General features: G+C 36.5%; 1 protein-coding gene across 6 annotated transcripts; it reads left to right on the top strand.

Moving 5' to 3' along the window:
• The first annotated feature begins 50,065 nt into the window (after positions 1 to 50,065).
• CIPC (CLOCK interacting pacemaker) lies at positions 50,066 to 68,412 on the top strand. 6 transcript variants are annotated; one of them, XM_023501931.2, is made up of 5 exons: positions 50,066 to 50,383; positions 53,581 to 53,683; positions 57,015 to 57,203; positions 59,671 to 59,840; positions 64,717 to 68,412. In XM_023501931.2, exons 3-5 carry the CDS (start codon positions 57,068 to 57,070, stop codon positions 65,614 to 65,616), a joined length of 1,206 nt encoding a protein of 401 aa, XP_023357699.1. In that variant the 5' UTR covers positions 50,066 to 50,383; positions 53,581 to 53,683; positions 57,015 to 57,067; the 3' UTR covers positions 65,617 to 68,412. The 6 variants fall into 6 exon arrangements, with proteins under 6 accessions (XP_023357699.1, XP_012403238.1, XP_031808319.1 ...); XM_031952455.1 differs by lacking the exon at positions 50,066 to 50,383 and adding an exon at positions 50,419 to 50,894; XM_012547784.3 differs by lacking the exon at positions 53,581 to 53,683.
• Positions 68,413 to 72,089: the final 3,677 nt, after the last annotated feature.

Below are 72,089 nucleotides of genomic sequence, written 5' to 3'. Positions count from 1 at the left end.
TTAAAGATTCTCATTTTATCAATGAGAAAAGTGAGGCCCAGAGAGATGGAAATCATATAGGCCATTAGGCCAAAATGAGGATTTATTCCCACGTATTCTGACTTCAAATCCAGTGCTCCTCCCACTACAGTATGCTTTACTAAAAGGGACTGGCCCATACTTAGCTCTAGATTGGGGGTACCTTTGAAGACAGGGAGGTCCAAAAAGGGGATTTCTCTGGGGGGCATTTGAGCTTCCTGCTCTAGAACTTCTCCGCAGTGCTTTCATGGATTAGGGGAAGGGGTTGGGGAGGGTGCAGGGGGAACGGAGTGGGGAAGGGAGGTTAATTTCTCATTCTAGAAACTCATGTTTTTACCACCATCTCCATTTTGCTCTGAGGTCCTTGGTGGGTTTACTGGTTTTCCTTATTAATATGCAGCTCTACCTCCCACTGCAGATTCTCCAATCTCAGCTCTTCCTGCCGTTTGTACCACAGCTTTTGACCCTGGCTAAGGCCCCCGGTTCCCTCGGCTCTGGTGAATGAGCTTAGCCAACACACTCCATCCCAAGGGAGAAGGTCAGAGGAACCCCCAGTTTCTGAGAAAAAAGGAAGGTATTTGCAGCTCTCCTGTACAACAGCTCTTCTTCAGATGGGGAGTTTCACTGTGAGACCCAGCCGGGAGTTCTCCTCCTAAAGAAACATCAAACAAAGAGGATTTTGAGGAGGGCGGTGGGCGGGTGGGGGTGATTAGCATAGCAGAGAGTAGGGTGGAGAGGGAATTTTAACTTTCTCCAACTAGTCGCCTGGCTGCATCAAACGCTTGCAAACGCACATCTGTCATCTGGATGCTTGGCTGGGCCTTCCCCAATTCCAGGAAATCAATTCCAAAGGCTGAAGATTGTCCCTGGCTTGGACGCTGGAGGCCATCCAGGCAGCAGATTAAATTGTATGAGAAAACCGTAACAGGCTTGAGACTGCACGTATTGAAGCCCCCCTCCCCTCTCCCCACACAGTGACCTTCCTGGAGAAGTTAAAAAATATACATCCTTACTTAGAGAACAGCCCCATTCACTCAGAGGGGCATCCTCTCTTTGTTAGCAGGAAGGCGGGCAGCTGGGTGGGCCTGGCTGGGAGGGGGATTCAGTGCAACGCCAGCAACAAACAGAAATCATTTATGGTTGGTGACGACTTATTTTATAGCTAGGGCTACAAGGACAGAAACAGAAAATGGCTCTGTCCTTAAGAGGCTTCCTTTCTACCGAAGAAACCATAGGGAAGGTAGGGGAAGCCTTGTACTCTAGGGGCAGAATCCCCCTTGCTCACATAGTGAACAATCCCAATGACACTAGTTCTAGTAGGAAGATTTATGAGATTCAATGACCCGGAAGTTTAAGAATGGCTTAGGAAGCTCAAGTTTGGCACACCTCTTTGAGTTCTTGCCCTGAAAAATCAATTTAATGAACCTTCTCAACTCTCCTGTCCTCCCACTAACTCCACAGCTTCTATTGATCAAAGCTAAAGGGATTGTTGGAGAGGAGTACTGAATTTCACCAGTGCACAGACATGGCTGAGTGCACGGCTCAGTTCTTCCACCTCGGTTGCCTGGACCCAACACCCCACTTTCCCCCTCCACCACCATTTGTATTTCAATCCAAGTTCCTGAAATCTTGGTCAGGAGAACTGAACTTGGAAATCTAGACAGTGGGCAGAGAAGAGGCCAGGACTTGGGGATACTGAGCCTGCACTGGGGCTCTAGAGAGAAATGAGGAAGGTGTTTTGGATAGAAAGTGAGAAAAGTTCCTGAGGTACAGTAGGTCTCAGCCAATCCAGTCTAGAGGAAGCAGAGTCCCATAAAGACCTTTTTAGCCCTTTATTCCCTCTCTACCTTTCCTCTGCAATGCCCAACACAGAGTTGTCTCCAGCCTCAGGAACCAGAATACTAAACTTACTAATAGTGACCATAGGAGCAGCAGTCGATGCTAATTTTAGCTGTGTAACTAGGTTTAAAACTCTCCAGACTTACTTGATTTTGTAACTCTTCCCCCTTCTAGGTTATCCCCAAAGGCTGGTTCCACCCCTAAGGCCAGAAGTGACCTAACTTCTCAGCTGGCACCATGAGCCTGGGGAGGGTTATTTGCCTGTGGGAGGAAGGAAAGAGGAGACAGCCAGACTTCTTAGGGTGGCTGGGGCCAGTCCTGATTCACCATTTCTAAGGATAAATTCTATTTCCCAGTGAAATTTATTTCAGGGAAGGGGGCGGTGCAGGAGTGTATATAGGGCAAGAGAACCAGGATTCTGCTGTAGGATGAAGACATCTTAGGGATGTCCCTCCTACCTCGCCTTTCTGTCTCACAAGTCTTGCTTTCTCCCATTACCCTGTGCCTTACACTTCTCTCATCCCACTTCACTCCTCCTCCTGGGTGTCATCAGCTAGGCTAAGAAGCCTGGGGCTAGATTCTCAAAGGAAAAGCCAATGGTTTCTCCTACTACTCCCTCTCAATTGAATGGAACCGGGAATCTTTGGTGGTGAAGGTGTTGGCTTGGAATGGGCTGGGTTGGGCTGGAAGAGAGAATCAAAGTTTCCCTCTGATTTTTTTTCCTTTTTCTCCCTCCCATCTCTTGCCACCTACACCAGAGACCAATAACACTCAATATCCTCAGTTCTAACAGCAATCAAAGGAGCCATCCTTCCTGCCCAGGATGTGAAATAATTGGTGGCCCACGTACTCTGTCCCACCACAGATTTCAACCATTACCAGAAGAAAAGGACACTAATTGCAGGTCCAGCCAAGGATAGTGTGCCTCATAATATAGGTCTGGAGAACAGTGGTTTTCTTTCTTTCCCTCTGCTTCAGGTGAGAGAGAAAGTAGCTCTGTATTCTAAAAGGTTTTTACTGCCATCGTGTGGAGTGGAGGAGGAGGCAAGGAGAGACACATGACTGATTTTCATATTCTCATCTTCTCCCTCTCTCCCTGTTCCTCCTCCCTCGCCCCCACCCCCACCCCGTCTGTCTCTCTGTCTCTGTTTGTCTGTCTCTCATTCTCATTCTCTCTCTCTCTTTCATTCTCTCTCCCCTTCTCTCCCTCCTTACTTCCTCATCTGTTACATTTCTGTTTCTCTAGGCTCAGCAACCTTTTAAACACTGAATCTGACTAAGCACTGGCCAGGGGTGACCCTGGAATGTCTAAGGCTTAATTAGATCAATGAAATAGGAGGGGGAAAGAGGAAAGAGGGAGAGACAGAGAGAGATGGGGAGGGCGAGAGACAGACTGAGATACAGAGAGACAGACAGAGACAGAGACACAGAGATGGGGAGGGAGGAAGGGGGGGGGAGAGAGACAGAGACAGAGAGAGAGGGAGAGAGAGATGGGGAAAGAGACAGAGACAGAGAGAAACAGAAAGAAAGAGCCAGAGAGATGGGGAAACACAGAAGAGAGATGGGGAGGGGGAGAGACAGACAGACTGAGACAGAGAGAGACACACAGAGACAGAGACAGACACAGAGATAGGGAGAGAGACAGAGAGAAACACAGATATAGAGAGACAGAGATGGAGAGAGAAAGACAGAGAGAGAGAGAGAGAGAGAGAGAGAGAGAGAGAGAGAAGAGAGAAAAGAGAAAGAGAGAGAGACAATGAAGGAAAGAGAGAGAAACAAGAAGAATGGAGAACTCAGAAAGTGATACACATAATAAGAAGAGTATCAAACGTGGTCTCAGGCAGCATTCAGTGAATAACCCCAGGGCCATAGGCTACTAAATCCTGATCTAGCATATCAGATTCCCCCACTACTCCATACCTTTCAACATAGATACCTAATGCTTTTTTTCTAAACTTGCTCCTGAATCCTTCCCTTCAACAGCCACCATTAAAAAGGTGTAAATATAGTTATTCCCCCATGTCTTATCTTTGCATATGTTCACCTTGGTGGATGAATCAAGACCTGGGGTGGTAATTAGTTGTCATCGATTACTTGAATCTTCTTACAATGTCTTAGTGGGATATCTGCTATCCACTCTGGCTTGTCACTGGCCTTGCCTCTAGGTATGGCCTGACAGTCTGGATGCACCTAAATAATAAAGGGCATCAGGTGATAAGGGCTTGAAGTTCCCTAGAACAACTCATTGCTCTGCCCCCTCCAGATTCTTGGAAACTGAAAAACAAATTTCTCTGATCTTTTGTCTACCCAGCAGAAATGTACCCAGTACAGTAATAATAATGGCTAACAATTAGATAGTACTTTAAGCTTTTGCAAAAGTGATTTATGCTTCCCCCTCCCCCCTCCCTCCCCTCCCCCCCCATTTGATCCTAACAACAACTTTGAGAAGTAGCTGCTATTACTATCCTCACTTTATAAATGAGGGAACTGAAAGAGAGGAAGGATAAGTAACCAAGGTCACTGAGCTTGAAAGTGCTTGAGGAAAGATTTGAACTTATCCTCCCTGCCACCTTCAATCAGGACTTTGTCCTGGGTATGAGATCCCTATCGCCATTCCTTATATTGTGAATTTCCAACAAAGTCCTTTATGCTCATAGGTTTCTGTTGCTAGGGTACCCCTCTCCTAGAGTTTACCTTCTTTCCACATCACCCTCATAAGGTCTAGGTAGGACACTGGGTGATGGATCACCACCTTTCCTGGCTCACTACAGCCTCTACCCCAAACCCTAGCTCAAGTGAACTTACCCCAAGTACAAAAACTCATAGGATTTATGTGGGCAGTTCAAGTGCCTTTCCCAGCAGTTCTTCAGCAGATGGGGCTATTTAAAAAAATAAATTCTTACCTTACTTTACTCCACCTGAGCCCTGCCACCCTTGATAAATCCCATCTCCATATGCTAGGAATATGCTGCCTACTCCAACTGTCCTATGCTTTTTACCTTCTGTCATTTAAACAACTTCAAAGAGCATGCTTCCTCCGTGAAGTCTCCCCAGGCAAATTGGAAGAAATGGAGCTATTGTCCTTCTACCTCTCTCCACTGACACTACCTGGTTCAAATGTGCAAACCTAGGTTGTCTTGCTTCACTCCCAGAAAATACTTTTTATCCCTTTGTTTGGATATTTTATAAATGAAATATACAAATCTGTTATATTCTTATCCAATATTTGTTCAGTTTGATACCTATGTGTGACCTGAACATCTTTCCACGTCAATACTGTCCTTTCTGTCTTTTATATTGAAGGTAGCATGGTATAGTAAAGCCTAGTGAGATAGGAAGTAGGAGACCTGGATTCTGATTCCAGATATGCTACTCACTAATAATGGCACCTTCCCGGGTCTTAATTTCTTTATCTGTAAAGTGAAGAGTGGAATAGATAGTCCAAGATCTTTTGTGAATACTGAGGTCTGTGCCAGTGTTGTTTTTCTTAGAGTATAAACTTCCAGAGAAAGGGTCACTCCCCTAGGAGAAAGCATAGCCTTCTCAAATCATACTTTTCCCCATCTTGCTTTCTCTCAGAGTTACTGCAATATGACCTGGTCCACGATACCCTAGCAGGTACTGTGCCAAAATCATTTGCTAAGTTCTTAGTAAGTGTATTTGTTAGTGACAATGATGATTCTTTACTCCTCTTTATATCCTAATATTTGCATTCAGGTTAAATCTGGGCAAAAGGAACATTCTTAAAGGGAAAATGAAGTCACAAAAGCTCAAGTGCAAAAGTAAAATGCTACCTTTGGAAAAGTGTATAGAAGAACAGAAGGGAGCATTGTTGCTAAACAGTCAGGCTCAATTCCTTGGTGATAATAAATAGGAACATTACAGGCTGAAATTTAGATGTACATAAATGAAATATAGACACATGTATATATGTATGTGAAATATGCCACATACTATACTTATATGTACATACATATTACACACACATACACGTATTAAATATATATATTCAACACATTTTTGTGAGTCAGCATCTACTAAAAAATATGGCTCAGAAGCCCCTATCAATTTATTTCTTTCACTAAACCAACCAGTTCAAAGCAAAAGGCATTTAATAAAACAGCACAGCAAAATCAGTGACAGAAAGCTGCCCCTCTAGAGAAAAATAATTGACTCAAAGTCATATAACTAATTTGCCTAAAGTCAAACTTCCAGAATTCAAACCCAGGTCCCAACTTAGTGATGGGTCTTGTGAAGTGCTATTTTACTGACAAAAGAAAAAGTTTATGGAAGAGTTGGCATAGTGTACTGAAAAATAAATCATAGATGTCATGAACCTCAGTTTACTCATCAGTTAAATCATGAGGTTAGATCAGTTGATGCTTGAGGTCCCTTCCAGTTCAGAAGCTATGATTTTCTGTTTTCTAAGGTTCCTTCAAACTAAATCTTATGAGTTCCTTATTGAACTTCCAACTGATCTGTCATTGAGGCCCCACTAGGACCTGAGGTCATTCCAACTCATTAGAGTTTCAGTATCTATCTGTAAAATAAAAATAATGGTTACCTGCAGATAGCTTATGAAAGATTAACTATGGATATCTAACAAAGTATAAATATGCGGTGGTGTTAGCTAAAGGAGGTAACAGAAGGTGCTTTCTCTTAACTCTTGGACATGCTGGTCTATCTGCTGAAGAAAATGAGGGTTGCAGTCTTGTGTAATGGATAACCAAAACGGCCCTGCAGTTTGGCTATAGGTAAGTGGTGTGACAGATCAATGACACCTTGTGGCAGTCCCAGGTAACTACATGAGTCTGGGACCGAAGCCACAGGCTGACATCTAGCTTTCCGACATTATGGTCAAGAGGAGTTGATTGTAATTAATCATGCTTATTGCTTTAGAAAGAGTCACTTGGCAGCTGAAAACAAAACCCTTTCAGCAGTCCCTTTCAGCTACCTTACTACTAGTCCTCAGATGTACGCTTGTTTTATATGGATTTTTCCCTCTCTAGAGGAAAGAATGAAGGACATGGAAGGGGAGTGGAGGATATTACTGCGCCCTGGGAGTTCTTGTTATAGCCAATATACCCTCTCCTCTCCCAAGCATTTCAATTGCTACATTGACCATCTCCAGCTGTCCATCTCATCTTTACTTTCTCAACTGAAAATCCATCCATGCCTGCTGTCAAAGCAGGCCCCTTATATATAAGACCCCTTCCAGGCAGAGGTCCGGCAGAAGGTCACTCGACTAGAGAGACTCTGCTTCTTGGGATACTGGCTTTGGCCCAGCTCAGATGAGTTACACATCTGCAACGAGTGTTATTGGACAGTGCCCCACTGACCTGAGGAGGGAAGCTCTTTACTGATTTATTTCTGTCTAGTTCTTAATAGGAGGGGGATCTCTAATCTCCCCCTTATCTTCAGTCATTACTAAACCAACTAATTTTCCCCACAGCCCAACAGTAATAAGGGTGGGCTAGCATTGGATGTAACAGGGAGAAGAGGCAAATCCACTGACCCCTAGGACTTTCAGGCTGAAGCTGTTTGACCATTTTGTTGTAGAATATAGAAATAAGGCCTGGACATTTATAGCTGTAGATGGAAGGGCCTATGAAGGAAGGAAGGGAAAACCATATATTTAGTACTTGCTACATGCCAGGCACTATGCTAAGAGCTTTACAAAACTAACTTATTTGATCCTCACATTAACCCTGGAAGGTGCTATTTTATTCCAATTTTGTAGATGAGGAAATTTACCCAGGTTTAGACAGCTAATATCCCAACTCTATCACTATGTCAACTGCTTGGACTCTAAAGACCTGGTCTCAAATCCCAGCTGTGCCTGTATCCATGTGGCCTTTGACAAATCACTATTTGTTTATGGAGTGCTGCTTCCTTATCTGAATATTTAGGAAATTGGCTTTGATGGTCTCAGGAGTTCTTTGCAGCCCTAGTGTTCTATGATTCTAAGTCACTTATGGCTAATATTTACACAATGCTTTAAGTTGCACAAAGCTCTTTATAGATGCTCACAACTCCATGACTTAAGTTCTACATGTATTATTATCCCCATTTTATAGAAGAGAAAATTGAGTCTGGGAGAGATTAGATTGAGACTAAGTGATTTGTCTCAGTGTCACATCTTATTAAGTGTCTGAGGTAAGACTCAAATCCAATCTTCCTGATTCAGAATCTCCACTGCTAACCTGGGTCTTATTTTTCCTCCTTTTGAAAAAAAAAAAAAAAAAAGGTCCCACATACTCTTGTCCTGAAATCTTAAGGTATTGTAAAATTCAGGGAAATGTGAAAATATCTGGAAAAATATATTAAAGTGGAAAAGGGAGAGGCAGAGAGGATAATTGAGGTATGATTGATATAGAAGCCACTGACTGTTCTTGATACCAAACTTTATCCTAAGGCAAATCCTTCTCTTCTCCCCATCCGTAGGTCTTCTACTGTTTTTAGAGCCAAAACCAGTGACTCACTCTGCTTCCCTGGCCATCCCCAAGATTACTTACTTTTTTCCCCCTTTCTAATCTGTCAAAAAGACAGCAAAAAATAAAAGGACTCTTTGTCCCCTGCAAACACCCACACCCCATAAACTTCTCACCCTCTTCCCTAATTTCATCCTGCCTGTAAGGGTGTCGGTTCTAGGAGAAAAAAGGGAGTTACTTGGGGGAAGGGGGAGGTAGGAGACCAGGGTGGAACTGTACATAGTTGAGGAAGAATTAATGGAGGAGTATGTGTGTAGTATTGGAAACAAAGTCTGTTTGGTTGGAATTCCTTGTCTTCAGCCAGCTAGGAGAGGGTAAAAGGAGGCTGGGCAAAAGACTAGAAAGAGTAGTAGAGGGAAAACTGCCAATGAAAAAAATCCCTTGGAGATGACTGGGCTGGGACCTAATCAGGCTTTTCCATGTCTCATTTACTGCAATGTCTTTTCACTGTTGTAAACCTCAGTTGCCTGGTTGTTTCTGGTTCTTCCTCCATGATTGTCTTTCTCTTGCCTCAGGGGAATACAATTGTCTTTTTCTGGAGACCAGGAAGAAGAAAGGAGGTACCCTGCTCAAAGATAGCATTAGTAAAAGGCTGCTTGGGATTGGATAGAATTGAAAGTTCTAAACCTCTCTTTGAGTTGCAAGGTAAAGAACTAGGTGAGAAAAGGAAGGAATTCAAATATAAGAATTGTTACTGTAAAGATCCTACATCAATTTTTGAAGTCAGTCATTGAGAAACTCTAGAGAAGATTCTAGAGAAGGGATCCCTTTGTGGAAAAAAAAAATTCTGTAGTATGTAGATTCCTAAAGACTAAGGACCCTCTCAATTAAAATTCACAGACATTTAATAAGTGCTCCTTATGTCTCAGTGTCAGGTGAGAAGAGAAATGTCATACTACAATTAGCATGCAAAATAAAAAGAGGTAAAATAATGTACCTAATGAAAAGTGCATTTGAGAAGTGCAAAGGGCTATGTGAAAGGGAAAAAGTTTACATGAATTGAGGGAGTAAGATCAAGGAAGGCTTTCTAGAGGAAATGACCATTTGCCTCAAGTTGGGCTATAAGGGAGGGATGGAAATTGAACAGGTGGAGGAGAAGATAAATATACATACCATGACAAAGAGAGTATAAGGTTGCAAAGTTAGATTGCATGAAGCCTCAAATGCTAGGCAAAAGAGTTTTAATATTATTTAACATTATTTGGTTATAGGGATCCATTGAAAGGCTTTGAGTAGAGAAAGGATCAGTGCACCAGGAACAGAAGTCTATCTTCAACTGTAAAGCACTTAGTACCAAGTGTCTAGAACATCACCAAATACTTGTCTAATGAGGTGGGCAGGGACTGGCTAATAGGGCCTCATACTTATGCAGTATGTCCTGCCCCTTATCAATGCAATGGAGGCTTGGTGAGCCTGCTTTCAGAAATGTTATGGAGGAGTGACCCTTTACCTGCTTCAGAGCATGTTCAAGTATCCTGTCTGTTTCCTCTTGACTTACTTTATGATGAAAAATCTTCTAATTGGTTGCTGAGCCTGAATTACATGTACACATAAAAGGAATGGACATATAGATGAAAATGCTCTCTTAGGGGAGTTTAAGTGAATTGTAAATTGAAAAGATGAAAGCTAGCTCTTATCTTCCTACCCAGATTGCCATTTGGCCTTGAATGCGTGGCACTGTTGTTTCTTTTGTCTCTGTGGTGCTGTTTCTTTGTTAATATTTGATGAATTGGTATTAAGGGCAGAACTGACCAGATAAGCTTGTTAGCCCTGAAAGGTCAGAAGTATTCCAGCAACTGGGATCCCTAGCAGAATTTGCCAGCAGGTGCTGCAAAATTAGTCTTAAGGAGTGATCAGTATGACCCACTGCAGTTGTAAAGCATTTCAAGACTTTGTGTCCTACAAGCAAAGGAACAACTTGTCCATTGCCTACACCTATAAATCAACTAGTGAGAGAAATATTTGTGGCAATCACTTTAAGACTGAATTCACTCTCCCCACAGACTTGAGTGGTAAATGAGAGTGGGCTTCTGGCTTTAGAGGTTTTTATACTTTAGTTCTTTCTATTTCTCCTGAGTAAATATTCCTTTGGCAAAACTAACTGGTAGTAAGTTGATTATCAATTATATTGAAGAAATAACTAATCAAATTGATATGGAATGGGGGAGGGAAGGAAGTATGTGAATGATATTGAAAGAAGTATACTATATGACTACTCCAAAGTTATCAAGAAAGAAACTACTCTGCAACCCCCATCCCACCTCACTCCCAGGGTTATCACTATAAACTTGAAGGGAAACAGTAGTTAGTTTTACTATGGGCACCAACCTTGCTGGTTGAGTACAATTTGGGAGAGTAGTTCCTTAAGGTTTACAAAGTGCTTTATAAATGATATACTGGTGTAGAAAGAAGGTGGAAGAGGTGGTGGTGGAAACTGCTCTTTCTCATAATCAGCATATGGCAGAAGAGTCCAAAAATGTGGAGAGGAAGAATTAGAGTAAAATAAGATTAAACCTGATCTTATCTGAAATGAAAAAAAGAAAGTTAAACACACACACACACACACACACAGAGATACATAAAGAATTTGTATATATCAATACATCAAATTCAACAGAGGAAAATGAGGGAAAAGGAGGGAAGGATAAGAAAGATGATTATATCTCAGAATAGTTCCAAACAAAGCAAACTTACAGATTCTGAATGGGAAAATTAAGAGGGGAGGGGTGAAGGAAAAGCAAAGAATAAGAATCTAAGGGTGTACTTCATAAATCTTTGATTAATAGCTGACCAAAAATATGACTATAATAGAATATTAGAGTTATAAAAAATTACCAAAAAAGATAATTTCAGCAAATCCTGGGTACTTTGAATTGAGACAAAATGAAGTAAACAGAACCAGAACAATTTAAATCAGGACACTGACTTTATCAAAAAAAAACAACTTTAAAAAACTTAAGAACTATGATCAGCACAATTAATCAATCAAAATTTATTAAATGCCTAATCTATGTCAAAACTATTAAACATTGAGGGTATATAAATTAATTAATCAAAAAATTATTAAGTACCTACTAGATTCCATGTGCTGTGTTAAGATGTGAGAATACCAAAAAAAAAAAAAAAAAAAAAAAAAGCAAAAGAGAGTACTTGCCCTCAAAAGGCTTGCAATCTAATGAGGAAGATATATGAAAATAAATAGATACAAAGCAATACAAAAACATGATAAATAGGAAATAATTGAAAGAGGGGGGAAAACCCTATAATTTAGAGAGGTTAGGGAAGGCTTTCCATAGAAGGTGGAATTTTAGTTAGAATTAAAAGAAGCCAGAGAGCTCAGAAGTTGGACTAAGGAACAGAGCATTTTAGGTATGGGGACAGTCAAAGAAAATGCCTGGAGTAAAGAGATGTAGTATCTTGTTCATGGAACAGCCAGGAGGCCAGTGTCACTGGACTGAAGAGCATGTGTTGGGGAGTAAATAAAATAAGAGGAATAAGTAAAATGACTAGAAAGGTATGAGGGGTTTTAAAGACTTTGAATGCCAAACAGCATTTTGTATAGTTCCTGAAGATCTAAGATAGAATATATTATCCCACCTCCTGACAGAAAGATATAATGGTCATCATATGTATAGAAAGAGACATATTTTTTAACATGACCATTATGTAATTTTTTTTAATAGCCTTTTATTTACAGGATATATGCATGGGTAACTTTACAGCATTAACAATTGCCAAACCTCTTGTTCCAATTTTTCACCTCTTATCCCCCCACCCCCTCCCCTAGATGGCAAGATGACCAGTAGATGTTAAATATATTAAAATATAAATTAGACTGTGTAATTTTTTTAATGAAAATGATTATTTGCTATGGGGATTTTAAAAATCTTTCTTTTTTCTTTTTTTCATCCTTTCTTTTTTTCTCTCCTTAATTGAGGGGAACTGTTTAGGCAAGCTGAGGGTGGATTTAATTATAGGAATACTCCTCAATGGGTACTGAACATTAAGTATTTTTAAGTGCATGGAATAGAGTAGAAGCAAATACAGAAGGAAGCACAAATAAGAATGCTTTGAAAGTATTGTATAGGATTTATTTTATACTTTTAAGAAAAGAAAAGAAAATTAAATGGATATTGATGATTTCATAGAGAATCCTCATTTTTGTATTCTCTTATATAGATGAAAAGAAACCTCTTTTTTGGTGTTGTAAGTTTAGAATTTTAAAAGCCATAACAGGTTTTTTTTTTAGCATAAATAATCTCATTTTAGCCTTATAACAGCTTTGTGAGAGAAATATTCTTAATCCCATTTTATAGATAAGGAAGCTAAGGCTTAAACAACTTAAGTGACTTCCCTATGGATCATATACATATTAAGTATTGGAGGTGGCTCATTGTCTTTTTTTTCTAAATCTACCCTGCCACCTTCAACTTCTCTGTATCTTTTGAAAGCACCATTTTACTTTCTGTTAAACAGATTTGAAACTTTGGTGTCATCCTTGACTCCTCATTCTCATTCTTCATATTTAGTTAGTTGCCAAATCTTATCAATTATATACTTTCTCAATATCTCTTTCATCCATCCCACTATCTACACTTTCATTATAACCATCCTATTTTAGACCCTCATTATTTCTGGACTGGACTATTGAAAGACCCTCCAGCATCTTCCCTTTCCAATCAACTCTCCATATAACTGCCAAAGCACAATTATAATCATTTCATTCACTTACTGAAGAAGCTCCAGTGACTCACTATTAGGATAATATATAAACCTCTCCATTTAGCATTTAACAGTCTTATCTCAGCTGTCCATTGATTATTCTTATGGCATTGAAATCCCAGGATAAGAAGTAAAGATAGGCAAAGGTGAGGAACAGGGACTGAACCTATAATTTCAATGGGATGGGGAGTTCCTGTTGAAGAACTTCATCTACCAATAGAGATAATCTTAGAGTTACCTATAACACAATATTTTAAGTAACTGCCTCAAAGTTATACAGTGAATATATGTCAGAGATATTTGAATCCACGTCTTCCTGACTTTGAGGTCAGTTCATTGTGTACTATGCTATGCTACCAAAGAAGCTAAATTCATCCCCCCCCCTTTTAGATGATGAAAAAAATTACTACAACAGCTTTAAAAATTTGCCATTAAGTATTTTAAAGTCACAAGATAAGTAAATAGAATTTGTCTTCTTCTTGATCCCCAATCTGGTCATGATGCATGTTTTTTATTCTATTTCTTACACAAAGAAGCAAACATAGAACTATATAGTAGCTGTTTCCCATTCAATATCAAAGGTAGCCTAATTCTGACCAAATAAGTCATTTTCTAGGAGCCAATAAAGGTACCTTTGGCCCCAAGGCAAGGCCTCATCTGAAAATACCATGTTTGAAACAAATCCTGGGGTCCTTAAAGCATAATACATTTTCTGCATTGAGAAAAGAACTCCTTTATATACCAGCTTTGGCTTCCAAGATACAGACTCCATCTTGACTTTGCTACTCCATCAGCTGCTAAGGATATTAGCTCTAGGTTTAGCCCAAATGATGTTACAAAAAACCCAAAGTAGATCAAGTCTAATGGATACTTCAGACTGTTAACCAAGTTACATCCCTCAGTTCACTCTTATGATGATGTAATCATATAAGATGAGAAATTATTTTGAGTGGCAATGAAAAGACTAATCTTATAATATTCATCAAATCAGCCTCCAATAAGAAGGGGAAAAGAGAGAAGGGAATAAGCATTTATATAGCACCTTCTATGCTATCTAGGCAGAGTAGATTAGATGAGCAAAACAGTTCTAACAAGTTTCTAGAACTAATATGCAATTAAGTTATTTCATTCAAATGTGTCCTTAAATTCTAAGTTTCAGTTCCCAGACATGAGCCTACACTGGAAATAACACAACAAAATTCAGAACTATTTAGAATTTCACTCTGATAATGAGGTCAAAACTATGTCTCATGCTTAGATGTACTTCTTGTTTCCATATGGGATGCAAATGCATAAAAATTAAAGCCTCTTGGGGGAATCTGTGAAGATCTGTCTTCTTGGCAGAAACTTATAATGGCCCCAGGCCAATAAGATCTGCCAATTCCTCCATCAAACTGGGCTTTTACTCCACAAGATTTTGGCCCATAGGTGCTAAGAAAACTTTCCTTCCCCCACTATTTTTAAAATTACAGATTACATAAGAGAATTAAGTGAGCTCAAAGGAATCAATTTATCCTTGAAGAGGATACATTTGAAGACAAACAAACAAAAACCCTAGGACAATCCAGTCATATCTATGTGACCTTTTCTCTGATGAACATGCTATTTTGACAAATGTGCCAAAACTGGCACATCATGCCACCTTACATAAATTATAAATTCGAGGCTTAGAACTGATAGAAACCATTCTGTTCTCCTATTTTTCATTAAAACTCATCAGGAAAAAAAATTCATCCCAAGTAGCCACTGGCTGCTAAAAGGTTCATCTGATTAAAGCAACAGGAATGAGTTCAACCCAGATTCAGGGGGATTCCTTGACTTTGGATACTAACTTCTGTAGCACCATTCATTTGTTGACATATTTATGATTCTTCTTTGTCTTATCAGGTCAAGAATTCTTTTTATATAATTTATTGATGTCTTTTGGTTTTACACCACATTTCCCATTATATTCTTCTCAAAAACAAAATGGCTCAAACAAAATTCAGTGCTCTTATCATCACTCTACTCTATCTCCCAGCTAGCAATAGAAAATTTGCTAGCAACAATCCAAAATTTTGTGGATGTCAGTTATGAATTAAGAAAAAGGGTATATCAGTTTATCTCAGACTATGAATTCTAGAGAAGTAGAAAATCCCATAGAAGAGATGTTAATAATAAGTTTGATAATAAGGTTCTTACCTACACAGCTTATAGACAATGATTAATAATCCCCCACTATAGTTAAAACACATCAGACATTCAAGTAATATATCATGGACAGTGTGAAGTATTCTACACTCCAAATTTTAATGATAAATGTAACCCCTTAGAGAGGTTAACCTTTAGAGATGATTTAGATGCAACCCATAGAGAGTTTAGAGAACAGTTTCTTAATATGAGAAATTTCAGGTAGTCTATGAACTTGAATAAAAAAAAGTGTATCTTTATTTTTAATATAATTGATTTTCTTTGTAATCTTATGAATTTTATTTTATGCATTTAAAAATATTAGTCTGAGAAGGGGGTCTGTAAATTTCACTAGATTGCTAAAGGGATCGATCACACACACACACACACACACACACACACACACACTAAAAAAAAAAAAATCTGATTCACAAGAAGTCCACAAAGATAATTGAAAAGTATGCACATAAGCCTTAGGAGAGAAGGTTAAAAAGGAACTGGGATAATTACAGACAATCTCCAATTTAAATGAGTTTCCAAATGTTCATTTGTAAATCAGGTCTTTGCAATGTGAAATATATTTTTTTCCATATAAACTATCGCACAAATGATACTTAGCAGAACAACCCACAAAAGCTATTTAATCCCACAAGATAATTGAAATAGTGGCAGTGGTAGGCCTTTGTCTGAGCTGAGAATGGAATGAATTAATGGGAGCAGGACACCCTGTTGTAAAGACTCCAGTGATCTTTGAGCAGGACTCTGGCAAGACAGCAGCCCCATAGGTAGAAACAAGAATGAGTGATTTAGTATTGGCTGTACTGGCAGCTCTTGTTGAGACTGAATAGGCTCTTCAGTGGCATGTGGGAAAGGAGTACTAATGTACATTAGTACTTTTAGAGGAGAATTGTCTCCTCAGATCTTTCAAAAAGAGGAGATAAAACTCAGTATTCTCCTGGAAAACTAAGAAGACAAATCAATTTGCGGTTATCAGTTACCCCAAAATATAAAGTATATCCCTAAAAAGAAAGAAAGAAATATGTTGTTTTGCAATTTAAATTTAGTATTATTGACAGAAAAGTACTATCCAAGGTGCTGATATGGGGAAGGGGCAGGTATACTTCCTCTCTGCAGCAACCATAGTCATCTCACTTCATCTTGAAGTCCTCCAGAGGCATGATGTACAACCACCCACATCATGACCATACATTGTAGCACCCTTCTCCCAGAATAGTTTCCCTTCCAACCCCTGAGTGACAAGTTCTAGAATACTCTAAGGGATCGGCTGTACTCTTTTGGCATGAATGCACCTGCAATGAGCTTGTTTGTGCAAAATGTAATTAAATTTTAAAGCCTACAAAATTCCCTTTCATTTAGAGAAGGGGCAGATTGTGATACTCAAAGACTTGCTCTTTGAGCTGTTACATGGTGGATGTTATTATACACTGTTGGAGCACAAGTCTCAAATGGAGTGCAAGAAGCCACAATTATATAAAAAGATGATGACATACACATATGAGAATGCTAAGGGTTTGAGGCCATGTCACCACACATGAAAAATAACATCAGCAATGTAATATTTCAAGAAAAAGTGTCTATATTCTTTAACAATATTTTAAAATTTATTTCATCTGGAAATTGTGAAATACAGAAGCCAGCACATGTAAGATTCTTTGAACAATAAAGAAAAAGATAATTCACCTATTCAAAGTAATCTTATTTTACAAATACATGTATCTGTTTGATAAAACCAATTGTTTCATAATTTTGAAAATTGAACAATTGATATTGCTAACATGACATGGTTATTCTGAAATTCATGCTTGCAAAAATCAAAATCAAATCATGTTTTAACAGTCCAAACCAAAAAAAAAAAACAAAACAAAAACAAAAACAAAAACAGAGAGAATATCTGGTTTTTCTAGAACAAAAACAGAAAAGACAAAATGCAGTCTCACAGGAAGGCATCTCTAACTATTCTACATTCCAAAACAGAAGACGATGTTGATTGCACTCTGTGAGTTGCTAGGCAACCACTTGGTAATTCCCCATGTAATAAAGATGAACCTGTCATGTTGTCATCTGCTGTTCCCTGCTAAATGTGACAAGAGGAGACAACAGGTAAAGGACAGCCAAGATTGCCTACACCTAGATGACACAATCACTTTTGAAGTGCAAGGCCACTGAAGAAAATCCCTGTGCCCTGTCAGAAAGTGCTAGAGGGAAAATTTCATTAAACTATTAACATAAGCCATTTCTGAAAATTTACCTGGATTTACCCTGTGGGTAAGTCCTGTGGGCTTCCTGTCATCATTGTCCCTAAAGTAAAAGACCAAAAACATTGTAGCAATGCATGGCAATGACTGTCATCCAAATAGGGGCCTTAAATGAGGGTACCCTATTACATCAACTGTGATGATATTCACATTAATACAGAAGCCATGGGGAGCACTTATCAAAATAAGATCTTAACAAAGATAGTCAACTTACTCAGACTGATTCAAATTGTAACAATGCTGTATTTATTTATTTTTACCCTCAGGGAACATCAGTAGAATAAATAAATGGCTACCATTAGTAATTTCTTTCTCTGAACATATTTCCAAGATATTAGTAGGCAAATGAGCTGCCTTGTAAAGAATTCACTCAAGTACAGTGATGACACCCTACTCTTTGAAATAACAAGCTGAAAATTATGCATTAAGGAATGAACTAGGAACATCTTAAAACACCATTTCACATTAAACAAAGACAAGGAAATAACTTTAAAATGTCACTTCAAATTTTGGAGGGGTAAAAGATTCATTTGTTTTCACTATAAGATTCCAAAAGGTCAAGATAACTAAGAAGATGAATAAACTCTCTTTGATATCAAGATTAAAGTCCACTGCAGTCTCTGACCATTTAGTTGGATTAAGTAAATCCTGTTTGGGATTTAGCTTTAAGATTTTACAAAATGTGACAAACAATCAGCTTGAAAGAGAACAGATTCCAAATCAATATGGAAACCAACTAGGTAGCCTTAATAGCTGTTGCACTTCAACCCAACATCTGGTACATACTTATTCAACTTTGTGTTATGCAGACTTAAAATTACCCAGATGGTCAACATCATGGGATAGTGCCATCCAACTCATAATCTGTCAAAAGTACTGATAGTGGTTATTCAGAGCTAGGAAATAAAACCTTAAGAGTGTGAAGTCTTACATGTTTCTACCTGTAGAATTATGCTGTTAACATTTATCACTTTCACGGATCAGGATTTTGAAGAATTATTACTGGAATTTCTCCAATTAGTTACTATACCAAACCAAATGCTGGAGATGATCATTTACAAGAATCTATTCAATATAATACTTAGAAGTAAGGAAGTCAGTTTGATTAATTAAGAGCATCAACAATGTAACAGCTTTCAATAACTGGAATGACTGAATCAGAAATTAATTGTTAAAGAAAAATAACCTTTATTAGTATATCAGAATCCATCTTAATAGCTGCCTTCCTCTTTCTAGTCAGACCCATTCATTCATTTCTCCCCTGGGAAATTTAGGCTTCTCATATTTGGGGATTGATTCCTGCTTTAACCAGTCACATATATCTCAGGATCAAGATCATATCGTGATATGCTGGTTGCTGACGTCTTCTCAGTTTGAAACTGTGATCCCTTAACCTTATTTTGTGTGCTAAGTATCCTGATTCTGACTACAGATTCTGCTTTGTGTTATTCTTAGGCAAAGATTTTTACTCTTGCTTGCCTCCATAAATTTCTGATGATCTTCTAGCTGAATGACATTTTATTTTGCTTCTCCTCTGCCCCTTTGGGTTCAATATTGTTAGATCTCGCTTGATTAAAAAACATTATTTGTTTTGACTTCTGGCACCACTGTGCTTGCTAGATGAATATTATATCACTGTGGTAGAAGCAATATTCTAACCCCTCTATTCATGAAAAATAAGCTAGCTTTTCCCTAAAAGGAACTGAAACCATCTTTAAGATTTGGTTGGCTCAGAAGACTAAGGGCTCAGGCTGTGGACATCATTTGCTGGCCACTTGACTACAAAATAGACATAAAGAGCTCCAGAAACTAATACCAGCTCCAGATATTTGGTCAGTGTGTCATGACAGACAATTCAGGCAAGAGAGTTTCATTCAGCTGAACCAATTCAAAATATCCTCAGTACCTATTCTTGTTGAATATCCTCTTGCTATGTCAAAATAATTTTTCTTTGGTTAACTGTTGAATAACCTGCAAGTATTTCATTTATTCTAACATCTAACCTAAACTACCAGGGTACCTGGAATGAATCTGGCCCACCTCAGAACAACCACAGATTCTGACTTGGCTTTCTAGGTCCTGGTATATCACCTTTCCCCATGCTTCAATACATTTATAATTCTAGAATGAGAGATGTTAAGGATGGGAGTTGGGTACAGTCTAGAAACTGTCATTAGTAGAAGGCAAGATGTTATCAAGATACTTATTTTCCTATACTCTTGCTCAATTACGTAAGCAGAATAAACTACCTTATCATTATATGCTATTATTTAAGAACTGTTAAATGTTCTCACTTTACTAAAGTATGTTTAATTTACTTTACTTGCTATAATGCCTGAAATTTCAATTCCTTTGGCCTAAGGCATTTGAAGAAGGTCAAAATATAAATATTTAATAGAATAGCTCATTAAGCCAATATCAACCATTAGTAATAATTTATCACATGCTAAATTATGAAGTTAACTAGAGAAAAGTAGAGTCATGAAGAATAAGGCACTAAATATTTAAAGAGGAAGAGAAGAAATGTGGACCATGGAATGCTACCTGAGGGAAGGCAAAACTAGATGGTATGTTCCCAAATAGTCAGAAGACATACCAGGCACTCATATGTAATAATAAATCCTTCTAAAAAGAATGCATGGAATGCAAAAAGGAGGACAGAGGGGCCTGGGAAACAAACAAAAAAAGAAATTATTTCATAATCCTGCCTGAGGACATCTCTGATCTTGGAATTCATGGACTTTTGTGCTATTGGAAAGAAGTCAGAGCTTCTCTAGAAAGTCCTCAGTTTCATATGGTTTTCTGCTGCTGTTTCTTGTACAGATTTCTGGCTTGTATTTCCAATGTCTATTGGTAATCCTTGAGTGAACTGGGAATCAAGCAGGCTTTTAATAATAGGGAATGAGGTGTTAGTAATAAATGCAAGGCACACTTATAGAATCGAGCAGAAACTACAAGTGAAAAATTAAGAAGTTTTGAGAAAAGTGAGTGCTATTGACAAATTTTCTTGAGTAGACTAATTTACTATAAAAGAAAAATCATGGTTTTGAATCACATACCTCCCTTCATATGGGGAATGATTAATCTTCTCCCTAATTTCCATGTGTAGCAATAGATTGGATTTAACTGTCTTAACTCACGCATTGGGTTTAGGAGAACTCAACACACAAGTTAAGTTTCCAGAGTTAGACTGGTTATATCCCTTCATCAGGGTTTTAGAGTACTCCTGAGGGGATGAAATTATTTTCTCTAATGCTATTATGTCAAGTCCCCATTCTGGTGTTCTCTCTGATGTTAATCACCAGTAATTAGCACCCCACATTCATTTAACCCATTAGTGTCATTAAAAGGGATATTTACTAAGAAGATATAGTAAGAACAGGAATTACAAAGTTACATCTTTTCCCTTGTAGCAGGGGAGCATTACACTCTACTACCTATTACCTCAGTCTCTAGGAAGAGTGAGCTCATACTTAAAACATTTGCTACAAGCATTCTTCTCACTAAGTTCACTTCAAATATAGTTCAAATACTGTAGAATGAATGAATCCACTGTTTCTGCTTCATTGGTGCCTTAGATCTATGCTAGAATACACAGGTCTCTCCATCATTCTCACCATTTTCTGGGCCTCTGATATCTCACTGGTCCAACTTTTAAAAATTCACAAATATTAACTGTTCCCAATATTCTTTCATCTAAAGACAGGAAAGGACACAGAGAGACAAAGAACAGAAGTTCATTTTTATAGACCATATAGACCATTTATAGACCAGATGAAAAGAACCTGAGAAACTATCCCTATCTAGAGACTTATAGACTCATTTTGACCAGTTAATTTTTGAATGAACCTTAGTTCTAGCCCAGGAGCCAATCAAGAGCCCTACATTCATCTTTTTGTTAAATGACAGGAACCAATAACAGACTATGAATTCTTCAAATTAGGGAACAGAGCTCATCCATTATATGCCATTTCACTTTTCCAGAAACAAGCTCCCCAAATTTATCCACTGGGCTGGCAGCAGGCAGAGTACACTGTACATGCTCTAGAGATAGTGCACCGTTGGCCAAGCCCTAATTATAACAAAAATTATAACCTCATACTTCCCTCTCCCCCCCCTCCACTTCCTATTTACATAAATGAGGTAGAAAAAAAAGAGAAGGAATCTGACCTCTGACTGTGAGTCACTGTTTTTTGCCTTTTGCACATAGTAGGATTATATACTTATTACTTCTATTTCCTCCTTTCCCTGCCCCCATCTATTCCTATTTTTCTCATCCTCCTTTCTTCACCAAGATCCAAACTGCTCTCTGGTTTTTAAATTTTAATGGTCTTTTATGATCTCTCTGAAGTTGGAGTTTGCGATTATTCCTTCTCAAATATTCTCTATTCCACACACACACCCCTTTCTCTATTCTTTCATATTCCTATTTGTCTGGAGGAAAATTTAAAAAATATATAGTTTATGTTGTGTGTGTGTCCTTTCCTTTATTGTTTAAGTTCATAATATCTTCCCCTCCGCCCCATTTTGTTTGAATATCTTCTCAACAATTCTTTTATGTGAAAGAGTAAGCTTCTCCCTCTTTCTCATTTCTCTGCTAATGAATTTTGTTTCCTCTTCCTTTTCTTTCCTCTTTTAACACCAATGAAATGGAACAAAATTATACTTTGGCCCTAGGTTTCCTTTATATAACTCCAGCTGGAACCCTTAAAGACATCAAAATTGATAGGAGCATTTGTCTATTCCACGCTAGTAGACTATAAACGCTTCGTTGTTTTGTTCTTTACAGTTGTTCAAATATATTTCCTACCTTTTTAGGTTGCTTTTGACTTCTGTGTTTGCATTTGCTATTTTCTACTGAATTCTGGTCTTTTTGTCTGGACTGCTTAAAAGTTCCCTCTGTTCTATTAAAAAGTCCATTTTGTTCCTATAGAATTGTATTCAATTTTCCCCAGGATATCATTCTTATTTGCAAGTCTTTATCTTTTGCATTTAGGAACATGATATTCTAGGATTTTTTCTTCTTTAATATAGTTATGAAGTCTTATTTGATCCTGACATGGATTCCTTGATTCTTGAATTCTTTCTGGTTGTTCATCATATTTTTTCTTTTGATCTTGAAGCTCTGAATTTTGACTATGACATTATTGGGTGATTTTGCTTTATTTTGGTTTTTTAAAATCAGTCAACAAGCCTAGTATGTGACAGCCATTATGCTAGGCACTGGGGATGTAAAGAAAGCCAAAAAAAACAGTTCCTGCCTATAGAGAATACATATATCCCAATAAAGGAGACAAAATTATATAAATATGCATGTATACACGTGTGTTAGACAAAGGTAATCTGAAAGAAAATAATTAAGCAAAAACCATATGACACAGATATTTTACAATGTATTCAGGGTTCTGACCTAATAATTCTTCATATTTTGCTCTAAGAAACTATGTTTCTTTTGCCTTCTCTGGGAACTTTATTATTTCTTCATTATTCAGAAAGAGGCCAAACTTCCTTTTTTAAAAAAAAAAATTTTTGCTTCATTTCTTCCAATCAGTCTTGTAGATTTTTTGGCTGAACTCCCCCCTCATCCCACCCCAATCTTCCTGTATTTGTCATATTTACCTTTGGGGCATTCTTGACCCATATTGTTTTTTATTGTGTTTAGTGTTTTTCCCCCGTTTATTCCCAACCTCAATCTCTTGGATAAAATGATCTGGTTCTTTTTGATCTTGATCCCAATTATCTGGACTTCTATTTCCTCTGGTGTTTCTGTGCACAGAATGCCAGAAGGCTTCATTGTTCTTGGGAAGAGGTTTGCATTCTTTTAGCACTATCCCTTACCCTTAGCCATCTCCAGTGAGAACTCTACAATTCTTCAAATCCTCTACTCTCTCTCTCTCTCTCTCTCTTTTTTTTTTTTTTTTTTGCTTTAAATAAAAATTTTATTTATTTTTTTTAATTAAATAACTTTTTCTTGACAGAACCTATGCCAGGGTAATTTTTTACAACATTATCCCTTGCACTCACTTCTGTTCCGATTTTTCCCCTCCCTCCCTCCACCCTCTCCCCAAAGATGGCAAGCAGTCCTATACATGTTAAATAGATTACAGTAGATCTTGGACACAATATATGTGTGCAGAACCGAACAGTTTTCTTGTTGCTCAGGGAGAATTGGATTTAGAAGGTATAAATAACCGGGGAAGAACAACAAAAATGCAAGCAGTTTACATACATTTCCTAGTGTTCTTTCTTTGGGTGTAGCTGCTTCTGTCCATCCTTGATCAATTGAAACTAAGTTAGATCTTGTCTTTGTTGAAGAAATCCACTTCCATCAGAATACATCCTCATACAGTATCGCTGTTGAGATATGTAATGATTTCCTGGCTCTGCTCATTTCACTCAGCATCAGTTCATGTAAGTCTCGCCAATCCTCTCTGTATTTGTCCTGCTGGTCATTTCTTACAGAACAATAATATTCCATAACATTCATATACCACAATTTACTCAACCATTCTCCAATTGATGGGCATCCATTCATTTTCCAGCTTCTGGCCACTACAAACAGGGCTGCCACAAACATTTTGGCACATACAGGTCCCTTTCCCTTTTTTAGTATCTCTTTGTGGTATAAGCCCAGTAGACACACTGCTGGATCAAAGAGTATGCACAGTTTGATAACTTTTTGGGCATAGTTCCAAATTGCTCTCCAGAATGGCTGGATGTATTCACAATTCCACCAACAATGTATCAGTGTCCCTGCTTTCCCACATCCCCTCCAACATTCTGCATTATCTTTCCCTGTCATTCTGGCCAATCTGACAGGTGTATAGTGGTATCTCAGAGTTGTCTTAATTTGCATTTCTCTGATCAATAGTGATTTGGAACACTCTTTCATATGAGTAGTAATAGTTTTAATTTCATCATCTGAAAATTGTCTGTTCATATCCTTTGACCATTTATCAATTGGAGAATGGCTTGATTTCTTATAAATTAGAGTCAATTCTCTATATATTTTGGAAATGAGTCCTTTATCAGAACCTTTGACTGTAAAAATGTTTTCCCTTTATTGTTTCCCTTCTAATCTTGCCTGCATTAGTTTTGTTTGTACAAAAACTTTTCAATTTGATATAATCAAAATTTTCAATTTTGTAGTCAATAGTGATCTCTAGTTCTTCTTTGGTCATAAATTCCTTCCTCTTCCACAGGTCTGAGAGGTAAATTATCGTATGCTCTTCCAATTTATTTATGATCTCATTCTTTATGCCTAGATCATGAACCCATTTTGACCTTATCTTGGTGTACGGTGTTAAATGTGGGTCAATGCCTACTTTCTGCCATACTAATTTCCAATTTTCCCAGCAATTTTTGTCAAATAATGCATTCTTATCCCAAAAACTGGGGTCTTTGGGTTTGTCAAACACTAGATAATTAAGGTTATTGGCTGTTTTGTCCTTTGAACCTAACCTATTCCATTGATTAACTAGTCTATTTCTTAGCCAATACCAGATAGTTTTAGTAACCACTGCCTTATAATATAATTTTAGATCTGGTACAGCTAGGCCACCTTCATTTGCAAATCCTCTACTCTCAAGTCAAAAAACTGCTGATTTTCACTCCTGTTGTGGCATCTCTAACCAGGGCTCTTTGGATTTCCTGGCACTTTCCTGATCATAGCATTATAGTCTTTCAATCCTAACCTCCATGTCCCCAATCAGAATACTATAGATTTCAAGCTTCCCTAGGTGCATTCAGATAGTTCAGGTACTATTTACCTGATTTGGCTTCCCCAATAGGAACTTTCTTCTGGCACTTGTGGTTTCTGGCTATCTTTTTAAGTAGTTCAGGTCTATATGATTGAGTTTACTATTGGTTTTCTTTGAATTTCTTGGTCATTATTTGATCTGATGTCCCCTTTAAGACTTTTGATGAAGTTGGGAGAGCTGGGCTCCTCTTTCAATTTTCACATCACCATCTTAAGTGGAAGTTCACAGTTAACTGGTTACTGATTATGCATTAATGGGTACATTTTAGTCATAGTTCACAGGTTCATGGAATTTTAGAGCTGTTTATAGATCCAATATCCAATCCCTTCATGTTACAAATGAAGAAAATGAACTCCAGAGAAATATTTACTTGCTCATGCCAAATGATACAGCAAGATTCAAGCTCAGGTTTTTGACTGCAAATCCAGGGTTCTTCCTACTATATGTTACTTCTTCTTATAGGAATTTGCATAAGTTTTTGAGCAAGAATGATAGAGCAGCTTAGCCTCATGTTTATTCATAGATTAATTAGGAAATATTAAAGAGACAGAGAATGAAAATGAGATTAAGTAAGAAGGCCTGGATTTTAATCCTGAGTCTTCTCAATTTAGGAAAGTTGCTTCCTTCTCAGTCCTTCAGTTATACCAACTGTAAAATATGGTGTCCATATGAGATGATATCTAAAATCCCTTCCAGATCTAAAACTTGCATTTCTCTCTCTCCAACCTCCTTCAGGGAGGATGGGGGGGTGGGGGTGGCGATGATGGTAATGGTGGTGGTGATGGTAGTTCAAATAAAACTTTCCTATATCTTTCTTCTCTCATTCACTTAGAGGGAATAAAGTAGACTAATTTTGCATAAGGCCTTTTGCAAAGAATTTCTGAGAGAGAAGGATAAGGTGTCCCATCATTAGTTTCTTCCTGTTTTAGCTCTACAAGTTTCAGCTTACCTATAAAGAGTACAAATTGAGTTCCCTCTCCTCTTTTCTCTATGCTTTGAGACTTTCATGTACCAGAGATTGCTGGTTACATTTTATCAGTAAAATCAAATATAGATGCATCAATAGCTCAAGAATTTGTAAGTTATCAGTCCTCTGCATTGGCGTAGATCATTACTACTCTAATAATAATATTTACCTAGTGTTTTTGCAAAATGCTTACATATATTATTTCAACTGATAATTAGTAGATAGTCTTGGAAAATTGTGACTAAAAATTTCATGACCTTGTGGTCAAAAAAACCTCTGAACTTAGATAAACTGTTTCTCAAATGTATATGTATGTGTAACATAGATTCTGATATGAATACTTTGTAATTTATAGTCAATCTTGTTTTTCATTTGATCATTGTATCCTAGGACCTAAACCATAGTCTTAAGCACTTAAATACTTGTTGAATCTGTCCTCTCCTACACTGAGTTTTCTCAAGGATAGTAAATATATTTAGCTACCAGTTTCAGCTTAATATATTACGCAAAAAATTGGAAGTTAGGAAGAAAGACCTATAACTGGGAACCAAGAATATAATATAGAAGGAGACAACACTCCCTCTACTGGCTGTTTTGCAAGGTGGTGGCAAGATAAGAGTCTTAAATGAATCTGATGAATTTCTTTGGAAAAGAGAAATAGTACTTCCTAATCTATATTGCATTACAAGAATCTTAAGTTAAGAAACTTAACTCATGTTAGTATGAATGAGAACATCTTCTCATGAGAGTCAGGAGCAGACACCACATTTAGTAATTTGGAACAAGTAAAGAAGGAGACAAAATTATACAGATATTTAGAGAAAATCATCATAGAGATAGAAGGATAGAGCTTTAGAGGACATTGAGACTAATACCCCCATTTTACAAATGAGGATGACTGAGGCAAGATTTGAACTGATGTAATTTTATCACCAATTGATGTAATTAATAATTATAAGAACCATAATTTTTGGCTCATCTGGATAAAAGTAATACTAATTATGACACTGGTTAGCATTTACACCTAAATGAAATACATTCACAATTTAACTAATTTCAGATTAATTTGTGTAATTTGTACTTGATTACTAAATTTTGAGGTACTGAATTTGCTTGGCCTTCATAGTTTGTTATGAATATACTGGTCATCTATTTGTTACTTTTAAAAAATGAGGAGGAATATTAGTTGGGACACAATTAGTTTAGAGTGCTAGTTGGGACACAATTAGTTTAGAGGGCAAATAAAGATATCCAACTCTGTGCCTTTGCCCATGCTGTTCCTTCCACCTGTATAACCTCCCCAATATATTTGTTTGTTAAAATCCTATCCAACTTTAAAAACCCAACTTAAATATCATCTCAAAACATTCCCTGATCTTCCCCATTAGCAATGTTCTTTTTCTGAATTTCTAAAGTATTTTTTATATCCTTGTATTGACACATCACATCTTGCCCTGCATGCTAGTTATTTATCTTAATTGTTCTACTTGAATTAACTTGATACAATTTAATTCAGTAAACATTAAACCTTTATTCTATGCATAGTATTATGCTGGGCTTGGGGGACAGGTGCATAAGAACTTTAAACAAAGCACCCTCCCTGTCCACATGGAACTTATAGGCTAGTAGGGCATATGCACTGAAATTTACAATACAAAACATATTAGTAAACGTATTAGACAGGAGCAAAATTCTATGTGTATTTTGAGAGAGAGTATTATAGAAAGATAAGATAATATTTTATGATGAGTAGGCTGATTTCAGGAAAGCCTAGAACTACTTACTGAACTGATGCTGAGTGAAGTGAGCAAAACCAGGAGAACATTGTACATAGTAACATGTGATGATCAACTATGATAGACTTAGCTCTTCTCAGCTGTGCCATGATCCAAAACAATTCTAATAGACTAGGGATGAAAAATGCCATCTTTATCCAGAGGGGAGAACTCTGGAGATTGAATGAGGATCAAAGCATATTATTTTCAAGTTTTTGTTTGCTTTTTCTTTCTTGTGTTTTTTTTGCTATTTTTCTTTCTGATTTTTGTTTCATAGAATTACTAATATGGAAATATGTTTTAAAAATTTGGAATTCAAAATCTTCCAAAAATGAGTGTTGAAAACTTTTTATATGTAACTGGAAAAATAAATTATTGAGAATTTAAAAAAGATGGCATTTTAGCTGAGCTTTAAAGGATAGGTAGGAATTTAATAGTTGGGGATTAGGAGAAAATATTTCAGATATAAATAGTAATGTGAGCAAGGGTATTTTTTGCTATTGAGTCATTTTTCAGTTGTAACCAACTCTTCATGACCCCATTTGCAGTTTTCTTGGAATGAACATTAGAATGGTTTGCCATTTTTGTTTCCAGCTCATTTTATAGATGAGGAACTGAGGCAAACAAGATTAACTGATTTGCCCAGGGTCACACAGATAGTATCTGGGGCTGGATTTGAACTCTTAATAAGGAATCTTCTTGAGTTGAGGCCTAGTGTTCTACTTACTACCTATAAGCAATAGTATGGAGTAGGAAATCAGTGACTGTCTTTGAGGCACAGCAATAAATCCAATTTATCTAGCACAGAGAACATGCTTTTGAGGGTTGGGGTTGTTTTTGCCTTTTCTTTGCATCTTCAGTCATTAGAATAATGCCTGGCACATAGTAAGTGCTAAATAAATGCTAAATAAGGGCTAAAATGCAAGGCAAAAAGTTTGAACTTAATTTGATGGAAATAAGAAACCACTGAAATTTTTTTGAATAGAGGAAAGACATGATGAGCATATTGGTACATAAGGAAAATTAGTCTAGTCAGGATATATATGTATTAGAGGTAAGAAAAAAGGGAGATTTAAAAAAAAAGTTAGGAAATTACTTTGATAGCCTGTGAAGGTAATCATGAGGAGTCTGTACTAAGATGGTGACAGTAGGAATAAAGAAAACGGGATGGATTTGAAAGATGTTACACAAGTGAACTTGACAAGATTTGAAAATTGATTAGATATGAGAGTAAGAGACAAGGATGAACAAAGAACTGAGACAGACAAGAAAATCTTAAGACAATAAAAGAATTTTTGTTTTTTGCTTGTTTTTCTTTTAAGCTATGCTGAGAAAAAGAGGATGATCAAAGAATAGGTCTGTGACTTAGGGCAAATGGAATATGATAAGAAATGATAGAGACAAGGCAGAAGTCTCAATTTTATTTCTTTTTTCCCCCTCTGCCAAGAAGAGCAACTTCAGCCTTGAAAAGAAAGAATTAACAGTGATGAAGAGAGCCATCTACACCCAGAGAGAGAACTGTGGGAACTGAGTGTGGACCACAACATAGCATTTTCACTCTTTCTTTTGTTTGCTTGCATTTTATTTTCTTTCTCAGGTTTGTTTCCCTTCTCGATCCTATTTTTCTTGTGCAGCAAGATAACTGTATAAATATGTATACATATATTGGAATTAATATATATTTTAACATATTTAACATGTATTGGACTACCTGCTATATAGATGAGAGGGTGGAGGAAGGAGGGGAAAATTTGAAACAGAAGATTTTGCAAGGGTTATTGGTGAAAAATTACCCATGCATATGTTTTGTAAATAAAAAGAAAAGAATGAACTAAGATAATAAGAAATTGATACCCAAAATAAGTAGGATGATAATAAAGATCAGTTAGTTGCCCCAGAGTTCATTTCACCAAGCCCTAATACCTCAGGGTGATAAAAGAATTTGCTTTGCTACTTTTTTTTTTCTGAACCACTGTTAATGGTTGGATGGCACAGAAGGAGAAAAGATATCACAGAACTAGAGAAGAATAAATATTCTAATTTTTCAAAAAGAGAGAAGAGTTTATAAAATATAGGCTAATGAGCTTGACATTACTTCCTGGGGAAAATCTATTAAAATGCATTATTAAAAGTATAGTTGGTGAATATCCAGAAAAGGAAGTGATGATCACATTGATCATCAAGAACAGGTAAAGTAAAATGAACTTTTATCCTCCTCATCATCATCACCACCTTCTTCTTCTTTTTCTTCTTCTTCTACATCATTACTGAGACAATAAGAACATTGTAGGTAAAGTTTAGCCTACATTTTATTTTTTTAATTTAATTTTTTTCATTTTTTCTACATTTTAACATTTGACAGCCTTTATTACTTTCTTGAGGAAGACTTGGAGAAAGAAGGAAAAGTAGAATAGACAATACAATTAGGCAATATTGGATTTGAAGTTGTATCCACTCCCATGAAGCTGACTGAATGGCTTAATCCAAGGAGTAATCATTAATAGATCAAGATCTCTAGTGTAATGCCATCAAGGATTTGTTCTATATATCATTTTTATAAGTGACTCAGGTAAAGAATAGATGGAATATTTATTAAATATGAAATGACACAAAGCTAAGAGGATTACTTAATAATAGATAACAGAATCAGAATTCAAAAAGATTTCAACAGGTTAAGATACTAGGCCATATCATGGAAGATAGAATTTAGATGGAATAATTTTAAAGTCTTATGCTTGGGATTCAAAAAATCAACTTGACAAATGGGGAAACATTCTTAAACCATTGTTTGTTTGAAAAAGATCTAGGGGGAGGTAATTTGATGACCTTAAAACATGTAATTTTAACCTTTATAATGGCCAGAAAAGTGCCTGTCCTATGTACCTACTCTAGTCAGATCACATTTATAGTACTGTGCTCAGTTCTAGAAAAGAACATCTAGAAAGGTAAAGAGACAAGAGATCATATCTTAAGGGATTTAGCTGAAGGAGAAAAAGAAGACATGGTAAGATTGGAGAAAGTGAAGGGTAGAAAGAAAGGAAGACATGATAGCTGTTTCTAAATACCTGAAGTGATACAATCTGTAGGAATGCTTGGTTCTAAAGAACAGAATGAGGAGCAATGTGTAAAAGTTACAAAGAGGCAGACAGATCTTATAAAAGGGAAAACTTCTTAACTATGACTATACAAAAACAGAAGGGGTTGCTTCAGCAGGTAATGGATTCCCCTTCATTACAGGTCTTCAAATAAAAGTTGGTCACTTTGGGGTTTTATTATAGAGGGGATTTTTGTCCATATACTTATATTCTGACTCTGATGAGTTTAAAAGTAGCTAGATGTTCTTTCATAATTTCCCCCTTTATTTTGGGTTTCAATCTCCTATAAGCCATTTTTGTTTTTTCCTTTCCAGTTTGAGGCAGCAACGGGTGATACAGTGGATTGAAAGCTGGGCCTTGAGTTAGAATGACCTAAATTCAAATCCAGCCTCAGACACTTACTCATTATGTGATTCTAGGCACTTAAATTTTCCTTCCATTTCTTCAAATGTAAAATGGGAATAATAATAGCCTCCCAGAGTTGAGGATCAAATGAGCTATTTGTAAAGTACTAAGCATAGGAGATACTATATAAATTCATATTCCTTTCTCTTCTTCCTTTTCCCTCTTCCTCTAAAGATCATTCTACCTGTCAGAGAAAATTGAAAGTAAGATCTGAACCTTATTTCTATCATTTATTATCATTCTATCCACCTCCACTTTTTACTAATGTAGTTTTTACCTTTTTTTATCTTTTTGGTTTATACTTAGCCTTTCTCATCAGCTTCTCATCATCCTCAGCTTTAACATTCTATCCTGTTAACTGCTCTTGCTTCTATCTTTAGTACAAAACTTTTAAAACTCTTGAGTTGACCAATGAGTTCCCTGTGCATCTGCATCTGCCTAGGATTTTTTGACAACACCCCATTTTCCTACTCATTGAAAATACATTTGTTTCTCTAGAGTTTAACTTTTGAGAGTTTTCCATCTCTCCTGAGCATATTTCCTTTACAAAAATTTAACATTTATCCTTTCTCTGATCTTATAGAGATCTACTCTCCAAAAATCTAAGATGCACAGATAAGACTATGTATGACTTTTCTCTCTTCCTGAAAAATGAAAGAACTAAATGTCTCTCTGGCATCTCAAACTTAGTATGTCCAAAACTGAACTTACCTCATCCCAAACTACTAAACTTGTCTCTCCTCCCAAATTCCCTATTTCTCTACATGGCAACACCATCTGCCCAGGCACAGAAATAGAAAAATTTAGAATCATCATAGACTCTTTGCTCACCTTTATCCTTCATACCCAATCAGTTACTAAGTATTGTCAATTTTACCTCCATAATATATTTTCCAATTATCTCTTTTTCTCTATATACAGTACTACCAATCCAGTTCAGATCCCCATCATCACTTGGCTAGGCTATTGTTAATAGCTTCCTAATTGGTATTTCTAACTATAGTATATTTCTTCTTGAATCTATCATTCACTAGCTAAAAACAAAATCTTCCTAAAGCAGTTTTAGACTTAAAAACCTACAGTGATTCCTTATTGCCCCAAGGGAAACACCACTTCCCAACTTTCTAACTTGGATTTTAAGGCCTTAGACAATCTATTTCCAATCAATCTTTCCAATCAATTCATATTAATGACTTTCACACAATCTGTGTTCCAGCCAAACTGGAATTTCACAATCTCAATATGTATTCACCCTTCCATGGCTATTTACAAGCAGATAGGTCTTTTCTCATCTTTCTCTATTTTTTGCAATCTTTTTTTTGAAGCTTAACTCACATATCAGTTCCTCTTAGAAATATTATTCTGATTCCCTAAATGAAAGTACTTTCTTCTTTCTCCAATGTTCTTAGAACACCTTGTCTAGACTTTTTCTTTGCTCTCTTCACATTCTAATTTGAATGATACTTATTTATGTACATAATATCCCTATATCCCCTACTGATGCAGTTTGAATGCTCTCAATTCATGGTGGTCAAGAGGTTAGTGGCAATGAGAGTTGTTAAATATCTCCTTTAAATCGGCTGCAGGCCCTCTTTGTAGTGGCCAGAAACTGGAAACTGAGTGGATGCTCATCAATTGTAGAATGGCTGAATAAATTATGGTTTATGAACATTATGGAATATTAGTGTTCTGTAAGAAATGACTAGCAGGATGATTTCAGAAAGGCCTGGAGAGACTTACATGAACTGATACTAAGTGAAATGAGCAAGACCAGGAGATCATTATATACTTCAACAATCCTATATGATGATCAGTTCTGATGGATGTGGCTCTCTTCAACAATGAGATGAACCAAATCAATTCCATTTGTTCAACAATGAAGAGAACCAGCTACACCCAGTGAAAGAATTCTGGGAAATAGTGTGAATAACTACATAGCATTTCCAATCTCTCTGTTTTTGTCCACCTGCTTTTTGATTTCCTTCACAGGTTAATTGTACATTATTTCAAAGTCCAATTCTTCTTGTACAGCAAAGTAACTAGATGTGTATACATATATTGCATTTAACATATATTTTAACATATTTAACATGTATTGATCTACCTGCCATCTAGGGGAGGGGGTGGGGAAAAGGAGGGGGAAAAATTGGAACAAAAAGTTTTGCAAGTGTCAATGCTGAAAAATTACCCATGCATAATCTTGTAAATAAAAAGCTATTTTTAAAAATTGGCTGCAGGTTTAGGAGTGAAAAGTATTCACTCATTCCTGAATTATTAGTTGCAAAATGAAAGTTTATTGTTGGATAGAAATCATTTTCTAGTAGGAAATGGAGTTTTGGCACTGAGAATGCTTTCTCAGTGGGCAGAAGGGTTCTGGCAGCTGAGCAACCTACCTAGGGTGATCTGCAAAGACCTTAGTTGAGGAAAGCTGCAATATTGAGTATCTTGATGGGGGCTGGGATAGCCTGAGCTGATCAGACCAGAATTCTTGGTGGGGGCTTCCTATTTGAATTAACAACACTTCAAAGGGGTGCTTTTTGACCAGGATTTCTAATTGAATCAAAGGCTCTGGTATCCCAGAAAGATAACTTATGGGGGGAAGGGGAGGAATATGCCTTCCCCAGGAGGGGCTGAGACTCTGAAAAGGATCACAGATCAAAAGGAAATAGTTTCTTAAAGGGACCATAACTTTAGTAAAGGAAACAGTTCCCTTCTGCTTCACTACCTCTTCCAATCTCACTCTTTGATAGCTGGGGCTCTGTCATTTCCCTCTCTAAACCTAGTCATTTTGGGGCATAGTAGGCATTTAGTAAATATTTGCTATAAATTAGGATAGCCCTAGAGCAGTCTCAGTGATGAAACTGAGATTTTTTGGGGGGAAATGTAACCTTGGTGGGGTGGGGGTGGCAGATACTCCCAAACCCTGAGAAAAGTATACCTTCCCAGACAAGCCCTTCCCAAGTTAGGTGGCTTCATTCAGTTGGAGATCTTGGTTAAATCACCCTCCATTGAAACTGAGATCTTTTGGGAGTGGTCTAGATCCCTTTCAGGGGGTTCCCAGACTCTGGGAAAAGCCTTTGGACTCCCAGTTAAGCATTTTATTCAATTGGAGATCTCTGTCTGGTGGTCCTTTATTGATTAGCCCAGACAATTCCCAGCCCCAGGCCAACGTTGCCCATATAACCAGGGGCTAACACATTTTTGCCCAAATTCATTAGGAATTTTGCCCGCTAAAAGAACCTCCTTCTTAGTGAACAATAAACTTCCCTTTTCTGCCATTCAGACTTTTCAGATTTGTGAATTCTTTCACATTGGATGTGCGCTGACCAGAGAGGATTCCCCATCTCAATTCTCACATCTCCACTACCACTAGCACCTCATCATCAGGATAAAGGAATTTATTTTCTTCAGAGTCTTTAAGAGTATAAAAGTAACTGCTTTCCCCTCAAAGTAATCAAAATTCAAAACATTATAACAAACTTTTAACACTTCATGACATTTCTAACATTTCCATTCTGATATTCAAGGTCTCCTTTACAAAAAATCCATTCTTCATGCTGGGTTCATTTTATTGAGGGGAGAGATATCCTAACAGTGTTTGGGGAGTTTTGTAAAAATTCACAGTTCCAATCTCCAAGTGAGGTTTTGGCAAAAATGGGTTTATTTTCACTGAAAGCTCTTTCTTTGTGGGCTAGTTCCTGATTAGGACATTAGCAAAGACTTGGAATACAGGGTTCAATTTTATTTAGCTTTCTATTGCCTGGGTCTAGAGAGCAATCTCCAGATGACATGAGGGACTAATTTCCAGGTCAATAATGGGTGGTGATTATTTCCCAGGCCAAGATCTCCAAATGACCTGAATATGGAGATTATTTTGGGAGTTTCCTCCAAGCCAAGTGGGAGGGTGGGGAGAGACTGAGATTCAGGTGGGGATCATTTTAGGAGTTTTCCTGAGGCCTGGAGGAGTTGAGCTTCAGGGTTTTTCTAACCCAGGCTCACCCTCCACAAAGGGATACAGAGTCCATTTTATTTCAATCTATTTTAATCTCATTTCCCCATTCCTGGATTTTCCCTCTCTCAGGAATCATTCTCTGCTCCAGCTCCCACCCTCAGTCTCCACTATTCAACTAGATAGAAATCTACCAGATTTCAGATTTTCTATATTCTCTATATTTCTATGTTTTTCTTTAGTTCTGGTCCTATTTGGTAGTCTTTAAACTGGGGAAAAAAGCACGATCTGGCATTATATCTTCTGTTTCCTGGGCAACACCCTAATTTAGGTTCTGAACAACTCTAATGTGGACTAGTGCAAAAGCTTTCTTCCAAATTGGTCTGTCTTGTATTCATTCTCCCTCTGTAATTATTCTTACTCAGCTACCAAATCGATAATTCTAAAGTACAGGCCTGCTTATGGCATTCATCTCTTCTAAGAAACTCTAGTGGCTCTCTTGCCTTTAGTTCAAATTACACATTCCTCTGTAGAGTGTCAGCAGTAAGTAACATCTAGAGCTTCACAAGGGTTAATTACTCTGTAAGCTTGGGCTTGTTCAAAGATCCTCACCACTCTCTCTGTAACCAAGGTTGAGAATAAGACACATTGACCTTATTGACTTTAGTGGGATCAAAGAAGTACTTACTGCTGATGAAGTTTAGATTTAGGGAACCAAAATGAAATTAGGATTTCTGATGGTCAGGGAGTTAAATAAGGTCTAGTGGCAGGTTCAAGGAACCAAATGGAGAAGTTTGGCTCCCCTACAACCCCTTGGGATTCGGCGCAAGGGTAGGGAGTTTTGGGGATTCCCTTCTGGCAGTGCCAAGATTCTCTGTAAAGGAATTTTCAGACTCAAAAACCTAGATTGATAAAAGAGGTTTATTATGGGGATTGGAATTAAGGTTAGAAATCCTGAGAGAGACATAAAGTCTGGTTAGGGAAATAGGTGAGGATAAGGAGAGGATAACACTGGAAAAGAATATTATTCCAGCAGGCAGATCTATGGCTATGGAAAATGGAGTTTTGCACTGAGAATGCAGTTCTCAGTGAACCAAAAGTCCTGGTAGCTAAGTAAGCTACCGAGGTCCATCTGCAAAGACCTTAGTTGATGGAAACTCATTATATTGCTTGTCTTGGTGGGGTTGGGAAACCCGAGCTGGGTGGCCCAAGGAAGTCAGAATGGGGGCTGGGACAACAGGAGCAGATCAGAACCAGTGGGAGCTGGGAGAGTCCAAGCTGGCTCAGATCCAGTGGGGGCTGGGACAAGCCCAAATCTCCTATTGGAATTCAAAGGGGTGCTTTTGACCAGGATTTGTGAATCAAAAGCCCTGGCATCCAGGAAAGCTGGAGAGGATATGCCTCAGCCAGGAGGGGCTGAGAATCTGAAAGGAATCACAGATCAATAGGAAATATAGTTTCCTAAAGAGATCACAACCTGCTTCATTTCCCCCACAAGCAATTAAAATAAATTTATTTAAGGGAAAAAGGACTTGGGGCAGGGTCTCTTATTGAGGCAGAATTGAAGGAGATTTTTCTCCTTCAAGGATTTTCAGAGTTTCAGGGTCCCCTCTTCACTGCTAGCACAAGGATCTGAACAATCTGGAAGTCACTATGTGAACATGTAGGCATTCAGAAAACATGTTTGATATGAATTTAAGATAACCTTGATGATGAATGCATATAACAGGAACAAGACATCACAAACTAGACAAATTATGACTATGTTACTATAAATGGGTTGTTTGCTGCTAGTTATTGTTCAATGTTAATGTCTACATGGAATGTAACCATGGATGTACACTAAGAGGTATCTGGTGTTACTGAAACACTAGCTTGAAGAATATATAAACCCTGGCTCTCAGATCAATAAATGGACTTTCTTGCTAAAGTACCTGCCTCTCCCATGTCATACTTTCTTCTTGGCAAGGCCTTTGAGCTGCTCACAAGTGGCACCGGAACAGGGACTAAGGCAAACAGAGAATCAGCAAAGAGAAAAGTACCCCTATGGAGATTTCAGAACAACAAAGGTAAGGGGAAGCAGCAGGAAAGCAAAAAGTCAACAGGTGGAGTGAGTATTGGAGATAGAAGAGGAGCTGTAATTTCATTTAAAATTTTGGGCTAATTTTAAATTAGTTTTATTTTGTCTAGTTCAACAAAATGGAACAGTCTCAATCAGGAGAAATCAATTCTGATGGATGTGGCTCTCTTCAACAATGAGATGAACCAAATCAGTTCCAATAGAGCAATAATGAACTGAACCAGCTACACCCAGTGAAAGAACTCTGGGAGATGACTATGAACCACTACATAGAATTTCCAATCCCTCTATTTTTGTCCGCCTGCATTTTTGATTTCCTTCACGGGCTAATTGTACACTATTTCAAAGTCTGATTCTTTTGTACAGCAAAATAATTATTTGGATATTGTATATCTAATACTAATATTGTATTTAATTTTCGCTTTAACATATTTAACATGTATTGGTCAACCTGCCATCTGGGGGAGGGGTTGCAGGGAAAGAGGGGAAAAATTGGAACAAAAGGTTTGGCAATTGTCAATGCTGTAAAATTACCCATACATATAACTTGTAAATAAAAAGCTATTAAAAAAAAGTTATTTATTAAAATCTTGCTAGAACTAAAAAAAAAAAAAAAAAAAAAAAAAAAGATTTACATGGGGGCTTTTGGAGAACTGACCCGCCCCTTCACACTTAGGCATGGTCCTTAACAGGGGTCAAGATATCTTACAGGACTTGGGAATAGAGAGAGAGGCACAAGGGATTTTTAATGATGGCCACTGTTGAGAAGGTGGAGATTTTCCCCTATTCAAATGGAAAGAGAGTCCTCCAATATGGGTGGAACTGTGGCTGCTCAACAATGAGAAACTGGAAGTTTGGAAAAGATAGTGCAAGAGCAATTGGAGAAAGGACATATTAAGCCAAGCACAAGTTCTTGGAATTCCCCCATTTTTGCAATAAAAAAGAAATCTGGAAAATAGAGAATGTTAACTGACCTTGGAAAAATCAATTAAAAAATGAAAAGCATGGGAGCTTTATAACTGGAATTGTCTTCTCCCTCTATGATTCCAGCGCATTAACCACTCTAGGATATTCTTCACAAAAACAGGATTGCAAATATTTTGCTTTCTTATTGCCTAGCATTAATCTTAAGGCCTCACAAAGACGATATCAATGGAAGGTCCTTTCTCAAGGGATGAAAAATTGTTCTACAATGTGCCAACAATATGTGGACAAAATCCTTAACTCTATTAGACAACTCTATTGTCTAAAAGTTTACATCATCCATTATATGGATGACATCCTATGTGTCTAGCCTATAAAACAAGAATTACCAATTATTCTGGAAAAGGTAATACAATAATTCAAAAGATATGGTTTCAGGATAGCCCCAGACCAAATACAATGAAAACCTACATACAATTATTTGGGTCATCTAATGAAAGATCAGAATATTAAACCTTATAAGATACAATTATATAAGGATATCCAAAAAAGCTGAATAATTTCCAAAAACTATTGGGGGATATAAATTGAGTTAGGCCATATTTGAAAATTACTAATAGTGAATTGCAACCATGATATGTTATGTTTCAAGGAGCACCAGAATTAGATTCCCCAAAGAATTGACACAATCAGCCTTGGAGTCATTAAAGCTGTGGAAAGAAAACTCCAAGAGGGTACATTGTCTAGGGTTGTTTCAAAATTTGTAGAACTAAACATATTAACTACTGAAAGATAACTCACTGATATCCTACATTAGCAGCCTCAGATATACGAATGGCTCTATTTACCTTCCTAATCATCAAAGTCAGTTACTCCTTATCCCTCTCACGTAGTACAATTACTACAGAAAGATCTGGGGCAAAATAGATTCATAGATATGATCCCTACATAATTCATTAGCCATATACTCAACAACAAATTGATCATTTACTACAACAGGATTCTGATTGGCAGATATTTATAGGTAACTATGCTAGAAAGATAGACAACATACATGCTTATCCTGTACTATAATTTATACAAAGGCAGCAATGGATATTTCCAAAAAATAGTTTAGAAACAATCTATGTAAGGAACCACAACTATATTCACTAATGCCACTAAAACTGGGAGAGCTACTTATTATATATCATATCAGAAAAAAGTATATTCACATCACCATATACCTTTACTCAAAGGAATGAATTGTATGTAATGATTATTGCATTAGAAGAAAATGTTCCACTTAATATGGTTTCTAACAGCAAATACTTAGTATTTGCTGTGCATCATATAGAAACTGCTATCATTCGTAATAAGATCACAGTAGTCATATATCACAGGAATCATTCCCTATACTTCATGCATAGCAATTCTCACACAAAATTACCAGGACCTATAAGTGAAGGTATGACATTACAGATCAACAACTTAGTTGATCTTAGCATCTTAACAGTACAACAAGCACAACAATCACATTAGATGTACCATCAATCAGCGGAATCTTTACATAAGCAATTTCGTATCTAGAGGGAACAGACCAGGCATATAGTGAAATCTTGCACATCATGTCTTCCACTGCCCACCATCTTACAGAATGCTGATGAATCCTAAAGAAATTTAGTAATGGATGTAACTCATTATGATGTAACTCATTATTCTCCTTTGAGAAGTTAGTTAAGGAGTTATCTTTCATACATGTCCTTGTAGACACCTTTTCCTTTTTCACTGCAGATACACTTCAAACTAGTGAGTCTACAACTCATGTGATAGAACATGTGCTTTCTGTATTTGCTAATATAGATGCTCCCCAGATGTTCAAAACAATAATGGTCCTTCTCACACATCTAACAAGTTCAAACAGTTTTCCTTACAATATAGTATTATTCATGTGTTTGGTGTACCATATAATCCTCAAGTATAGCTAATATAAAGCTTTATTTACAAAAACAAAAAGAAGGGGGATATGGGAATAGGCCCTGAATGCTATATAAACTCTTAATTTTTTAACTCTTAATGATCGTGGTTTATCCTCTGCTGAAAGGTTTTTCTAGGAGCAGAAAACATCTTGCTTGTGCAAGGATCCAATTTCAGGGGTCCTCAAACTACGGCCCGCGGGCCAGATGTGGCAGCTGAGGATGATTATCCCCCTCACCCAAGGTTATGACATTTCTTTATTTAAAGGCCCATAAAACAAAGTTTTTGTTTTTACTAGAGGGACTGGCCCCCTATTTAAAAAGTTTGAGGACCCCTGCATTAGGTCCTGTTCTCTGGAAAGATATAAAAATAGGTCAGTGGCATGAGCCACATCAATTATTAACATGAAGTCAAAGTTACACTTATATACTTCTAAATGCAGGTGAAGAAAAGGAGGGGACACCAATTTGGATCCCAAAACAGAATATCTATGTGGTACCTGGGACTCTGCAATGGACTGCAGAACATGCATCTAATCCAGGATAAAAGAATCAGGAAGAAGAGCCACAAAGGCAACGGTCTAATAACTACTGGTATTGTCTATTCTGTTATCCACACTTGCTATGGTTGACACAAGAGGACTTTACAGATGTAGAATTGTGGGCATTTGTTCTTAACATTTGTTCTTGGGTTCACACACTGGAATGGAATCAACATGTTGACATGGTGACTGTGTTAAGAATTGGATCTTTACAATGGGAGATTTTTTTTTACAGCCATTTACAAAATAGATCCCAGGCAGACACAGAACAAAAACTGGTGAACTTTAACTACACTGGATTTAGCATCCAACCCCCTATTTGCTTTTCTGTATATAATTTGACCAATTGTGTAACAATCTATAATTGCACCATTACAGCAAAAAGAATCCAACCACACCATCTGCTTATAACATTTCTTTCTTTCTTTCTTTCTTACCTTTTCAATACAATGAGTACATATGGTTAGACAATGGAGTACAATGAATCTTTGCTATAATGCCACCACTAGCTGGAAGGAAAGTCACCCCCTTTGAGTGCATTGTTCAACTCCATATCACAGTCTAGGTCCCTTAAATTTAGAAACGTGGAGCATCCACATCATGATGACAAGACCTTAGGATGACTTGAGCCTATATTTCAGTCCTCGAGGGGAGCACTACAACCACTGTTGTGGAAAGCCATCATAGCATTAGGACAAACATATTATGGAGCAGGTACCGGCAACAAACATACATATTACAATATAACCATTTCCTCAGCCTCTTTATATAAGGATCATGCATTCATGATATGCAATATAACTCAGGTTAACATAATTCAGACAGAAGACATCTATAATATAATACAGGGATGTGTTATCATGCAATGTCTTAATGGGACTAGAGTCATATGCAGGAAAAAATATTACAGTCATGATCATAGAATGACCCAAATATGCGATGTACCCCACTAAAGTAAAGGGTGGGTGATATCTAGTGCTGGCAGACAAAATCCTCTGGGATATCCACTAAGAATTACAAAAGAGAACAATATATAGAAAAAGATACAGTAGTTGTATTATATTTGGTATTGTATCTCTTGTATCTTTTATTGCTTCTACTATTTCTTCAGCTGAATCAGTATCTACAGTTAAAACCTCTATGCAAACTGTGGATTTTTTGCAGAAATTAGCTAAAAATGTCTAGAGCTTTAAAAGCACAGTGGCAAGTGAATTTGGATTTTGAAAATAAATTAGATACTTTACAATCTGCACTATTGGCCACAGGAGATGAGTTAGATTTATTAGCTCTGAACTCTGCTATGATTACCACTACACTTATATTTGTGTAACACCTATGCCTTTTAACAAGAACAGATATAATTGGGCTAAGGGATAAACTGAATGGGATATGGGTTAACTCTACATTGGATAAGAGATTTGGACTGGTTTAAAAAATATCACCATGGATATCAAAAGCAGCAAGACTGCAATAAATGAAGAAAGTTCAACAAAAGATATATTGGGTATCTTGAATAAGATTAATCTGTTTAATAACCTAGGACATTTTGGACTTTTTTTATTCTCCTAATGGCTATGTATGTCTGTGGTGGCTCTTTACTTAAGTTAGTGCTTTATGGAATATTGTCAGTAGCCATGGACCTTTGATACCTTGAGTTAAAAAAAGAAGGGGGAGATGTAGAGGGCCAGCAGTAAGTAACAGCCTAGAACTTCACAAGTATTAGTTACTCTGTAGGCTTGGGCTTGTTCTAAATGCTCACCCCTCCCTCTGTAACCAAGGTTGAGAATGAGACAGGTTGACCTATTACTGACTTTAGTGGGATCAAAGAAATGCTGCTAGCACAAGGATGTAATAAATCTGGAAGACAACTATGTGAACATGTAGGCATCAGGAAAACATGTTTGATATAAATTTAAATAACTTGGGTGATGAATGCATATAGCAGGAACAAGGCATCACAAACTAGACAATTTATAACTTTTACCATAAATAGTTACTGCTACTGTTTAATGTTAATGTCTAGCTAAAATGTAATCATGGAATGTACACTATGTAACTTAGAGGATATCTGGTGTTATTGCAACACTAGCTTGAAGAGTACATAAACCCTGGCTCTCAGATCAATAAATGGGACTTCTTTGCCAAAGTACCTGCCTGTCCTGTGTCATACTTTATCCTCAGTGAAGCTTTGAGCTGGTCTCATTCCTCTGTTTGGCTCTGGCCTAATTTTCCAGACTTCCTATACATTACTCTCCTTCACATATTCTTTTATACTCTGCATTCCAGTCAAACTAGCCAAACTGGCCAAACTGGAAAAGTAGATAGAGGGATGCACTTTAAGTCAGGAAGACCTGAGTTCAAATTTGATCTCGTCTACCAACCACTCATTTACTTGTCACTAAATCTGTTCTTTTCTCAACATTCTCATTTGTAAATGAGGATCTTAACAGCACTTATCTCCCAGATTGTTTTATAAAATATTTACAAAGCATTTTGCAAATCTCAAAGCATTATGTATAATTGGCTATTATTATTATTACCATTACTATTTTCAGTTACCCCTCTGGTTCTTTGCACAGCCTATTATTCCATCCACATGCTTTAAAAGCATTTCTCGTCACCTTTTTGTTGTTCATCCTGATTCTTCGTGACTCCATTTGGGGTTTTCTTGGCTAAGATACTAGAGTGGTTTGCCATTTTCTTCGGCAGATCATTTTACTGATGAAGAAACTAAGGCAATTGTGTTCAGTAACTTGCCCAGGATCCGCAGAGCTAGTAGGTATCTGAGGCTAGATTTGAATTCTTTCTGACTTCAGGTCCTAAGCTCATCTTGATTTCTCAGTGTGTGTGTGTGTGAATCCGTGTATATACATGTGTAAATGTGTACATATGAATATCTATGTTTATGCGGGTATATGTGTATATTGATGTGTGCATCTGGGTGCATGTGTGTTACACATGTGTATGAATGTGAATATGTGTGTGTTTATGTATATACATGTGTATGAATGTGTATTGTATATATGAGTATATATGTGTATGAATCTGTATGTGTATGTATATATGAATGTTGTGTATATATATGAATGTGTATGTATATGTATAGCTTATATGTGAATGAATGTATGTATGAGTTCATGCATGTATGTTTGTATGAATTTGGGTATATGTGTGTATATATGTATGTGTATGAATGTATGTATGTTATGAAATGCATATAGTATATATATATATATATGTGTGTGTGTGTGTGTGTATGAATATGTATGTGTGTATACATGGAGGTGTGGGTATATTAATGTGTGTGTATATATATATATATATAGTATATGAATGTATATATGTATGTGTGCATGCATATGACTTTATATGTGTATAAATGGATGTAAATGGATGTGGTTATATTATGGGTACACATACATGCATGTGATCGTGCTATATAGGTGTACATGTATGTGAGAATCTGTTATATATGTACTGTATATTAATGAGTATATTGCTGTATGTATACATGTGTATATGTGTGGTGTTCTTTTTCCAAAACACAGCCAGGTGGTAAGAGTTCAGATCTTTTATCGTGTCCCTCAATATAGCCTGGTTAGCCCAGAGGCCTATCTCTCTGCTTGGTTCTAAGAGCTCCGCCCGAATGCCTCCAAATCCAAAGGTTTGTCCTTCTGACTCCAGCCAGCACCAAGGTAGAAGATATGATTAATCTTTCTTGCCTTGAAGATAGGGCTTGTAGGCTTTCTTCCAGAGTGCTCCTCTCCAACTCTCTGACCCCTGGGAATGTTCCCAAGTAAACTCTCCCCAGCTCTAAGAGCTTCCTGTATATATATGATCTCCCAAAGGTTAACTCCTCCTTCTGGAGAGAGAGGGATTCTGGGTTATCTCCCAGAGTGCTCTCTGGCCCTAAGGGAGGTGTGAATTCGGATATCTCATACTAAGCCTGAAATCTCCCAAACTTGTGAACTCCATTGAGTACTTAGATACTTATGAGCTCTCTAAAGGTGTGAACACAAGCATTGTTTCCATCAGTTGTACTTAGTATCTTGTTTCAAGTTCTGGCCCAAAATATCTCCTTCTAAGATCAAATCAATCATATTGAACCATCCCAAATTAGATAATTATTGTCTCTATCAACTCTAATGGCTTAACAATTTGTAAAGATTCCAACATATGAGTAATATATGTATGTATACTTGCATATGAATCCGTACACATACATAGTTTATATGTATATATTATATATGCATGTATATCATATATGCATGTGCATCTATATGAGCATTATATGCGTATGTGTATAGATGGATGTATATGTATGTAACATACATATTTGTGCATGTGTATAAATCTATGTATGCATATTAGTGTATATATGTATGAATCTATGGATAGTGTGTAAATGTATAGTATATGTAGAGTGTGTACACACAATAACACGCAACTTATAGAAGGCCAGCTTTGAAGCCAAGACCACCCGGATTCTGGTTGCCCCTCTAGCCCGTTGGCTGCACGACCCTGAGCATTAACACTAAACCTCTCAGGGCTCTATGCAGCCAAAAATAAATATTATATATTTTTACTCCCATATATTATATATATAGTAAATATCAGGGCTCTATGCAGCTAAAAATAAATCCTATATATTTTTACTCCCATATATTATATATATATATATAGTATATATCAGGGCTCTATGCAGCTAAAAATAAATCCTATATATTTTTACTCCCATATATTATATATATAGTATATATCAGGGCTCTATGCAGCTAAAAATAAATACTATATACTTTTACTCCCATATATTATATATATAGTATATATCAGGGCTCTATGCAGCTAAAAATAAATCCTATATATTTTTACTCCCATATATTATATATATAGTATATATCAGGGCTCTATGCAGCTAAAAATAAATCCTATATATTTTTACTCCCATATATTATATATATAGTATATATCAGGGCTCTATGCAGCTAAAAATAAATCCTATATATTTTACTCCCATATACTATATATATAGTATATATCAGGGCTCTATGCAGCTAAAAATAAATCCTATATATATTTTACTCCCATATACTATATATATAGTATATATCAGGGCTCTATGCAGCTAAAAATAAATCCTATATATATTTTACTCCCATATACTATATATATAGTATATATCAGGGCTCTATGCAGCTAAAAATAAATCCTATATATTTTTACTCCCATATACTATATATAGAGTATATATCAGGGCTCTATGCAGATAAAAATAAATCCTATATATTTTTACTCCCATATATTATATATATAGTATATATCAGGGCTCTATGCAGCTAAAAATAAATCCTATATATTTTTACTCCCATATACTATATATATAGTATATATCAGGGCTCTATGCAGCTAAAAATAAATCCTATATATTTTTACTCCCATATATTATATATATAGTATATATCAGGGTCTATAGCTAAAAATAAATCCTATATATTTTTACTCCCATATACTATATATATAGTATATATCAGGGCTCTATGCAGCTAAAAATAAATCCTATATATTTTATCATATACTATATATAGTATATATCAGGGCTCTATGCAGCTAAAAATAAATCCTATATATATTTTACTCCCATATACTATATATATATATATCAGGCTCTATGCAGTTAAAAATAAACTTATTTTTACTCCCATATACTATATAAAAGTATATATCAGGCCTCTATGAGCTAAAAATAAACCTATATATATTTTACCAATACTTTATATATATATTAGGCCTATGCAGCTAAAAATAAATCCTATATATATTTTACCCCAATACTTATATATAGTATATATAGGGTTTTATGGCTAAAAATAAACTTTATATTTTTTATCATATACTATATAAAATATATATCAGGGCCTATGCAAAAAAAATAAACTATATATATTTTACTCCCCATATACTATATATATAGTATATACGGGCTCTATGCAGCTAAAATAAACCTTATTATTTTACCCCTATATATAATAATATATATCAGGGCTCTATAGTAAAAATAAACCTATATTTTTATCCCTATATATTATAAAGAATATCAGGGCCTACCCAAAAAATCCTATATATTTTTACTCCCATATATATATATATAGTATATATAGGGTCTATGCAGCTAAAATAAATCCTATATATTTTACCCCATATTATATATAATATATACAGGCTCTATAGCTAAAAAAAATCCTATATATTTTTACTCCCATATATTATATATAAGTATATCAGGGTCATGAGCTAAAATAAACTTAATATTTTTACCCCTATTATATATATGTATATATCGGGTTATGCACTAAAATAAATTTATATTTTTACTCCCATATATTATATATATATAATATAGGTCTATGCAGCTAAAAATAAATCCTATATATTTTACTCCCCATATACTATATATAAAGTATATATAGGGCTCTTGACTAAAATAAACCTATATATTTTTTTCAATACTATTTTGTATATCAGGGTCGAGCTAAAAATAAACCTTAATATTTTATCATATATTATTAAAAGTATATATAAAATTATGCAGCTAAAAAAAATCCTATGTTTTACTCCCTATAATAATGAGTTTCAAGGGTTTTTCAGAAAATTCCTTTATTTTTTTCTCCCTTATTTTTTTTTTTTGGGGCTCATCAGCTAAAAAATTTTAATTTTACTCCAAATTTTATAGAAAAGGGCTCTATCCTAAAAAAAATCCTAAATTTTTCCCCCTTATTTATTTAGTTTAACAACCTTGCAGCAAAAATAAATCCTATATTTTTACTCCTTATTATATTAGTAAATATCAGCTCTATGCAGCTAAAATAAATCCTATATTTTTACTCCCATTATACTATATATATAGTATATTCAGGACTCTATGCAGCTAAAAATAAATCCTATATATTTTTACTCCCTATAGCTATATATATAAAAGTATATATCAAAGGCTCTATGCAGCTAAAATAAATCCTATATTTACTCCCATATATTATATATATATATATATCAGGGTCTATGAGCTAAAATAAATCCTATAATTTTTTCCCCATATAATATATATATAGTTATATAGGGGCTTATCAGCTAAAAATAAACCCTATTTTTTTCCCCATATATTATATATAGTTATATCAGGGCTCTATCAGTAAAAATAAATTATATTTTTATATATATATATATATAGTATATATCAGGGCTCTATGAGCTAAAAATAAATCCTATATATTTTTATATATACTATATATAGTATATATGGGATACTAAAAATAAACTTTATATATTTTACCCCATATACTATATATAAAGTATATATCAGGGTCTTGCAGCTAAAAATAAATCCTATATATTTTTACTCCCATATATATAAAGTATATATCAGGGCTCTATGCAGTAAAAAATAAATCCTATATATTTTTACTCCCTATATATATATATATATATTAAGGGCTCTTAGCTAAAAAATAAATCCTATATATTTTTATCCCATATATATATATAAGTTATATCAGGGTTACGCTAAAAATAAATCCTTATATTTTTCTCCCTATATATATAAAAGTATATATCAGGGTTTCAGCAAAAAAATAAACCTATATTTTTACTCCCATATATATATATAAATATAAAACTTATGCACTAAAAAATAAATCCTTATATATTTTACTCCCCTATATATATATAGTATATATGGGCTCTATCAGTAAAATAAATCCTATATTTTTTACCCCTATACTATATATAAATATATATATCTAAGCTAAAAATAAACTTATATATTTTACTCCCCTTATAATATAAATATATATCAGGCTCTATGCAGCTAAAAATAAACCTATATATTTTTACTCCCTATACTATATATAAGTTATATCAGGGCTCTATGGCAAAAATAAATCCTATATATTTTTACTCCCAATACTATATAAAAGTATATAAGGGCTCATAGCTAAAATAAATCCTATATATTTTTACTCCCATATACTATATATAAAGTATATATCAGGGCTCTATGCAGCTAAAAATAAATCCTATATATTTTTACTCCCATATACTATATATAAAGTATATATCAGGGCTCTATGCAGCTAAAAATAAATCCTATATATATTTTACTCCCATATACTATATATATAGTATATATCAGGGCTCTATGCAGCTAAAAATAAATCCTATATATTTTTACTCCCATATACTATATATAAAGTATATATATATATAAATAAAAGTGTCAGCTTGCCGGGATAGAAGAAATCTCCTCATCTGGGAGTTACCTCTATCAAGGTAATGGGATGTTCAAGCTATTTTACATGAAAATGTCCCCGTTCCAGTTCTCCTGCCTTCTCCCTCCCGCCCAATTTCCCCGAGTTCGGAGGCTGTTTTGTTTGTTTTGGGGCCCGCGCCCTGAGCTGAGCTGAGCTGAGCGCGGGTACCTTAATGCTTGTGGAATGGAGCCTCCGAAAACCCTGGCTTTCTGATGGAGGAAAGGGAACTCGGACTGCAGCAGCCTAGGGAGAAAGTGGAACTCATCCTCCCAGAACCCTCCGGGGCGGGCCCGGTTTCAGCGCCGCTAGCGTTTCCGGACTGCTTAGTTGAGCGTGACCCTGTCGGGGCACGCAGGGCGCAATCGGCTCCAATCTCTACTGAGCTTATAACATTGTACCTTTGTCTTCAGTGTGATTTCATTTTTTAAGTCGTAGTCCTTAAAATATATACGTGTGTGTGTGTGTGTTTCCCAAATCAATCTTTGTCTCAATTCTTGGGATTTTCAAAATTCCGGACACCACCTTAAACTTCCAAGGACCCAAATATTTCCTTGCACCTACTACAAGTCGGACGCCGATATCGCCTTAGTTTCTCTCCAATTTAAGATCAGTCTCACAAAATGGCGATAAAAACGTACTGCGCATGCGGAGTCTAAAAAAAAGCGCCCCTACGCTCTCCGCCTTTTTTTTTTTTTAACCATAGAGATGTCCGCCTAGCAAGAAAGATAGTCTTAACTGCCTCGTAGGACGCGTACACTATCCCTCCCGTTCCACCAATCAACGGGCACCTAGGAAGAGGGGCGGCGAGGTCGATTCAAGTGTGACAGCTGTTTCCGGTGAAAGAGGAGGGGGATGTTTGCGAAAGCGCCCTTCTGGGAGAAGGAACGGGTCTTAAAGGTTCCCAGGGGGTGTTCCGCTGGGTCACGTGGCTAAGGAAGGCCCTCACGGAGGCGGAGAGGAGAAGAAAAGGGGCGGGAGCGGGAGGAGGGAAACTCTGGACTAACATTACGACAAGGACGATGACGGGGGTTGTCATGGTGTCTCGGGGTCCGGTTTGCGCATGCGCCGCCTGACAGCCTGTATTTGGTCCTGGAGTAGCGACCCCTGCCCCAGGTGAGAGAGACTAGAAAAGGCCCCGCGGGCTGGAAGGGAACGGGGCAGAGCTGGGAAAGCGGCGGGATTCACGATGCGGAGAATGTTAAAGGGCCAGCCGGTGGAGTCAAGGAAGGGGGTGGGGGGCAAAGAGAGAGAGTCGGAGACCTGGGTTTGGGGATCGAATCCCATCCTGTGTGACCTTGGGCAAGTCGCTTAACTCGTCTGGACCGCCTTGCACCTGTAGAATAAAGGAGTTTCCATAAGCGCTCCTTAAGCTTTCGATCTTGTAAAAAAAAAAAAAAAAGTTACGGCGATAGGGAAGCGTAAGGTGTCGGAGAGCAGGGAAAGGCCAAGAAAGAAGGAAGACTTGAGGTCGAGGAGAAAGTGGGAGGACGAGTGTGGATCCAAATAAGCTGACACACGCACACATCACTTTGTTTGATGCTGAGAAATGGGCATTCCCTGCCCAGGAGGAAAGGCTGGCGAGGCCGGCAGCTTCATTCACACGAGGAAAAGGAGACTCCGAGAGGTTAAGGGAACTTTTGCTCAACCCTAGTCCCTACTCCTAATCCTGTGCTTTTCCTGCTGCTAAACTAGGATGCCTGAGGAGGGAAGGGGAGGTAAACAGCAGCGCGCGAAGAAGGGAAGCTGGGGAGGGGAGCTGAAGGAGGTGGCGAGGGAATGAAGGGACGGAAAGGGAGAGAGCGCAGCAAAGTGAGATAAAGAGGCGTGGGGGTGGGTGCGCAGAAATGGAATGAAAGGAAGAGTGCAGTTAAGGGAGGGGAGTTTGCTAAGAGGGGAAAGGGGGAAAAGAAGGGGACAAATGAGGGGGAGGGAACATGCAGGGTAGATGTGTGTATGCGTGAGGTGGTGGTGGTGTCCCTTGATAGGCTGAGCAGAAAAATGGATTATGAGGTGTTTGGGGGACGGGGGAATGGTGGAGCAGTCTGCGATAGAGTAGAAGTGAATGAACAGAAGAGTTTGGGATCAGAAGACTGCCTTTTGGTTGAAAGAGAAGCTGGCAACGCTGTTTGGTGCTTGGGGTGCGGGTTTGAGAAAACCTACTTGTCCAAGACACCCTTGCCGGGCGTGTGGTTTGGGTGTTTGCCTTGGGCTGGTAGCTTGCCAGTCACCGTACGGTACCCCGAGGTTTGCCCTGTTCTGGCCTGCCGAGCTAACAGGCTGGCGGATGCTGACTTGCACAGATGTAATGTGGGCTGACGGGAGTGGGTAGGTGGTCATTGCCGTTGAAAGCTTCTTATAGCAGATGGGAAATTGAGGCCAAGCTCTGTCATAAATCATTTTTTCTGAAGGGAGACAAGAAAGCTGTTGAACTGAACCAAATCCAGGAAGCTATGTGGAGTGAAGTGTACCATTCCAATAGAGACCGGTCCGGGAGTGACACTGCAAAGGGTGGGAATGGATAGGAAAAGGAATAGGAGTGTTGGAAAATTAGGCCCTCTCTCCCCTCTGTTAGAATACACCAATGTTGATTTATAATTCTGGCTTAGGAAATTCAAGACAGAGAATGAACCTAGGGTACCTTGTTACTTGACTGTTGCAGCTACATTTATTTTGTGCTTTTATTTGTAAAGAATTACATTTCATCCTGCTTATTCTGTCATGTCGAGTTGGTCTTAAGCTCTCAGTTACATATATACACTAACTTTTTAAAAATAAACTTTTAAGAAAAGACTTCAGGCAAAGCTTAGCAAGCTGAAAATATTACAGACCCATTCCATTTATATTTGGGTTTCTTTTCTTCTTTCTTCCTTGTTTTCTTTATTCTTACCTTTTTTTTCCCCTTCATTCCTTTTTATCACTCCTTTTTAAGTGGCCCAGGTTCATAAGTGATCCCTTCTTTTGCTGGTAGCATAGCTATTGATTTGCAAATCAATATAGTTTTTAACCCATATCCTTTTAATTTGCCTGGTTGCCTTGCCTCACCTTGTATGTGTATATTACAGCGAACTAATGGACAGACCTGAGTAAGGAAGGGCTGGTTTCAAATGCTGCTTCAGAAATAAGTAATAGAATAAGTCACTTAACCTCTATGCTTCAGATTCCTAATCTGTAGGATTATAATGGTCTCTAAAATCACTTCCAGCTCTCAGTCTATAATTCTGTGACTAATTTTTTTTCACCTCAGCCAAGTTAGTTACTTTCTCGTTTCTTTCTTGGAAAAGAGAGAGCAGATTATATTTTTGAGCCATAAAATTGACTAAATCTAGGATTCATTTTATTAGTTCTTTGTTTGGAAATGTATAACCTTTGATTATGAAGCAGTGAAAGCCTTTTGAATTACTTCACCTAATAAAAGGTGTTACAAAAAGTTTCAGAAAGACAATGGACTGGGAATGGATTTTTATCATGTTGTTGATTTTGTTAAAACATTAATTAATAGTTATAAACCATAGTTTAGAACCTACAATATATGGTTCTTCTTAATAGATTTGAATATATATAAATATATATAAATTTACATAGATTAATAGAAAAAATACAAATTCTTTATTGTTGTTTTGTCCTTTCATGTGATCTTTATACTCTGGGGACTCTCAAGAACTGTTATATTTATGTGAAGAAAAATCCTAATTAGTGCCAGTTTGTGACAGTTTATCTTGGTTAAGTGCAATTCTAATAAGGTCCTAGAAAAATAACCCTAACACCTTTCACAGTAGAATTTTAGATGTCTGTGAAGTAATTTTAGCCACTATTAGTCTATGCCAGAAATGAACAGATGACTTAGAGGCAAAGAGTTGAGCAATGAATTCTCAATCTCGTTTGCCAATGGCCATTTAAATTTGTCCTTAATTTAGAAGGGAGAAAAGCAATGCAATTACTTTAGGTTTTGATATTTTGCCATTTTGTGTAGCTCTTAGTCTGAGATCATTGATAAATAAATGCCATCAGTCTATCTGCTCTCTCTCCTGTTGAGTGCCTCATTTGGTTCTATTTATTACAGAAATCTTCTGTTCAGTGGTTAATTTTCCTCATCACCATTCATTGAAAGGAATATGTCTCATTCCCCAGAGAGAAAAAAAAAAATTAAAAGATATAATGTAGTTCTTAAGTCTGGTTTCATTTGAACCTTGTTGGGACATTGAAATTTCTGTTCTCTAGAAATAGAACTTTACATTAGGGACTTATATATAAAACTTCTCTGTTTACCATGATAAAATATATTTTGTTTTATTTGTTTTTGCCTAGTACAGATATTCCAGGGCAGTGGATAGAGCATCGGGCTTGGAATTAGGAGGGACCCATCTTACTGTGTTCAAGTCCAGTGTCAGATACTTACTAGTTATATGACCCTGGGTAAGTCAATTAACCCTTTTTGCTTCAGTTTGCTCATCTGCAAAATGAGCTGGAGAAAGAAATGGGATAGTCACTTTACTATCTTTGCCAAGAAAACTCTAAATGGTATTACAAAGTATCAGATATACCTGAAATTCTTAAATAAAACAATAACAACAAACCACAGATGTTCTAGTGTTGATGGATATTTTATAGATATGGAGGTATAATGGAAAGAGTTCTGTTTTAGAGACAGAACCTGTGTTCAAATCTCACTTGATAGTGTCTTGGTAAAGTGAATATAGGCTTTGAGTCAGGGATACTCAGGGTTAAATCTTGGCTCAAATATTTACTAGTATTGTGATCCTGGACTAGTCATCTAATGTTTCTGTATAGTACTTTATGGTTTACAAAACACTATAAGTATTAACTGAATTGATTCCCCTTGCTATATCCCCACTTAACAGATGAGAAAACTATGGCACCAAGAGTTAAAGGACTTGCCAAGAATCATACAACCAATAAGTGTCTGTGGCAGGATTTGAACTCAGATTTTTCTGACTCTTAAATCCTATATTCTATCTATTGTGCTACCTACTTGCCCTTTTGTAAAACGGATGACTTGTAGGATCTTGTGATCTGGAAATCTATCTATGACCTTTTTTACTTATCTCCAAATCTACAATCAGATTGGCTCTTCTCATTTTGTATGTGACAGAATAAAATCCAGTTTGTTAGTTTGTAGCTATGCTAATTGTACAGTGATTTTTAAAAAATCTTTTATTAAAAGAGGAGTGTTAGCTTTCTTCATTCAGACAAAACATTCTTAGATAAGAAACTTTGTATTGACTTCTTTACAAAAAAGATTAAGGAACTCCTTTCCTAATTTCAGTTCTTCATTTTCATCCTTGTATTAGTCTGAATGACTATCCCTGAGTCACATCTATTTCCATTTTGAAGAGACCTGCAATTAATTTCCTAACAACAACAGTAATGTTCTTTATAAGAAAATTAAAATGTGTACATTTGTTGCATTTCACACAAAAGAACCTGCTTTAATTAGAGATACAATTATACATTTTAGTACACTGTTTTATCTGGGTTGTCCAAACTGTCAAATTCATATCCAGTACTGAGACATTACATTTTCCACAATTCGGTACAAAAAATGATATTTCCATTTTCTGTCCTTTATGCACATAGAAATAAATGAGTAACCTGTCTAGGGGTTCTTGGTAATTAGAAATGAATTGTGTAAAGAAATCTGTTTCCTTAAATCAATCGAATGTTTTGTTAAATAACTATACTTGTATTTTATTGTGAAATTTGTTCCCATTCAGACTGACTAAGCTCTCTGATGTATTCTATTACAGTCAGGAAGGAGTTGAGCAACCATTAAACACCCTTAATTTCTATTTAATTTTAGTTTGGGTCCTTCCACTACTTATTTATTAGTTGCTTGTGATTGCCAGAAATTCTTGGCATTTGCTGCAGTAGTATCTGTGCTTGGAATGCTCTCAGGCTTCATGTGGTACACCTCATAGAGCACCTTATTTCCTTCAAGACACCCTTTCTCCATGAAGGCTTTCACAATTCTCCAATTGCTAGAGACTGACTGATTCAACTACTAGACTCATTTTTAGAATACATCTAGTAATTTATGATATGCAGTCAATTGATTGTTGGTCTAGTAAAAAAAAAAAAGGTTAGTTTTCATTTGTTAGTTGGGGAGGCTTATTTTTTTTTTATTATTTTTTTTAATGGTAATTGTCTTCTGTGGATAATTGGGTAATGTCAGAACATTTAAGAAGACAAGGAAACAAAAGCCTTAATCCTAATTAAATATCAATTTCATAGAATAAAATCATAAATGGATTATGAATTTTAAATATCACAAGAACTTGGGATACTTAGACTCAAGCTTATTGCTACATTTTTTTTCTTAAGCACCGCTCTAGCAAAGCTCTTTGGGTTTTGGTTTTGGTGTTCCTTAATGCCAACCTTTTAGTACCCATTTAGTGTTTTCTTTACTAAACCTAAAAGGGGCTTTTTGAAAGAACTAAATCTGAGGTAGTGTCAGCTTCCACTGCTCTGTCAATTGTGTGATTAGCTTTGTGATTAGCTTTTTCAGCATTTAACAATTTGGTTTCTGTGACCTCAGCCACATTCCTTGACTTTTCTGAGGTACAGGTTGGTTTGTTTTGTTTTGTTTTGTTTTTTGCCTGCAAAACAGAACTAATAATCTATACTCTGCACTTTAGGGTTGTCTTGAAATGACTGCGTGAAAGAACTTTGTAAACCACAAAGTTCTATATAAATAAAGATGTTACTATTAATTTGCTATTCATCAGTTTATTCTGATCATCCCAAAGCTTTTATCTTCTCTGAGAGTTCACAGAACCTTTCTTATGACTTATTAAGCAAGCATCCTACTTGGTACCCCATCCTCTCTTCCTCTAATACCCTCTCTTTGAGTGCCTTTCTGGAAACTTTTATGCCCCAGCATTGTAGGGACTCCCCACTTGTGACACCCATCAAACATACCTGAACAGTAATCTACATGCCCATCCTTTTAGTAAAACATCTTGAACAACTAGGAATGATGGGAAAATAGTGAAGCAACTAGCTATGACAAGTCTAGGAGAAGTTTTTCTACTAGGCCATTACTCATTACCCCTTCCCTTTCTCTTCCTCTTTCTGCCTAAAATCCTCAAATCTGATTCCAACAACCAAATACCCCTTTATTTCTCCTTTTCCCATTCTAGGGCTTAGGTTGTCTTTGTGCAAATTGGAACTATTCCATTATAAAGTCCTATTTCTTTATGCCTTAATGACCTATTTGAATTTTTGTGAAAACTTACCCTTAAGTCTAAAAATTACCAGAATAGACAAGAATTACCTTTGGGGTAGTTTGCAGATGGTTTGGACAAAGTATTGAAAGAGTAGTGGTACTGAGAGAAAGGCTAGGCTATGCTTTGAGACTTTAAATTTTGTGCTGTGAAGTAGAATCTGGTCCAAAAACATCTATTTCATCTCAGAAATAAAAGTAAATTGAGAAATTATTAGCTGTTCTAAAAGTTTACTATTCTAGTAAAATGTTTCTTTGTTAAAGATATGCAAAACTTTCAGTTGACTACACTTCAACTTGGAAATGAAACTAAAGTCCCCTTATATTAAAGTTGGGGAGAAATTAATCAACCAACTAAAATAAATTTTTATTCTTTGAGGTTTATGAGAAGACAGAACAGAAGCTGGAAGGAGCTAGTTGCTGTGTGTGTGTGATTTGCTCTTCTCCGAAGTTGTTTCTCCAGCTCCTAAGACATAAAGACTTCTTATTTGATTGTTATCCTAGGGTTGTCCAGATGGAAAGGATGTTGATGAACTGGCTTCCTGCACAGTGAGAGTATGGAGAGAAAAGACCCACCCAGAAGCAGCCCAAGAAGGCTGTTGGCTAAACTCAGCAAAGTAATGGAGAAGAAACAAATGGCTCATCATTTCAACATGGCAGCTGCTGAGTCAGATAAGGACTCTGGATTTTCAGGTTAAAAATACTTTTTGTTATTTTTCATCCATTATAGGGGGTAGTTAGGTGGTACTATAGTGCACAGAGTGCCAGGCCTGGAGTCAGGAAGATTCATCTAACTGACTTCAAATCTTTATTCAAACTCTTATAGCTATGTGACCCTGGACAAAACACTTAACCCATTTTGCCTCAGTTTCCTCATCTGTAGGATGGCTGGAGATGGATGGCAAACCACTCCAGTACCTCTGCCAAGAAAATCTCAAATGGAGTCACAGAATCAGAACAACTGAAAATGACTGAACATCCATACATCCATTATAATAGGTTGTTTTCAAAATCTCCTCCACTCATAACATACTTGTATGACTAGATACTTTTATCTGCAGGATAAATTTTAGAAAGTTGAAAATTTTCTCTCTCTCTCTCTCTCTCTCTCTGTGTGTGTGTGTGTGTGTGTGTGTGTGTTAAGTCTCTGAGGGCAAATTTGAACTCGGGTCCTCCTGACTTCAGGACTGCTGCTTTATCCACTGTGCCACCTAGCTGCCCCCAAAATAATTATTCTGATGTCATACTGTAATATTACATTCAAAGTACCTGCCAGCAATGTCAGGAGATTGGGACATCTAGTTACAGCTTGATCTCTGAGTTTTAAACCAAATGTTTCCCACTGTTGTAAGTGGTTGCAAGAAAAAATATTTCCGTGCTCATGCTTCTGTTGTTTCAGCTGTTTTCTCCACACGAATAGCTTATCAGACTGCAGGAAAAACACTTTTGCACATTGTTAATCGTTAACAATTAAGAAATCAGCTCAATAAAATTACTGTGTGATGCGTTAAAATAACTTGTTTGCCAGAAATTAACTTTTAGAACATTCAGCACATTGTTCTTAATTTTTGTTTTTCTCCTTCAAAGTTCTTGGAGTATTCTGTGGGTATTTTGGTGATAAACGTGAAAAAAAGATTAATACCATCCATTTTTTACACAGAAGAAAACAAAAAAATATAGGAAACACAAACATATAGAATAGTTTTTGTTATATATTACTAATATATATAAAATATGTATGTGTGTTATACATATATATCATATATCTGTTTTTATATATTTAAAAACAACAGAATTTCAGTTTCTTATCAGAAGTCTTATTGTTGGAATGTTTACAAACTGTTAAGCCATTGGAGTTGATAGAGACAATAATTATCTAATTTGGCATGGTTCAATATGATTGATTTGATCTTAGAAGGAGATATTTTGGGCCAGAACTTGAAATAAGGTACAAAGTACAACTGATAGAAAAGATGCTTGTGTTCACACTTTTAGAGAGTTCATAAGTATCTAAGTACTCAATGGAGTTCACACATTTGGGAGATTTCAGGGCTTAGTATGAGATATCTGAATTCACACCTCCCCTAGGGCCAGAGGGCACTCTGGGAGATAACCCAGAATCCCTCTCTCTCCAGAAGGAGGAGTTAACCTTTGGGAGATCATATATATACAGGAAGCTCTTAGAGCTGGGGAGAGTTTACTTGGGAACATTCCCAGGGGTCAGAGAGTTGGAGAGGAGCACTCTGGAAGAAAGCCTACAAGCCCTATCTTCAAGGCAAGAAAGATTAATCATATCTTCTACCTTGGTGCTGGCTGGAGTCGGAAGGACAAACCTTTGGATTTGGAGACATTCGGGCGGAGCTCTTAGAACCAAGCAGAGAGATAGGCCTCTGGGCTAACCAGGCTATATTGAGGGACACGATAAAAGATCTGAACTTTTATCACCTGGCTGTGTTTTGGAAAAAACACCACATTTTGGTTGCGATTTTGGAGTAATTATTTATTTCAACTGAGACTAAAGCTGCCTCCAAAAAACCTCCCCAAGAAACCTGCTTTCTCCCAGAGAAAACTATTATTATTATTTTAAAGAAGAGAAAGACACCAACATCTTATGACAAATTCTTGTTCTTTTTCTGTATTAAAATGTTAATTTTTGTTACTGGTTGTTAATAATAAAAAAATTTTAAGATTAAAATATTAATTTTAATTGTGAAATAGTGCTATATAATTCCAATTAAAGTTGGCTGGGGATAATTTTCATTTTCTCTTCAGTTTTTGTGCATTTTATATTAGGAATATAAAACCTTTTTATAGAATTCTAGATTGTACAAGTACAAAGGGCTTACAAATTTCCTTACAGTTTTTAAACCTAAGCTAAAAGAGCTAATTTCATACATTTAGACTTTCATTGAGGTTCAGTTTGTGTTCCTTTTGATGAGAGGGATTTAAATATGAATCCCTGTTCAGAAGAATCTGATTGGAATCCCACAATTCATTGCAATCAATGACTGCCAAATAGCCATGAAGTAGCATTCATTCTAGTATGAGCCCCTCATCAATAACAGTGGCCATTGAATAAGACTAATGCTATAAGGTAGAAGAAAGTTGTCCAGTAGCTGCAGACTCAATTAATTACTTTTCTGACTTTTTCCGGCATCAGATGGAAGCTCAGAATGCTTAAGCTCTGCAGAACAAATGGACGCAGAGGATATGCTGAACACTCTAAACTGGCATGGAGAAGATGGACCCCGACACAACTCCACAATAGCAAGTAATTCCTTTCCAGCTCTGTCTTCTATGGTTGTCATGAAGAATGTGTTGGTCAAACAGGTGAGGATCACTGAAAAAAATTGTCTCTGGAAGTCTGTATATTAAAAGCCTGTACTTTCCATCTTTAAAAGATTTATTCTCCTTTTTATTTGGCCACTTAGAGTCAGGAACATAAATGGTACCATTTTTTCCCCCAGTAGATTTTATATATACATATAAATTTATTTGTGTGTGTGTGTGTGTGTGTGTGTGTATCACAGACTAGTACTGAAATTTTCTATTAAGGTGAAAATGTTAATCTTCCACTCACTAACATAGCTAAAAATGATGATTATGAGAACTTTAACATGTAAGTCCTGTAAACACATTTGGCAATCCTTTAATTATATACAAAGGAATCTGTCCTGTAATCCAGCCTTTCCAGATGGGCAATCCTCCTGGATGGCAATTTATTATTTTAGAGTGTTGTCTTACCAATTACTAGGCCAGTTTAGTATTTCTGAGCATGGCAAATATGAAAAAGTGATATATAAAGTCATTCTAGTTAGATTTAGATATATTTTTGGTTGTCAAGGAATAGAAGGCAAAAAGAATGTTTAGAAGGTGAGATAGGAAAAGTGATTAGAAGATTTTGATAACCCTAGAATTTCATCTTTAGAATTTGGAAATTTATATGAACAGTTTAAACACCCACTCACTGCTTAGACACAAAAGGAACAGAAGATTGTGCCTCCTGGTACACAGAAGTCTGGGGTCAAGCACCCACTGATACTTATTTGATAGATGAACTCTTTTATATATGTAATCTTGACCAGATTCAATAGTTAGCAATTATGGTATAATGGAAGTATGTAAATTTGTACTTTAATAATAACACATTACATAATAACCATGTAACCATGAAGGAAAAGATGACCCAGGATTACGATTTAAGCAGTGCTTTAGAGTTATGAATCTATTTGTGATTAGCAAAAGCTGAGGAACAAAATGCTTAAGGCCAAAAATCATTTAAGGAAAGAGCTTTTCATTCTCTATGGTCAGAAAAACATGATTCTTATAGTGATGAAGACCATCCTTGGTTGAGGAGAATATTTTAGATAAAAATGCTTTGAATAGCTGTGACTTTTACACCTTAGTTTGCGTGGTTTAAAGAACATAATTCTAATATCACAAAAAACATTAGCATTATAACTATTGCCTAGTTCTTTCTGGGAAAACAATATTGATTTTCTAGCAGGGAAGCCTAGTGTCATTGTAGTGAATTACGAAAAGAGATATTGTTCAGGAAATCATCTCTCAGCCGCTAATGCAATTCTCAATGAAAAGCAAGATTAAAGGTAGTAAATAAAACCTAATTTAAATGTCTCTGAATCACTAGTCTTATCCTTTTGTGGCTTTTATTTGTGTTTCTTTTCTCTGAGCCCCTTGCTTCTTTTTCTTGTGTATGTAGTTATAGCTTTTCTTTCTTGTAGACCAGGCTAGTAGAAAATTGATGATAATTCAGGGTTATGTTCTGAATGTGCTTTTCCAGCAGTGCCATATTCTTCATATGATGGGCTAGAAAGGCTACTGGGGTATATTGGGGTAGAAAATCTAGGGAATGACAAGAATGGAGAATTAATTTTAAGTAGCTTACCTTGCTAAGTATTTGGTATTTTGTTTTTGTTTTTGTTTTAGGACTCTTTTTGTTGTTTGTATGATAGGTGGTGAAGCATATTGTTTCCATTTTATGATGTTCTTTGTGTGTTGATAGGTAATATGCTCTGTCCTTTGCTGTACTGTTTAAAATATTTTTATTTCCCTCTTGTGTGGGTTATAGTCCCATTTACTGGTTAGTTGTTACCTTGACAAAATCTTTGTTGAAAGTGGGCCCCAGTTTCTTATCTGTAAAAATGAGGGAGTTTGGTTACAAGAGATCAAGTTCTTGTCTGGCTCACAAATTTATGTGATACTTGGCTATAAAATAATTTTTCATATCTAATAACTAAAGGCAGATGGCCTTTAGAGCAGTGGACATATTGTATTGTGCTAAAGCGTGCCAGTGAAACATTCTTATAAATAATGATGGGTTGAAGGGAGGGGGCATTCTAACAACATAGAACTGGAATACAGTGAAACAATCAGCATTTACCTTATAACTCTCCCCTTTTTTCTGATTCACTCTTATAATGAGTCTGAATTAGGAACAAGATAAAGTTCTGCTTTGTTCTTGGCTAAAATAGTCACTTTACTCCTCTGGTTTATCCCTAGTCTAACATATCCCTGGGCATTCAGATCTACTCTTTGTTTGGTTATAAGACATCTATCCTGCGTGTCTGTCTTGCAAAACAGGCTCAAATCTCAGAATTAAATGTTTTTCTGTGGTTATATTTTATAGTAGGATGACCGCGAATTGACCTAAGCCTTTATAAGATCCTTTTGAGGATCTCCTTCAGTACTGGGGTGGAACTGGACCAGCTCGCAGGAGTTAGGGTACAATCCTATCTGAATCAATGATTTAAAAGTCTTATATGAGACATACCACCAAACACTTATTTCTCTCAGGTTCCATTGCCTTAAAAACAGAGAGTAATCATCTACTGCAAGCTTAACCCAACTTGAGGGTCAAATTTATGAAAGTTTGAAGAAATGGATTCTATTTGTGAATGGAAGTCAACTTTACAACAAATTTAAATGCAGCAAATACTTAAGTTCTTACTATGAACAAAATATTGTTTTGTGACTACAGAAACAAAAATAAAGCAACCCCTGCCTTACAGAAGTTTATATTCAATTTAGGAATATATGATATGATATATTGGCAGAGAAGCAATATACAAGGTAGGGAGTTATGGGCCCAAATGAGAGAACACTAATGCTTGGATGAATCAGACTTAAGAGAGGAGATGGCTCCCAGTGTTATGTTTGTTGTTCTGAAGAATTTCTAATGTAGTTTTTAAGTCAACAAAATCATACAAGCTGATCCTTGAAGGAAGATAAAGATTCAAAAAATATCCAGCTGAGGAGGGATTGTTCTAGATATTGGAGATTTGTGTAAAGGCAGGAGATGACATTGAGTTCAGAGTCCACTGAACAAAGTCCAGTTTGGCTAAAACATAATGTAAAGGACTACATAGTACTAGGAAAAATAGGAAGGAAATAAGTATGTTAGGTACCTGTTTTTTCTAGACACTGTTCAAAGTGCTTCATGTATATTATCTTATTTGATCCTCATAAAAACTTGGAGAAATAGGTGCAGTTATTTTCCTCATTTTATAGTAGGGAAACTGAGGCAGGCAGAGGTAAAGTGATTTGTCTAGAGTCAGCCAGCTAGTAAATATTTAAAGCCAGTTTTGAACCCACATCTTCCTGATTCCAGGCCCAACATTGTTCATTGTACTATTTAACTGCCTGCCAGAAAGCTAAGTTGCAATCAGATTGTAGAGGACCTTAAATGCCAGACTGAGAAATTTATATTTTTATCCCAGAGATCGTAGAAAACTCCTGAAAGTTTTTTGGTTGGTTGTTTGTTTTTTAAAGCTGAGAAATGATATGATCATACCTAGATTATTTGGCAACTATGTAAAAAGATGGATTAAAAAGGGGAGGGGGACATTTGTATTAGGGACACAGATTGGTTGGCTATTACATTAGTCCAGTTAAAAGATTGAGAGTCTGAACTATGGTTGTGGCATCCTGAGCACAGAGAAGGGTATGGATTACAGAGATTTTGTGGGCATAAAGTGGACAGAGCTTGCTAGATAATTGGCTCTAGGGTGCCATGAAGGAAGACCGTGAGGTTACAAAACTGACTGATTTAGGATGATGGTGATTCTCTAAATAGGAAAATTGAGGAAAGAGGGAGATTTAGAAGGGATAGATAGTCATGTTCAGTTTTTAACTTGTAAAGCTTGAGTTGTAGACCACAACATCTAAGTGAAGATGTTCCATGGGTAGTTTATAATATGTAACTGGAATTTGAGAGATTAAAGCTGGATTTATAGATTTGAAAGTTATCTATATAAAGATGATAGTTTGAAATCATGGAAGTAGATGAGACAAGCAAGGAAGAGAACTTGGAGAAGGATAAAGGTCAGATCGAGTTTTGGGAAAACATTATACTCTCATTATGGAGGTAGAGAGGGCTGATGATCCAACAAAGGAATGCTTATTATCACGCACGCTAAGGAAAGACTAGCTTCATTCCTGGCCCTGCCACTTACTATCTGTGTAATCTTAGGCAAATCACTTAATTTCTCTTTAATGACCTCAGAGGTCCCTTTTAGCTCTTAAGGTTGTGACCATATGATCCTGAGGAGAGATTAGGTGGGAGAAGAGGAAGGTCAGCATTCCCAAAATCTGTAGAAAGATTGGGAGTGGAGAGAGGAATCAGGGCTGAGACAAAACCATCAAATCGGAACTGGAAAAGAGGAGTTTCAGTCGAGTGGTGAAGGGACTGAGAACTGTGTGGGTGGTAAGGAAGTGAAGGCAGTAAATTTAGATGACACTTTCTAGGTGTTAACAATGGAGAGGGAGAAATATATAGGATGATACCTTGAGCCTATATTTCATGTGTTGGCATTACATTTTTAACTTGATGTCAGAAATGGTATCATACTTTATTATCACCTTAGCTATGACCCTAATTATACAATAATTCCAGCTACTGACAACTAAATGACACCTTTGGAATAAAAAATGTTTGTTCTCTATTAGAAAAGGTGTTAAAATGAAATAGCTTTTCATTAGGGTTTGTAGTCACAAACACAGATTTTGAAAGGACTTCTTTCAGATCATGACTGTGATGTGATCCAGATTTGTTATGTATGCCGTGGAAACCTTGTTTATGGGGGTTAGAGAGATGTAGGAACCTTTCTGACAATTCTGATTGATGCTTTTTTAATCTTATAAGTGTGTAAATTGTGGAAATGGAGTTCTTTTCCTTTCTTCTTTTCAGGGAAGAAATTCATCCCATCTCCAGTCTTGGACTGTCCAGCCCTCTTTTGAAGTGATTTCAGCTCAGCCACAGCTAGTATTCCTTCATCCATCTGTGCCGCCTCCTGTTAGTCCATATCCTGCTGGTGAGAAGAAAAATGACTCCAGAAACTACTTGCCTATTCTAAACTCTTTCACCAAAATAGCTCCACATCCAGGCAAGAGGGGCCTTGCCCTAAACCCAGAAGAAAGAGGAGAAACTGGTATGCAGAAACGAGTTTGTACAGAGAGACACAGGACAAGTTTGTTTTCCGTTGGGTCAATCAAGACTAATATTTTGTCATCAAATTCTTCTCCAGTGCCACCCAACACAAAACTTGCTCAGGAGTCAGTTCAGCAGAATTTGTCACCCTTGGTGGCCAGTAGAAGTCTACAGACAGTTCCTGATAGTCCAGCAGCATCTAGCAGCCATATGGCTAAAGCTCCAAATCTGGCCTTTGCTTCCCCTGCTAGCCCCCTTGGCTCATCTGATAGCACTTTGCACGGATTAGAGAGTCCCATGACACTTTCGGCATTATCCGCTCCTTATGGTCCACCTGGAGCAGGAGACCAGCTCTGCCACCCTTCAGAACCTTTCCCTGAGCAACGGCAGAGCAAGCATAGGCGCTTCAGGAACACCCTGGTCATCTTGCATAGATCTGGCTTATTGGAGATCACTTTGAAAACCAAGGAATTGATTCGTCAGAACCAGGCAACACAGATTGAACTGGATCGACTAAAAGAACAAACCCAGCTCTTGCTGGAGGCCACAAGGGGCAATGCTCCTCAGGCTTGGGCCGAATTACAAGCATCTTTAACATCTGTGTCCAGTCCAACTGGAAGTCACTTTGAGGTGTTATCTGCTCATACAAACTTAGCATAGGAGACATGTTTTGCCATCGTTTGAAGTGAATCTAGTGATTGACTGACATTTGCTTCTGTCCCCTGAAGCTTCTAGAGAAGCTTTATTTTTGTTTTATAGTTTAACAGTATGCCTAAAGATTCACTTGTGAGAGCACCTAGCATTCATTGGCTCTTGTGGCTAACCTGTACATGTCCATATTATGTCATACTTCAGCAGAAACCTCAGGTTGGAGCTGTCCCTGAACTCTAGTAGTAAAAATCAAGTAGTAGAAAAAAGAGACACATGCAGTGGGGATAGAAAGGATTATTCTTCTGAGCTGTCCTAGCAATTACCCCCTCATCATCCCACTCATTAAGCAGGCTTACAGGCACACAGTGGGGGAGAAATACACACACACACACATACATATACACAGAGTGGGTCCTATAGCATCTATAAGATTGAAGATTAGGAAACTTAGTTTAATGGATCTTTGCTGACTTGTCTTAATCACATATAAAAACGAGTGGATGTGTGTCTGCATTATTGCTGTATTTCATAGATAGAATGCCACTTGGTCCAAACCCTCAATTCCTTTGGTACATAATATGCAAAGCAGCCTAACCACTTAAGATTTCATTGTCTTGAACTGGAGAATTGAGGTGAAACTGTAATAGTATTAAACTGACATTAATTATAGATTTTTACTTACAAATCAGATTGCTCTACATCAAGATCTCACACTTAAGCAAAATAATTTAAGATTTCTGAAGTATTTAGTGGGTTACATAACATCTAGAATTCTCTAATAAAAAGCTGGCAGTGGTTTTTGATGAATTGATTATTGGACTTGGTGGTCTGAAAAACTAAGATGCTTTTGTTTGTATCTGTCTAGTTCAAGGGGCTATGTTTTTATTCTCATCAACTATGAGATAACTGGCTTTGTATCAGATCTAAAACTTCTCATGTCAATTTGAGGTGATTCCCAAAGTAAAGTTTACCCTGTACTTTCCTCATTCCCTTGAAGGTCTGAGGAGAAACATTTTAGGCGGTATACCTTGAATTCTGTAAAATTTTTCAATTGTAAGCTTCTCTTCAGGCTTATCACTTTCCCCTCAAATCTTAAAACTTACATTGCCTTCCAGTATTAGAGAGGGTTGGGTTATATCATAACATCTTCCATCATCTTTTTGAGATTACTGAAACTGCTCTAAAGACTTAGATAGTTGATCCTAGTTCATATAGAAAAGAAGAATATAATCAGGTTTTTCAGACTTGGTAAAAACAAGTTTTTATATGAAAAAGTCTTAGACCCAGAAAACTTTTTAATCCTTTGATTTAAATATCTCATTATCTCGAGATCTCAATGTATAGGAAATAATTTTCATTATGAAGACAACAGAAAAATTCTCAAAGACTTCAACTTTTCAACTGTAAGGAAATTCTTGAAATTTAAGGAAGCTGAAGGTAATCCTCTTTATCTTATAAGAATAACTCTAACATAATAGAAAATTTCATCCTTGGGACACAGGAAAAGCACCTATTACCACTCCCTTCCTTTGGGGTATTCAGAAATTAGGATTTTGAAACAGTTGATTTCAAAAGAATTATACAACATAGATATTAAAAATTCTTCTTATACTTATCTATACTCACCTCTAATCAGTGCAGAATTTTTACCTACCTTGTATTTTCTTGAGGAAGTTAAATCAAGAGCAAATTATGGCACTGAACAGAGTTTCTTGTCCTTTGAAGATCTTCTCTTGGCCCAACTTGCTTACTTCCTCTAAATCTGTTTGTATGGTACTAGAGCAGTGGTACACTGTGCACCCTGCTAAGAAAACTTCCTTTTGGCAGATAAATTTGGCATTGAAGCTATAGAGCCAGGTGCATTCCGGAACAGCCTGGACACCACTTATGAGCCTTACTGTTTGGCAAAACTAAAAACACTTACTGGGAACCAAATTAATTTCATCAGAAAAATCCTCAGTGGAGTTGTAAGCTTCTTGTACTCTTCCCCTATTAAGGTTTGCATTTTGCTTAGTGTCGTAGCAAAAGAAGATGAAGTCTTCCATTGATCCTTACTACTAAATGGAAATAGGAAACAGATGTGATTCAGGATGATCTTTCTGTTCTATATCTCCCTGTCTTGAAAGTCGTAAGACATTGTATAGCATAGGTTTTTCTCTAATGAAACTGTAAGTAGCTAGATCTGAGTAGAGAATCTAAGCTTGGGTAGGTGGAGGGAGCTGCATTGAAGCTAGCAAACTGGAACAGAAACCAGATCTGCGGGTGAGAGAACGACTCTTGGGCTGATCAGGAAGATATCTGCTTCATTGGTTGGATAAGGCTGTAAGTAGCATTGGTCTTGCAAATGCGTACATGGGTCTATTTATGAAACAGCAAACTTTTTTTGTGAGTAATAAGTCAATCTTGGCTTAGACCTTATCCAAAAGGTGCCCAAGATGTATTTTTGGCTCATAGAATTTTAGTTGTTACTATGAACAAAGTGGAAATGACTCTAGGAAAAAAAATGGTGTGGGATTAAATTGGTTATGGAAATGGAATCAATGAAGTTTATAATCGATAATATTTTTATTGCTTTTTTTTCTTAACTGTAAAATTGATAGCTGACTCTCCCTTCCCCTCTCCTCCCAGTTTCATGCTACCTATAGCTAGGACATAATTGCTGTGCATACATTAATATGCATATCCAGCTATGAATGCTATAAGGTAGAAATTGATTAACCAATATCTTTTGGGAGAAGGATGCAATTTTGCAGAAATTGACTTGACTGTGAAATTTGAAAGAGAAATAAAAATCACCTACTTGAATAATGTTTGGTCTTTTTCATTTTAAAAACAGAAGCCTGTGATCTTTTGGGGGCAGAGAACAGATATTCTGTATTGTATTCTCCCTGGAACACTTTGTGCAAAAATAATGCTTTGCTCCTAGAAGTTAAGAGCATGTTAGCTGACATCCATAGTAAATACCTGAATTGGTTTCAGACCTTTCAAACTTTAAAAATTTTAAACTGGTCCTGTGATTTGATCAGTTTGGGAAACTGTTGGTGTAGAAACTGTCTTATATTAATGCAAATTGGTCATTGGAAAGAATGACTGAGGTATTGATAGTTTAGGGAAAAGTGACCTTCCCATGTCACACAGCTAATGTGAATCAGAGGCAAGTACTTGAACCTAAGTTGTCCAGACTGATTCCAAGACCAACCCTCCCATGATGCCATTCTTCATCTCCCCATTACTCATGGTTTTTTGTTTTGTTTTTGTTTTTGTTTTTGTTTTTATTTTTTTTTAACTATAGCTTTTTATTTACAAGTTATATGCATGGGTAATTTTACAGCATTGACAATTGCCAAACCTTTTGTTCCAATTTTTCCCCTCCTTCCCCTATCCCAGATGGCAGATTGACCAATACATGTTAAATATGTTAAAGTATAAATTAAATACAATATATGTATACATGTCCATACAGTTATTTTGCTGTACAAAAAGAATCAGACTCTGAAATAGTGTACAATTAGCCTGTGAAGGAAATCATAAATGCAGGTGGGCAAAAATACAGGGAATGGGAATTCAATGTAATGGTTCTTAGTCATCTCCCAGAGTTCTTTCGCTGGGCGTAGCTGGTTCAGTTCATTACTGCTCCATTGGAACTGATTTGGTTCATCTCATTGCTGGAGATGGCCACGTTCATCAGAATTGGTCATCATAAAGTATTGTTGTTGAAGTATATAATAATTTCCTGGTCCTGCTCATTTCATTCAGCATCAGTTCATGTAAGTCTCTCTAGGCCTCTCTGAAATCATCCTGCTGGTCATTTCTTACTGAACAATAATATTCCATAATATTCATATACCAGTTTATTCAGCCATTCTCCAATTGATGGGCATCCACTCAGTTTCCAATTTCTGCCCACTACAAAGGGGGCTACCACAAACATTCTTGCACATACAGGTCCCTTTCCCTTTTTTAATATTTCTTTGGGATATAAGCCTAGTAGTAACACTGCTGGATCAAAAGAATGTGCACAAAAAGAGTATTTTATAACTTTGGGGGCATAATTCCAAATTGCTCTCCAGAATGGCTGGATGTATTCACAATTCCACCAACAATGTATCAGTGTCCCTGTTTTCCCACATCTCCTTCAACATTCCACATTATCTTTCCCTGTCATTCTAGCCAATCTGACAGGTGTGTGGTGCTATCTCAGAGTTGTCTTAATTTGCATTTCTCTGACTTGGAGCATCTTTTCATATAGCTAGAAATAGTTTGAATTTCTTTGTCTGAAAATTGTCTGTTCATATCCTTTGACCATTTATCAACTGGAGAATGATTTGATTTCTTATAAATTGGAGTCAATTCTCCATATATTCTGGAAATGAGGCCTTTATCAAAACCTCTGTAAAAATGTTTTTTGGGTTTTGTTTTTTGAAGAGAAAACTGGAATGTGGGGTTAGAGAATGAAGGTATGTTAAAAGCCCAAATTCATTGACCTTAGAAGTTTTTCACATTTCACAAGCAAAAGATGTTCATAACTTTTAACTAGAGAACATGGGAGACCTGGGATTCATCAGGCACATTGCCTTATGTTTTTGGATCCCCAAACTTAATTTCAGTTAAAGTTAAAGAATGTATAAGATAAGCAATCAAGCAGTACATGCCCTCTGAACTTGCCATACTTTCATAGATACCTAGTAAAAATGGCTTTTCTGTTAGTGATGTCACCCTTTTCTTGTCCTTGGGCTTGCTTATTATTTTCCAAGCATCTCTACTCTCAGCTTCACGACACTAGTGATCTGAAGGCTGGGAGACAGAAACATTAGGAACTTTTGTTGTACAATATAAGTATATTTCTATTTAAAAGCATATTTTAAATAAAATGGAGCACATACCATAGGCAAAAATGACTAAAGAAACTACTACTTTTGAAGCAAAATTACCATCTTTAAAAAAAAAAATCTGATGTTTCCCTGAGAGATGGTTTCCAGGGAGTTAAGGGAAGAGAAATTAAGCACTTTTTTTTCATGTGCAGTGAAAGTATGTCTATAACTGTATTCTCATATTCTGTAGAACCTGTAGAGATAGAGAGTAGTTCATTCAGCCATTTTATTTATCTGGATGGGATAACCAAAAAAAAGAGAGAAACCTATATTAGAAACTTTTTAAGATACACTAGTGCCTTTTCAAACAGCTTTGAGTAGGTCAACATTTAGAAATGGTTCTTTTATATCTTGTGTGTTTTCTTGTATATTTCTTTCTTTCTTTGAAAGTCTTTTATGTGAAGAGTTTTTGTGTGAAAATGACCTTGTTGATTCATCTAAGGTTACCTATTTGCTAATGTACCTGCTAAACCATTATCCTATTGACAGCCAAGTAGATGGTTTTAAAAATGGACTGTGGTCCATTTAGAACCAGATTTGCTATGAAATTGTTGGGAATAAGTCTTGCTAGCTTATAGAGCAATTCCTCAGTTTTATGATAATTCTATTTATAGGTATATAGGACTCAGTTAAATGGATTTTTAGGCTAAGAACCATTGGTAGCAAAATTAGTAAATTGCTCTTTTTAGTGGCTTTGCATTGCTTATGATTTTGCATTATCTGACTTCAGTTAATGAAAATTCAGAGCACTATAAAAAGACAAAGAATTATTATTCTCCAAAGAGGCCTTAAACTTGAAGTTAGGTCAAATGTTGTCTTTTTTTTCTGGTAATTCTCATTCTCCAATCAATCACCCCCTTCATAAATGGGACATGATGTCATTTTTTTATATTTTGGGGAATATGTCAACTTTAATTCTGAAATAAATATCTATTTTTGTCTGGATTTCTTTGCCCACTACCAGGTATGAAGCCTATTTGCCTTTTATTATGTAGGTCTTAATGTCGATTTTAATGTAGTTTCATTGTAGTCACAAATTAGAGACCATACTTTGTAATAGCTTTATCCTGATTCCAGCCTTCTGTATAATACTTTTTTTGCCACACCAAATGAGGGAGTAAAGATGGAAAAAGAGCTACCAGAAAGAATCAGCAGTATTAGAACCTGCTCAGGGAAATGGCAGCAGAAACTGACAAATTCATCTTTGTAATAGAAGCCTTTATCTCATAATACCTTAATTTCTTCCTTTTTAAGAGGAGGAGGATGGTACTTACTATGTACTTGACTCAGAGATGTTGAGAAAGTGTAAGATTTCCAAAGTGCTTTAAAGTTGCTTCAAAGAATGTCACAAGATATCACAATATCAATGTGCAGATAAATATTTTGAATTCTAGTGATAGAATCCAGGATAAGGACCCTTAAGTAACATTCTTAACACCTCAATTGTCACTCGCTTGGAATTAAATCATAGATGCCATTGATTTTTAGCCAAACTTCTTATGAGAAATCAGGGCTCTTGTTTTCATTTGCTCACTTAAAAATTGTTTTTTACAGATGCTTTTTTGGGGTGGGGAAGGTTCTAGCTTCATTTTCACTTCCCAGTAAGTCTCT

The sequence above is a fragment of the Sarcophilus harrisii genome, chromosome 2 (genome assembly GCF_902635505.1).
Source record: "Sarcophilus harrisii chromosome 2, mSarHar1.11, whole genome shotgun sequence".
Taxonomy (NCBI): domain Eukaryota; kingdom Metazoa; phylum Chordata; class Mammalia; order Dasyuromorphia; family Dasyuridae; genus Sarcophilus; species Sarcophilus harrisii.
Note: the sequence above shows the minus strand (reverse complement) of the source record. Positions and strands in the feature narration are given on the sequence as shown.

Coding starts and splice junctions, on each gene's coding strand:
- CIPC (XM_012547784.3), top strand. CDS start 57,068: ATGGAGAGAAAAGACCCACCCAGAAGCAGCCCAAGAAGGCTGTTGGCT. Junction 57,204..59,670: donor TAAGGACTCTGGATTTTCAG/GTTAAAAATACT, acceptor TTCCGGCATCAG/ATGGAAGCTCAGAATGCTTA. Junction 59,841..64,716: donor AGAATGTGTTGGTCAAACAG/GTGAGGATCACT, acceptor TCTTCTTTTCAG/GGAAGAAATTCATCCCATCT.